This window comes from Centruroides vittatus, unplaced genomic scaffold (genome assembly GCF_030686945.1).
Source record: "Centruroides vittatus isolate TY-2023 unplaced genomic scaffold, ASM3068694v2 contig_350, whole genome shotgun sequence".
Classification (NCBI taxonomy): domain Eukaryota; kingdom Metazoa; phylum Arthropoda; class Arachnida; order Scorpiones; family Buthidae; genus Centruroides; species Centruroides vittatus.
In genome coordinates, this window is record NW_027122173.1 from 172,908 (window position 1) to 244,996 (window position 72,089).

Genomic DNA, 72,089 nt, shown 5'->3' on the forward strand with positions numbered 1-72,089 from the left:
TTTTCTAACTAGCACGATTTTAATGTATAAAAAAATTAATTAATACTCCAAAAATAATTAGTTGTACTTTATTAAAGTCCGAGTGCTGCCATCTCTTGACAATAACAAACTGCACTGATATTTAATTCTGTATAATTTGATAGTTCATATAAAATAAATTCAATAAAATGTTAATAAACAAATATTAAATAAATTCGAATACTTGTAAAAATATATTTTATTGAATTTCAATATAAATAATTTCTTTTATTCAAAAATAACATTTTATACGCGAATAAATTATATACACACAAATATACTACATAACTAGAAAATATATTTTCTTTCCCTTAAAAAATTAATAAAAACTAAAAATATTTTTCTTTTGCGTAAATTAACTTTTATTTTTTAATATGAATAGAGTTCAGTTGGGACTTTGTCATTGGATAACATTGAATAATTCATAAATTGCTGAAACATTTGTACTACTTTCATAGGAAATAACCTGTAAAAGGAAGGGGGAAAAAACACAATTACTTCTTTTATTTAATTCATTTATTTATTTTTAAGTGAAATAATTTGTACTGACCCAGAAATGCGAATGATGAATTCTATACGAGAAGGTATAAATATATTTCTTTTATTTCTTAATATAGCGTCGATCATTTTTGTTGCTGTATAATCTGGCTTTAATATTGGTAGAATGTGAGGAAATCTGAAAGAAAAAAATTAAATACAATTAAAATTTGTTTTTCCCCAATATAAAACCTAAACAAGACGATGATTTTTGATATTTAATGTCATTTAGTATTTGCACTAAAAAGTTTTATATTTGTTTTTATAGTAATAATTGAAGAAATAACTTCATTGTGTAAATTTATTTACTAGTGTCCATCAGTTGTCGAGCGGAAAAATCTACTGAACACTGGTTGTGAGTTTGCATCCGACCATGTGGAGTTTTCCGGGTTTTCTTCGAGTATCTACATCTAGCATCTAAATAGGGACCAATTTCCCCATAGAAAGTCCTTCTAAGAGGCATTCCTCTTGGCGGATCGTCCATGTGTTGTTATATCTCATCGAACCAAATTTGCTTATTATAAATTGAATGTGATAAAAAGTAAAAATAAATAATTATTAAAAGAATTGATGGAATAAGGCCACGCAACATATGGACGATCTGCCGAGGGGCGTATCTTCCGGAAAGACTTTCTATGAGAAAGTGGCCTTTATCTAAGTGTTAGATACGTGAAGAAAACCCGATGTCGGAAGCAAGACAGACTTAACGGTACGAAGCACTATAGTGCGGTGCCAGACACAGTACAAAAAAACCTTGCCTGCCAGATACAGAACACTAACGTGTTAATGACGATTTTACTCGTTATTAACATTTACAATGTTTTTTTATTATTATAAAACTCATCTCTATCCACAAAATTAAGCTTTTTGCCATTTTATAATACAGTAATACCCCGAACTTACGCGATAGGTGGGACCAAGCGATTACCGCGTAAGTGGGGGTATAATTTCGCATATAAATACATACAAATTATTTTTAATTTGGGCCGGAGACTGAAGAAAGCAATAATTTAGAAAAAAATGTTTAATAAAATCTTAAATAATACATATGTATAACAAATTATATTATTAAAATCGTAAACCGAAGTTATTTTGATGTAGAAGGCTTCATAAAATCTAACAAATTCGTCTGACGGCTCAAAAATTTTTTTTTCTCCCGCAAAATTTCCTCGTAGCATGCTAAGAATTTTTTTATTTCTCGTTTTGTAGAAGAAATGCGCTCTTCGTTAGAGTCTATATTTTATAAAATTTGTAACCACTTTTCAATTAAACTCAGGCCTTTTGTCAAGTTTACACAGCTTCTAGAATTTTTTCTTTACCTTTTATAATTGTTCTGACCGTCGATTCCGGTAGATCAAACTTCTTTGCCAATTCACAAATTTTCATTTTTATATCGAAGTCTTTAATAATGTTAACTTTACATTCCAAAGATAAAGTTTTTCTTTTCTTATTTGGTGCAGAAGAATCAGTTCTACTTCGTTTGGATGACATAGTAGTGTCTCTCAAGTCTCCGTAGATATAACAAACACAGAAATAAATAACACAAAATAAACTGTAGCTATGCGTCGATTCCGCGCGACATGTCCGAACATGTAAGCTGAACAATAGTGAGGGGGGAGTGAGTAATCAAGAGTTGCGTGGCGCTTAAATAAAAGATTTAAAAATCGCGTAACTCCGGGTTCGCGTAAGTCGGAGTAGCGTAAGTCGAGGTATTACTGCAATTAAAAATATAAAATGTTTTGTTTAGCGAAATATCGCAACGGATGGCGCCACCAAATATTGCCGGGAAAGTTGAGCAACTCGTTGCTGATTTTTTATGGAGAGATGCATTTCGGATTTTCCGCTTTTTCTTCCGTCTCCCTACTTTAAAGGATACATAATCATATTATCTTGTCACCAATTAAATTTACAATAAATAATGGTTACCTTTATTTGTGGTTTGGTTTTACCCGACAATCGTAACAAATTAAAAAATATTACACTATCAGGATAAAACAATGATTTATATCAGCATCTACCCTGTAAAAATTTATTACTAACAACTAACTAATAAAACTTTAACTGTTAATGTAAGTTACATTTATTTTCTGTACACACTTATTTATTTATTATTAAAATCGATTCAATATTATGTTTATCCATTGAATTTTTACGGTTACTTATCATTTTAGCAATACTTAAGAATCCTTTAAAAACAGAGACCGAAGAGGGACTAGACGATCCAAAATGTAGTGTATTTCATATAAATTTTTAAACATTTTAATAAATTAAAATTCGTTTCAACTTTAACATGGATTAATCGATGAACTCTTATAAACATGCAGTTTTTATCAGAATACAAATAGCTACTTAAAGTCAGCTTCCAACAAAGGAGATTACATACTGTAATTGGAAATTTGATTGGGATTGTAAAGTCCTGCGTTTGGAAATTTTAGACTTTTTTAAAGCGGATAATAAAAAATTCAATTAAAATTATATACTTTGGACTCTTAACACTACACTGCAATTGAGTTTCTAGCCTAATGGCAAGCTCATACATGTCGGACATCTGTAACCCAGACTTTATCGTCTTTAACGCCTCTTTCTCTGAGATACTTAGAAACAGATTTTGATAGATAATTTTTGAATGCTTCGCAATAATTGGAATTTTTCATTGATTTGATAGCCACTTCACTTATTTTCACTAAAATTCTTGGGAAAGTGAAACCTCCCGACTAATGGCACGGTACAAACTGTTTTCATCACCAATAATTCTCTCAATTTTGTTTTGGTTCAGGAATCCTTAAAATTTTGCATCTTGAACTCATCCACTTACTATTTGTTGGGATGAAATCTTCTTATGGTATTGAAGAGTGACTTATAGGAAGTATCGAAATACTGAGAAGAACCATCATAATATGCAAGTATATTGGAGTTTTGTGATGCTATGTGTAGGAATGATGTATTGTGATGGTTAGCTTTTAGCTCGTATAAGAGATGTTTCTCTATTTGTTCATGTAAAGTTTTAAGCTTGATCCGTTCGGAAAAACCTAAATGTTTCTTGAAAGAATAGATACTTTGTCGTAATGAAACATAGAAATAAAAATTCTACTGCCGTTCCTAAACTAATATCAGACATATGAAGAAAACTAACGGAAACTTGGTTTTAACTAACGGATTGACAATGAAAACTGCATCAATTGTACAGCACACGGTAGTTATTGTTAAAGTGAGAGTAGATAGAATCTGAACAGACCACAATCTTAATTGGTGATTACCTTAAAGACTGTCCATAAATGACGTCCACACTGGAAGGCAGGGAGGGGGTTATGACAAGTCCGACAAAGAGGAAGAGATGAATTGAATTCAATGTACAGTACGTCCGTTTTATTTCATTAACTTTTACACAATTTATACATTTTATTATGCATAAAGTGATAAAGATTCTGAGGGTGGTTGAGTTTTGATGGACATCTGAAGGATGGAGAGGGTTATGGAAACTTGGACAAACTGGGACAAGAGGGGAAAGGGGAGTAAAAATTCTAGAAAAATGTGGACGTAATTTACGGACAGCCCCTTGATGATAACATGGAGAAGAGAATTATGAATAAAAAGCAATAGTTACTTTACATGTCACCAGGTGGCGTTGGTATGATAAAACAAAGAAATTTAAGTTGAACAAACAAGCTTTGTTTTACAAAGCAAGATTCTCAATTTCTGAACAATTAGTATGAAAAATCTGCTGGAAATGTATCAATAATATAGCATGGTCCCACAGCTGCTTGAAGCATGTCTTCAGTGCAACATGTTACGGGCTGTCCATAAATTACGTCTGCATTTTTCTTAAAATTTTTACTCCCCTCCCTGTCTTGTTCCACTTTGTCCAAGTTTCCATAACCCCCTCCCCTCTTCGGACGTCCAACAAAACTCAATCCCCGTTAAAACCTTTATCACTTTATGAATACCATAAGTAGAAAGGAAACATTACAGAAATTTTGAAATAAATATAATGTATAAACTGTATAAAATTTAATGAAATAAACGGACGTCCACCAAAGCTCACCTCCTCCTTTTCCCTTGTCCCACTTGTTGTAACCCCCTCCCCCTTTCAGTGTGGACATCATTTATGGGCAGCCCCTAATGTTATCTTTGTCTGCAGTTCAGCAAATGATTGAACATTACCTTGGTAAACTCAGCTTTTCAACTAACCTCATAATTAGTTCTCTACTGGGACCTTGGTTGTTTTTTAACCATTTAAATTTTTCAGGAAATTCTTCTTATTCTGGCAAATCCCACAAATTCCTTAAAAATTTAGCTTTTCCTTATTTTGTGTTAAGTCAAGAAATTTTGCTAATAAAAGTAAAATTAACTCATAAATCGGCAGAACACATTTGTATTTATTAATTTTAATGCTTACTTATTATTTATTTAAGTTTTGTTTGTTATGGCATGTCACAGATTGTCAATAATCAATATAAATTTGTTGAAGGACACTGAAAATTCTTTATTTGTCAGAATCTGTAATATCTTGCATAACTGTGCTGATGCTGTCTTAATTTGTCACCATGCTCAGTAGCTTCAGTAACTACATTACACCAGTTTGTGCAAATTGTGCAAGTGTATATATATATATACACTTGAACAAATTGCACAAACTGTTATTGCACTTGCACTGTTATATATATATATATATATATAACAGCTCCATAAACCTGATTACTAATTAAAGCAAAAGGAACTGCCAAATTATCAGGCTATATAATAAGACTAATTAAATGATTAGATACAAATTATTGTTGTTGTAATCAGTTTTCAATGAAACTTCAAGCAATTTTTTACTTCTGAAAATTTCCATGCAATTCAAAGATAATTTGTTAGTACATATTTTACACAGCAATATGATTATTATTATTATTATTATTTTTTGCCTATTATGAAGATTGCAGAATATATTAAATTACTTAAGAAATGGAAAATTATATCACTCCTTTCTAGGATAATTTATTTTATAATGTATTCCAAATATAATTAATTATTTTCCAGGATCCTGAGACACAGTTCACTTTTTATTTGAAATACTGGGATAAACAAAAGACTGGGGAATGAGAAACCTACCCATAACCAAAAGTTATGTGGGTTTAGGCCAGGGAACATGGTGAATAAGCATTAGAAAATATCCTAGAAATTAACCTTGTCCTCTTCACCAATTTCTCCAAATGACATAACAACACTTCAGAAAAATCCATCAATCCAAGATTTTAGCATGATATTAAACATTACAAACTCTAACAGCTGATTGAAGAGACAACGTTTAGATGCTGACGACAATTTAGAGATCGTCTAGACCAGAAAAATTTCATTGCAGAGATGGCGTTTCTCGCTTGCCACAGTTTAGACAGCGACTATAAACAAGTTATTTGATCTACTTTCTAGACTTCCTCGATAGCAAGGCTGTGTTCAGTAACGCAGAATTCTTGCTAAGTATAGTTAAGCTGCAATGTTGAACTCGTTTCTAGTTACTGCTTAGCTCCTCCCACCACTAGAATTCTAGCTAGTTCAGTCAACTTCCTTTATCTGTGCTAACTTCTACTAGTGACATCATTGTTTTTGTCTCATTATACGATTTGCAAGATGGTTGCTCGTGTTGGACTAAACATATTTTATTATAACAATTACAATCCTATTCTCTCATTCAAATCATAAACTCATTCTAAAATGACTTTAAAATGTAAAATTATCATACGTCGGTATAACAGATTCCGAATACATTTTAACGGAAGACAATGGTCCATTTCGCTGATTACAATTAATAATTGCTTCATTAATTTTATCATGATCTGACGCAACTTTCATTTGAATAATTGTATTGGTTACTTCATATTGTGATTAAAAATTGAAAAGATTAATGCCAATGAAACTAATCAATTTAGGTTAGAAGATTTAATATATTTGAAAAAAGTTTTTTGTTTACCAGCAAATATTTTATAAATATATATATATAATGAAATGTCATCAGAATTAGCATTCTCCAAAATATGCAAAGTTGATGATGATGATAAACAACAATAACTATATACAGACACCATAACGAGACAGTCTTGGGCTCAGGCATTCTAATGAATGACCTTAGCCAGAATCACATTGATAAAACTATCAATACATCAAACTTCTGTCTGGCTCAGAGATGCCTTTTTTAGAGTTGTTTGTTTTGTTAGTTACAGCAACGCGACACAATGCAACCACTAGGCGATCTGCCTAGGGGTGATGCCTTCCAAGAGGTCTTTTAAGGGTAACTGGTCCCTATTTAGGCATTAAAAACATGGAGAAAACCTGGAAAAGCCCAGCTCCATGTGGCCAGCTCATCCTGGAAAGGTCAGAATTCACAACCAAACTACCAGTGTTCAGGGAATGGAACTGCTTGGCCACTGGTGGGCTGCCTTTTTAAAGAGCGAGATGGAAGAGTTCGTGATTTCTGTACAAGACCAGATCATAAATATAAAAAAACCACAGAAAGCACATTTTAAAAAGCACAATGGTGGTACTTGTAGAAAATATCACATCATATACAAAAGTATACAACATATCCTATCAATCTGCAAGCTTTCAGACATTAATGTATTTACATTACATAACCAAGTAGAAAATATAATGAAAAGCTTTCACACAAACACAAACTATTACACACACCCAGCCACCTTACTATAAATACACACTATGAACAGTTTTAGAAAACAGCATACACAAAATATACTATGATCAAGTCATAATGACAGACAAAACTCATTATAACAGACCAGAATTACAGTAATTGACAAATGAAACAAAACAAGCAATTATTTATTGTGACATTGTCACAATGCCAAGCTGCAATTTTTTATGATATTTTTAATTTATTTAATTTAAAATATGCACTCTCCACCACAAATTAGTACACTAGTGGCTTGCCCCTGTACATCATACTTTCCTTTAACAATAGAGTTGTGCTAGTCATCTATTAACTGCTTTCAGGAGAAAAGTTTTAAATTGAAATAACATAACTTCCAGTTTGCATCAGAAGTTTGTATATAGTTAATTGAGATATCCTGCCTCTAAGGTTTCCATATCTGGTCTCAGATTTTATCTACTAACTCCATTCTCAAGATTACGAAAAGACGAATGGATGGATGACAGTGGGAATTTATAAGTCTACAATTTTTTCAAATTGCATCCAATCACGTAGATCAGAATAGCTATTACACACATCAAAAATTCAGAAAACACTAAAACTCAACTGCAAAATAAAATGCCTGTGGAAAATGGATGACATACTTACCACCTCACATTAGCATAATACCATGTACTGTACATTACATAAAAGTCTAGAAACATTAGGCTTTAACAACAGTACATACATCATACTATGGAAAGTAGCTATACTAAACACATGCAACATAAGAAATTCTTAAACACAGAAATATACAAATAGCACTAAACAAAACATCAACTTTTTCTGGAGCCTTGATCTTAGTCCAGCATACCATTAGGCATCAGTATCAACTGAATTCATCAATAACATAATAATTATCATTAATACATCTTAGTTATTGGAACATTTAAAAATTGTATATGTCCTTTTAATATAAGGGTCAACAAAACTAAAATTTCTATTAATTGTAATCTTATATGCTTACCCTGCTTAATGTTATCAGTCGGTTATTAAGTTAATATACATAAATCCTAAAATAATTATATATATAGTAAAATCAATTTATTATAAACATTTGTTACCTTGTTAATGGCCGTTGACTTAACCCAGTATCCATTGCTAGTGGATAAACAGTACTAAGATGAATACAATGATCTTTCTTTAACAAGATTAATTCTTCTTCTAGAGAATTCATTAAACCACAAATACCAAATTTGGAAGCACTAATGTAAACAATAAAATTTTAGTTAGCATCTTTGAATTAGTATTAATTTATTTATTCTAGGTTGGAACAACTGCTCTAAATATATATATAATCATCTAGAGCAGTGGCACCAACCTAGAATATATTGTTTTTCAAACTTTCTACCAGTGATCAGTAAAAAATTTCTTTTTTACACACAATTCTTTAATCACCAAAATAAATAAATAATAATTCAACATACATAATAATAAGTATAAAGAATATTTATTTATTACAAGCACTGATATGTGTAAATATAATTCACACATATCAATGACTAAATTATTAATACTTGTTAAGCCACATTTACAAATTAAGCTCAAAATTAGCAATAAAAATATTTTGCTTATCCTAAAACGTCTATTTTTATTAAAATTTTAATATTATTTTATCAATCAGTTTCTTTGGATTATAATTTGTATGGACTATTAGAATATCTTCAACTGTTCAAAAATTTGTGTCAAAAATCCTCAACCAATAGTTGAGAAACACCAAGCTAGATAATTTTTTATATGTATTGACACACTAAATATATATGAAAAAATATATTTGTATAGAATGATTTATTTAAAATAATAATAATTAGAAACACAACTAACCATCCGTAAATCCATATATATGCATATGTGTATGGTATATACATACATCGAGTGATGTATCTATCCTTCAGAATGTTTTCTATAGGTTTTAGTGTTTATGACCTGATCTTGAATGGCAACCATAAACCCCTCTGTCTCTCCAAACAGGCAATCCTTAGGCAGCCAGTAGTTTGATGCAGTTTTGTTAACATAGTCCTGAGCTAGGTCATAGGCATGCCTGCCATAAAGTGCTTTTTGGGACCATGACTGCTTAATGATGTCTATGTTATTTATGTGCTGAGCTATGTCCAGTTGGTCAGAGTATAAGTTTAATGGTGTGTTGTTACTGTCTGCCAGAGTTCTAGCTTTATGTAATCTTTATGTTTCTTGTAGAAAAATTCCAGCAGTATCTATATTTGTTTGCAGTAGAGGTTAGTAATATTAATCAAGCCATAGCCACCTTCTTTACAAAGAAGAGTTAGTCTTTCTATGGATGATTTTGGGTAATAATGTTTATGCTTAGTAAGTGTTGTTCTTGTTTTCCTTTGGAGTTGCTAGAGTCTGTATGTGTCCAGTGTTTAACTCCAAAAGGATAAGTGAGTACAGGGAAAACATATATATTAATTGCTTTAATAGCATGTTTTGCATTTAGGTGTGTTCTTAATACTACATTTAATCAGTTCTGGTATTTGAGTGTTAATCTTTGTTTTATCTGTGCATATTCTGTAAGTTTGGCCTGCTGGAATCCTAAATATTTGTAAAACTCACCCTCTTCTATAGACTCAATAATATCTCTACTTCTGAGTACAAAGTCTCCTTTCTTCATAACTTCTTTTTTCAATGTGGACTTCTTGGCATTTGTCTAGACCAGCGTTTCTCTACCTGAGGGTTGTGGTGATATTAAAGGGGGGGGTCGCTAGACAATAATGAAATCATTTTATGAGAAAAAATGATTTATTATAAACTTATAAACATTTTACTTACAATAGGTACACATGTAAAGAAAAGAAATTAATGTAATGGTTGCATTTGTTTTTCATTTAAAATTTTCTCCATACGTGGATCAAATTACAAAGAGCACGTACACATCAAGTTGGAACTTGTAAATTGCTCATGTATGTACACATCATACATGCATGTTCATACCCATTGCTATAAACGCAGCATAAAAATAATAGGAATAGTTGTATTACATTTTTTATACTGTCGGTATTTTCTTAATGTATAAAATTAGTGCGATGTGATTATATAATATTTTAGAAAATTTACATTTATAATTAGTCAAAATTCAATTAGTAATAGTAAGGCTTACTGTTATTATTCCTTTGGGTGGGGGGTTGCAAAATATTAATTTTATTTATATTTACTACTTGGGAGTTGCAGAGCTAAGAAGGTTGAGAATCACTGATCTAGACCAAACTCCATTTATGCATCCATTTGAGTATGTGTGTGTAATTTGTAAGAAATGACGAAACTGTTCCTGAGTGAATAAGTAAAGTTTGATATCATCCATGTGCAATACATGAGGTGCAATAATGTGAACAATGTTGTTTTGTTGTGTCTGATGTAACCATATTGTGTTCTATTCAATGTCTTAGATAAAGGGTTAAGTCAAGGCAGAACCAAAGAGGACTCAAGGAATTTCCTTGAAAAATTCTTCACTTGATGTATGTTTGATTTATTTTTATCTGAGTGTTATGGAAGATGTAATGTTGTTTTCCAGTGAAGCATGGTAAAACAATGAAACTAATGAGTTGAGGATGTATTTTGTAGATACATAGTATGTGCAACAGCCAAATGTGTGAGACACTATGTGCTTTTTTGTAATTGATGTATCCAATGCTTATGTAATTGCCATAGATAGGAAAGAGTCAATGAGTAGTTTTTTGCAACCTTTCTAGTTTCTACAGCAGCCTTTTTGATGTTCTGTAAGAATGATGTGTTTGCCAATATGATTATATATTTTTTCACAATGCAAGAGGTAAGAATCTTGTAAAGTGTTGGAAGACAAATAATTGGTCTGTACTGTGCTGGGTCTTTGGTGTTGTTTTTGGGTTTCATGTAGTTGATGTTCTTCATAAGAAAATTTGCATGTCTTGTGGATTGTTGATGATATGCATTAAATGTTTAGTTAGTTCCTGGTACAGGGATGTGACTTTTCTATCAGAGACTGTAAATGTTATCTACACTGAGTGTTGTCCAGTTGTGTACTTTCCGAATTGTATAATGGATGTCTTGTGCATTTATTTCAACACAATGAATACTAGATGTGTTCTGCATCTCTTTGATCTCCTCTCTGATCCAGTTTGCATCAGTATTGTTCATGACAGCAATGCTCTTCTCGACCAATAATTTGTGAGTTTTTCTTCAGTTAGCATGCCATTGTGTTGGGAATCAGTAGTGGATTTGGTATTAATTTGTCTTTACAAGAGTTTTTCACTGTGAATACTTTAATTTTGTTGTTTCCATACAGAGCAAATTTTATATTGTTTGAGTCATTGTGTTTTAATTTTCTTCAAAATTTTTTAGTTATTTCATTAATTTAGGTGTTGTTTTGTTATTAGAATATTGTGTCAGCTTTCCTAGTTTCTGTCTAATATTATTTATTTGTGTTTTTATTCTATGCCAAGCAGGCTTCTGAAGGATTTTTGATTTGCATTTGCAGTTTTAGTCCATGTAGGTTACTACTGTGACTGCACCAGTATAGAGTAGTGTGTGGATTTCTGAGAGTGTAGAAATAGAAAGAATGCAAACTGGTAAAATGTAAGTGTTCACATAGTATAGAGTTTTCCATACTAGTTTAGAAGTAATGATTTTGGGAATGTGTTGTGTAGGATCAGTGTCTGTATATTTAGTGAGTGATTCCTGATAAGAAAAGAGAGAGTATGAATTAAACCTGAATCTATTTCTGGCAATATTGTTAGCATCAGTATTAATAGTGGTGGTAGGAACAGCATTGTCAGAGCATGCATCTTGATGATCCTATAGGATTATGTGATCATTGTTGATGTTGGGAGTACTTGTTTATTGATTTAATTATTCTGCAATTTGTTGTTTGTAGTATAAGGTTGTTATGTATAATTGTTCTTTTTTGATCAACAACCTTTCGTACAGTGACTGTGAGATGACCATATTGTTATGATATGATAGCAGTTACCTGTTTTGACTTTTGTAATGATTAATAAGTATGGGTGATAAACTTGTTCAGTTCTGATGTCCATTTCACTACTGGTATGGTTTACCTGCCTTAGTGGTCTGTAGTTGGATTGCCTTAGAAACATCAAGGTTAGGCTGGTTTTCCACTAGTGTGGGCATTGCAATAGCCATACTTTGAACAGTGCTGCCTTCATCACTGGTGGCCAAGGGAGACTGACATTTTTCGAATGCAAGCCTCTGACTAACTCACAGAAATGGACCTTGTTAACCTGGATGATGTAAGTAGTAGTCAAATGAGTAGCACTAATCACAAAATTCCCATAGGATAACATGTATGAGTAGCACTAATCACAAAAATTTTAAATCTCGTACGATAACATGTATGATTAGTGCTACTCATTTGACTACTACTGATGTACAGGGTGGGGCAGAAAGGATGGATGTTTTTGAAATGGCTACAACTCACCACCAGGTGGAGTGACAGATGTGTGGCAGGTAGCGTGAAAGTAGTGAGGTCTTAGCATTGTCTTTTCAGTTGAAGGCATGGAGCAATAGATGATAGAACACCATGTGTTTGTGTATGACTGAGGAAACAGTTGTACCCAAAGGGGATTGCTCAGTTGTACATATCTGATGGGAATACATTTCCGCATCCTTGCATACGATGGAAACGTATTCCCATCAGACGTGTGTGGTTTCAACAGGATGAGGCAACAGCCCATACAGCTAGAGCATCAATTGATGTTATTTGATTGTCGGTACGACAATATTCACACCAAAGACTGTATAAACGTTGCAAAAAGTTCACTGAGTTCAGCGTTATATCCACGTTTGCTTGTCGCAAGTACTTTTGACGAACCTTACTGTCGTCGTCTTCAGGCAAGTTCGTAAATTTGCCGAAAAACTTTAAAAAGAAACAAATTGATGCAGAATGGAATGCATAAAGCTTTACCAAAGCCGTTACGAACGTAAATTAAAAATTCAAAAAACATTAGAAAGCCGATCGAGCATCTAGCTCTACGACTAGCGAGGCAGTGCATGCGCAGACCTGCGCTTACGCTAATTGTATATTAGATAACGCTAAAGCGCGTTTAAACGCTTGAATAACGTGACCCAAATATTGGGCAGCTCAAGAGTGGGAGTGTTGCATGCTTCTAACGTGGTGGTAAGGAGGGATTCCCAGATGAAAACTGTTTTTCTATCATTGCAGCACTTGAGCATATGCGCTTGCGACCATAGCGGATTGAAACCCTGTTCGAGAGCCTTTTTTGCTAGCTCTGTGGTGTGCCTACCCCTCACCACATCGTCCTGCTGCTCGGCGAGGCGGCTGACAAGCATTCTGGTGGTGGCCCCGATATATCGTGTGCTTATTCCCGTTGCTAGATTTTCCAGTGGAACAGCATAGACCCCCGATTTCTCGAGCGTGGAGAGCTTGTCTCTGTCGTTACACAGAAGCTTGCGCAAGTTTGGAAGTGGAGCTAATGGCAGTACCAGGTTGCGCTTCCTAAATATTCTGCAGATACGTACAGAGAGGGGTCCGAGGTATGGCAACGATGCTTGCATCACCGAAACCTCCCTCTTGCTGCTTAGCGTGGTGCTAGGAAACAACGATTTCTTTACCCTACTGAGCACATGTGTAAATTTTGCACGCGAGAAGCCAGCCGTGCGTACTGCCAAACTGATGTTATCTAACTCGATGTTGGCCAGCTCCTGTGTAGAGGAAAGCAAAAATGCCCTTCTTATGAGGGAGGCAATGGCTGCGTTGACATATCGAGAAGGCTGAAAGGCCTCTGCTGGGATGATATACGGAGCTATGTTGGCCTTGTGGTGTACCGAAAACTGTAGGCCTTCCGGGGACTTACATATACGCAGGTCTAAGAACGTAATTGCATCGTCGTTCTCTTTCTCCCAGGTAAAATTAATAGAAGGGTATATGCTTGAGAGATGTTGCTTAAAGGTAAGAAAAGCCTCCTCTGTGTCATCCCACGCTACTAAGATATCGTCTACATAGCGTAGATACAAGCACGGGTAGCGGATAGCAAGTGGGGAATTGAACGTTCTACGCTCTATCTCTCTCATGACGAGTTCCGCTAAGATGGCAGATAAAGGGGAACCCATGGGCACCCCTTGCTTTTGTAAATAAATTCTCTGGTTGAAACGGAAGTAGTTATACTCAGTGACAAAAACGAGCGCATCTCGTAAGTCAAGTACCTGCTGGATGCTGAAGCCGTTTTTTAATAGGAGAGCGTTAGCCAGCATTATGGCCTCAAAGGTGGGTACAGAAGGGTATAAAGAAACTACATCTAACTTGTAGAAGGTGTAGGCGTCGTGTGGTAGAGCTCCGATGCTTGACACAATGGTGGACTTGGCGATGACAGAGGAGGGAGTGACGTGTGGGGAATCCGGAACTATGGCACGGAGAAATTTAGCGAGTGCTTTCTCTAAATAGTAGGTGGGATGAGACCGCTTATTTACTAGCGGGCGTAGCGGCCAATTTGCTTATACTGGCGCTTGCGTATCGCAGATGCGGGAGAAACGAGCTCCTGGAATGAATCGCGATTTCAGGAGGACCGATTGGAATTTGGAGTTGGGACTGGTCGCGATCGTCTAGGGAACGCGGCCCGCCTCCTCTAGCGCTCTTAAAGTTGCGAACGAGCGTAAATCTCGGTCGTAATTTACGCTTTTCCGTCGACGGGGATTCTCGGAACGGCGTCGCCGAGCGCGTCCTGCACGAAGACAGCGACGGTCAGGACGAGGTGCCGGCAAATCGAAGTCGGCTATGTGCGTCGTGGTTCTTATGCAAATCAGCACTATGCGACGGAAAGGAGCATGCGTGGGGGGACCCGTAGCAAGCGCAGCTCGCTACGGGTGTGGTGGGCGGGAAGTCCGGCCGCCGAGATGTTAGGACGTGTTTGAATCGGGCTCCTGGAACCGCCGGCGATTGCGGGCTTTCTGAGAGGTTTCGATGGTGTCTGATCGTCGGGTTACATTCGGCCGAGTGGGCCGTCGCCCTTCGCACTTTCCGGGGTCTCTTACGAACGCTCAATCATGCTTTTTTGGAGGATTTTCTCCTGGACGGCGGCCGGGGTCAACGACCTTGTCCTGCCTAGCCGTACTGATTGGAATACAGATGTGATTTTTTTAAAAACATTCGTCCTTTCTGCCCCATCCTGTACACGCCAGTAATACACTTGAATTGTGCTTAATCTGAGCATTAAGCAAAGACTCCTTAATTTCAGAATCCCACGGTTGTGTGACATAATAACTAAAGAATTACACAATCAAAATTCATGAAATTTTCAAAATAACTTATTTATATATATAAGATGACCAATTTCTACCAAAAACTATATTCAAGTGGTTAAATAAAATATTATAAAGTTCTTAGTTCTTGAACCAATGGTGTTTTTTTTCTACATATGCATGTTATTTAAGGTAAAAAGGCATGTGTAAATAGTTTCCAAAATTCTTATTAGTGAATTTCTTTTACAATGCTTTCAATTTCTATTGTTTTTTCTGAATTTATTTTTCTGGATTTTGATCTCAGTGTTTATTTATCTCCATACTCTATCAAGATTTCATATCAAGGAATCAACTTGATCTAAAGGTAAATTGTTTAATACTATTTAGTTTGTTTAATTATTCTATTTTTGCTTTGTTTTTTAAAAATAAAGATGCCTGAAATAAAAATAAAAAAATCTGCTAAGACAAGGTAGCAAGAATGTGAAACATTAACGATAAGAAGGAAGGCAAATTTATCTCCATCAGATATAGAAAAATTTAAAGATTTCATAAGATTATTTCCTATATTCAACCTGGTTACATCATAAAACAAATCATTCCTTGCACAAAGTAATAGATTGGTTGCAAACATTTCTGCAGAACATAATAGCATTTTTGCAAAAAAAGCATAAGATAAATAAACAAGCTCAAGGCTTGCAATCAGTATTATATCTATCTATTGCTTGTTGCATAATGCTGAGAAAAAAAATGTATGAGTTGCTGGCCTAGTAAACGGATCTCTTGGAACGTTTGTTGAACATTCTGTACAGAGAAGGAAAGAGACCAGCTTCATTACCACTGGAAATAAAATTCAATTAAGTATATGAGACCGACCATAAGAAATGAAACATTTCCTCTACTTCTTATGCAAGCAAAATGGAAGAATAACAATGTGGATTGAACAAGAAGACAATTTACAATCTCAATCACATACTCATTGACCATACACAAAGATCATGAACTAACATTGAAAAAAGCAGTAATCAACATAGGAGAAAAAGAAAATGTTGCTGGACTATCAAATTTGTATACTGTTTCTGATATGAAATTTCTTCATAATTACTGTTATGAAAATAAACAAAATATAAGAAATTTTCCAGAAAATTATCTGGATTCATGTCTGTTTCTCAAATGAAAATTAACCCAAAAAAATAATATTTTACTCATATAATAAATGAATCTAATGTGTGGATCCAATGCAAACATTAACCAATTACAAAAATACAATTTTCCCTTAAGTTCTTATTTATATAAATGATTTATGTATTAATTTTTATAATTTACATACTATTAACATTTTGCATAATATATTTAATTTTTATTCTTGTTTCCCTAATATAGATTAGGAAATTCTTAAAATACATATTTTAATTGGAATATTTTTCTTTATTTTTTTCCCTTTTTGATACTAAATTTTAAGAAATGAAAAGAAATTATGCATTGATCATTCATTTTTACTTTTAGTTTTCTTTCAGAAATTTTTTTATTACCTGTAGTCAGTCATATTGATGCATCCACGACATCCAGCAATGGAAGAGACTGCCACAATATGGCCATGTTCTAACTCTAACATTTGAGGAAGGAATTCTCTTACTGTCTATAAAACGTAATAGAATAATTTATCTCTTTAAATATAAAACAACATAATTCCTTATAATAATTCAAAATGCAGTTTAAATTTACTAATGCTGAAATTATGAAATAACTAGATTAGATACCCAGAAATGAGAGAGAAGGTTTACTTCCACTGTTCTCCTTATCTGTTGATTATTGAGACTAAGCAATGGATGTCCTTGTAATATACCGGCATTATTAATAAGTATAGTAACATCTCCAACTTCTCGTCTGACACGCTGAGCTAAAATTTTGACCTGTTTTTCATTTGTAACATCACATTGGTAGCTGAATGCTATTCCATTTTTCAATTTAATTTCTTTAGCAACTGCATTATTCCATTCCTATTAAAAAGCAAATAATCATATAATTAGTAGTTATTATTTATGAATAAAATCATGTTTTCAACTGCCTACCTCAACTGCAGTTTCAAATACAATGCAAGAGAAAAAATTTTATAATATTCCTAAATGATAAAAATGCCTTTATTTTAATGCAAATATTTTTATTATTTGCTATTTTATGATATTTCAGTTTTAACAATATCATAAAAATTACACAGACCATGCAGATGCAAATTATAATAGTAATAATTACAATTCAAATTGTTAAAGATTTATTTAAACTTTTAATAATAGCTTAATTTTTCCTTTTACTTCTGAATCATCATCATCATCATAACAATTACAAATCTACATATTTATAAATTTACTTATACAATTAAAATTAATTGAAAATAGTAATAATGAAAATAAAATGAATCTGTTACAGGAAAAAATTAAATTATACAAGGTGTGTCTGAAAAGTTCAGTGAATGGTCTCATAAAATAAAGGAAACAAGAGCTACAAACAAAATACTTTTACAGGCATTCAAAGTAATCGCCATTAGTGACAACACACATTTGACATCGGTTGTACAGCTGCTGGAAGCTGTGAGCAAATGCTTCTTTCAGATTCACACAAAGCACAGTTGTCACACGTTGTTGGATCTGCGCAATGTCAGAAAAGCATAGGCCTTTCAGACGGGGAACAAGAAGAAATCTGCAGGTGCCAGATCTGGAGAATATGGAGAGTGTTGAAGAACTGTCACCTGGCATGTAGCGAGGAAGTGCCATAATGTTCACATGTTGCTTCATTTCGCAGTGACACTCCTTCTCACATTGACTGCATTGCATTGTTTGCTGAGCGCACTTCTGATTAACTGTCGTGATTTCGACACTAGGGGCACTAGTTGGCAAGTCTCTCACTATGTCTGCGTGAGTGCAACATCCTAACCAGCATGGTTATTCAACTATGGGACCATTCACCGAACTTTTCAGATGCACCTTGTATATCAAATGCTTTTTTATAGCATCTTTTGCACTTTTCATCAAGATACAATACAAGCATACTCTTGGTTGTTTTATAATCCAATGATGAATGGAAAAAATGCTCAAAAGATTCTATAATATAAATGAATTTATTTGAATAATGAACTAACTCCATAACATACATAAATGAAACATTTTCTCTTTGCTTACAGGAGTCACTAATAGTTACTAATAGTCCTTTATAGCAAGGAAAGTTTAAGTGCTTTCAGGTGCTTAGCCCTTTATAACAAGAAAAGTTTTTTAGTGACTTTGTTCTTTACTATATCATAGTCATCTTTACTTATTCTTTACAAAGGACTATGTCACTGCTAATGCAATCATTTATAGCAAACAACAAGGAGAGTTAAATGATGAATCATTTTAGAATGAGAATAAACACAATTAGATCTGAATTTTGAAGAGGTATTTCACAGTAGAACATTCAAATTAGAATTTGGTTAATTTTTTGGATTCTGAAGATGGGCAGATAAAGTCCAAAAGGAAAGATTTTTCAATAACTTCTGTAAGCAGAATGGTACTAAATTTATTCATATATGCAAATCTTCTGATGTGTGATTCACGATTAAGATAATTTTAATTTGAATTTAAAATGATTCCAAAAACAAAACATGTTTTGTGAAAGATGTTTAATTTAATAATAATATTTTAAAAAATTAAAGTCTTATTAGTATTTACATTGAATTTTCCAAAACATTGTTAAAGTTTCGACTAATTACTGCATCTTTAACATTAGGATTTTAGAAGAACATTGTTTTCAAATCAGTTAATGGGTCATCCTCAGGTTTCGAAAGTCAAAATTGGCATTCTTCTAAAATCCCACTGTTAAAGGTACAGAAATTAGTCCAGTAAGTTATCATGAAGTACAAGTACAAGTATGCTATATCATCTTCATAATTAATATTTTCCTTATATTCATATTATCTACATTTTAATGATTATATCTTATATTAAATTTTCTTTACCAAGAACAACACATCTGGATTTTTATAACAGAATCTAGATATTAAACTATCATACACATATAACAATTCAAAACAAAACACTAAAAACTTTTGTGATGCTCACTTATTTATTTTAATAACTTGCAAGTAGGAACCAAGGATTATACATGGTATCCTTGGACTGGATTAATAGTTTTCAATTATTATTATTATTTTTTAAATTAGAAAACACTAAATAAAATATATTTATGTTGAACACGAGCTATTCTTTAAAATAGTTGTGATTTAACAGAAGAGCAAACATTACAATGAATTATAAGTTGTAATTTGAATATCCTGTCAGGTTAGAGTATAGATTAACAGACTTTCAGCCTTGTAATAAAGTAATTGAAAAATGACAACACTATTTTATAAGTACACTATAATATTACTATGCAGTATATGTATTTGGTTCATATGAAATAAGACAATATTTTATCCTACCTGGTTAATATCCCATAGGACAACGATCGCTCCCAACTTTGAAAACTGTAAGGCTAATTCTTTTCCCAAACCATGTGCCGATCCGGTAATCAAGACGATTTCATCATTTACCGATTTTCTCGCAGTGGGAACGACGAATCTTATTAAACCACGAATTGTAATTAAGAAGGATTTAAAAAGTAAGTCAATAACTTCGAATATTAAAGCGAATGCATCTCTCAGACCCATCTCAGATGCTCGATAGCCAACGTGTAACGCAAGTTGCCAAGTTTCAGGATGAACCTTTCGGAGTAATGACCTTCGAAGTTTATGACCTATATTTACTTCCTTGATTGTTATTTGTTTACAAAATGGATATACGAAATATAATATTTTAAATATGGTGTAACTTGAAGTTCGTTCGCGTAATTTCGATTGAGTTAATGATAATAAGTCGATAAGATTATAACGAAATATATTTGGAAAATTTCCAGCTTAAAAATATTAATTTATGCATCATTTTAAGATTAAAACATAACTAAATTCAGATCTAAATTTATGTTTAATATATAACTTCATGTAATACAATATGTTATGGACAAAGCGATGAATAATGACCAACAAAATCGGGCATTGTAATAAATTTCAATAATTTATCAAATTGACCGGTCATTATGAATACTGCTATCAACTAGTCTGGCAAAGTGATAAGTGTTCCCAACCGTTCGTAAATAAATGTTGCTATATTTTAAAATAAAAGTCTTTGATTTCGCCACAGATATTTTGAAAAGTCGCTACTTTGTCGCTACTCAATAAACAACAAATTTCCAAATCGCAGAAAGGCTTTATTACACATCTACTTGACTTAAATACCGGTTAACTTAATACAAATTTATTAGCTTTATTACAAAACAAATTTATTGATGCAATAGAAGAAAGGTTGTACACATAATAGTTGTGTTAAAAATCAATTAACAATAAATAATTGAATTGTTAACAACATGAACAATAATATAATTATAATACATATGTAGCAAAAATAGAAAAATGAAAAATAATAATAGGTTTTAAAACAAAATTCAATCGGTGTCGCTTTCGTTTTTTTTAAATGAATACTGTGCATAGTTTTGTTAATTTTTTAAAATGTTCTTGAGTAATTTCGTAATTAGTACAACACGAATTTTTATTATGTAACTCAATTTTAATTCTTAACGATGTCGAAGTTAAATTAATTCCATGACGATTTCTTTTTTTGGTTTTAATGTCAGTCAACGTTGAAAATACATGTTCAACATCAGCGTTTCTATGTGGAATAATTAAGGCACTTTGTGCCACATGTACAATGTTTAAAAACATTGTACATGTGCCACAAAGTGCCACGTACTCGTCGTTGAAATTTTTTATTTTTGCTATTCGGGTCCATAAATCACAAGTATTATCACAGCTTCATCAAATTTTAAACAAAGTTTAATTTTTTTGTATTCATTTTCAAGTGTGTCGACAATAATGTCAATTTTCATAATTTCAGCAATTAAATTACATATTTTATTAACATTAAAAATATTATTTTTATCAAAAACGGTTTGTAATTGGAAGTCTTCTAAACGCTTCACTCATTGCTTTCCGGTAAAACTTTAGGCATTTCAAAAAAAAAAAAATAATAATAATAATAATTCATTGTCAATATTACTTAAATCATTAATCAGTGCTCTTGTGGTTATCTCAACATTAATTTTTTCGATAGCAGCAGATTATGTGGATTATAAACATTAAAAGTTCCAATATTATAATCATAAGCCGATAATACTTTTAGTTTGATAAAATTAGAGGAAAATAATAATTTAATAAAACGAACACTTTCTATGTAAAGATAAGACATTAAAGACTTTTCGGATTGGAAGAAGGCATTAAACTCGTTGAATATAGGTAATATAAATTTAAAAAATAATAAATAAGCTTTAACATGTGGATTCTGCATTTGATTAAAAATAAACTGACATTGTTTGGTTTTTTCTTCAAATTCTGCGACTCGAAAAACTTCAAATAACACATCCCATTGATCTATTATTCGTAGTACACATAGCTGATATGTGTTCTTTTGAAACTTCATGGTCCGATAAAATAACTGTAATTAATCTCCAATTTTGCAAACCAGTTATTATTTTAGACTTTGATGTTAAAAAGAGTTTGCAAGGGTTGCAGTAAACACTTTTGCTTCTTTGAAAATAGCGAAACTCTCTTTTCCATAATTTTATTTCATTTCTTTCTGTAAAAATGATCATAAGAAAGTCCTTTGTAATACACTTCATCTCTGTCTTTATACACTGATTTGAAATTCTCTATATTCCTAATATTTTGGGACTAAAATTTTATTCGGAAGTTACCACGTTTCAATTTAGCAACTTAAAAAAAAATTCCCGGGCAGATTTATTTTTGTTACAAAATGTTACCTTTACAGATTTCTAGCTCTGCACACTGTAGAAAATCTAGAAATACAGTTTTGTATATCGTAATAATATTAGTCGTCGCTACAGAGCGCTATAAAGTAGAGAAAAATCTGTAAATTTAAATTTCTCAAAAAATAAGTAAAAAAATTTTAAAAGTCGCTACTTTTGGCTGATTTGTCTGCGACTTTTAGAAGAATGTAGCGACTACGTCGCTACGGTTGGAACACTGAGTGATAATAGCGAGGTTGAGGCCGAAGTTTTAAACGCGAAAACGTGTACGTCGGATGTTCAGCGCTGCTTTTCTGTAAGCCTAGAAGTTTTACAATGGCCTTTGGAATGTCGAACATGATTCCACTGACTTTCCAAATTGTCAAACTTCTAGGCTTACAGAAAAGCAGCGCTGAACGTCCGACGTACACGTTTTCGCGTTTAAAACTTCGGCCTCAACCTCGCTAATAATACGTTGAGGAGTGATCATCCGATGTACGCTAGCCAATCAGAAAGTATATTAATAAAAATAAACATTTTTTATTTAAAAAACAATGGAGTCAGATAATCAGTCTTTACTTATTTGTACTATTTGGTGAATGATGTGTTTATCACTGATGGCTAACTTCTATCACATGATGTTCGTGAGAAACTACTGAGGAGGCCGATAGAGGCGAAATGCATTTAGGGTTGAGTATGATGTAAAATAAAATGTTTTTTTCTCTCAAAGTTAACCTGTTTTGTTTTTACCTTTTTTAACCCCAGCTCTTATTCCGTTTTAAGTAAATGGATTAGTCTTGGAATTTTTTAGCCCCCATAAGTCAGAAAGGATTGGAGAATTATTTTTCCGTGTACTGGTTAATAGTACAAATAAGTAAAAAAAATCAGAATTTACATCTTGTTGCGCATGCGTGTTGCATCTAGTACAGTACCTAATTTTAAATTTATGTGACCAGTAGTTAATCTTTCTTCTTTGAGAAAAGTAATGATCATTAAGTGATATGAATAATTGCTTCAACAACCGATTAAATGAGTTAATAGCAGAAAAAGGTGAGAACAATCAAATTTTTACAAAATCAGCGTATTTGTCAATGATACAAAAAGTGAGAGTCAAAAATGAAAGTTACTTCTAAGTCACCGCAAGAATATCAGTTAGTAGTACTTTGAAATAATTCACAAAAAATAAATATTTCTAAATGAAATAAAGTGGAGTTTTTTTAAAATCAAATTTAAAATTCGGTACTAAACACGATAAGCACACGCAACTGAGTGCCGATTGGCTAGGTATGTCCGATGATCACTCCTCAACTTATTATTATCACTTTGCCCGACTAGGTGATAGCAATATTCATAATGACCGGTCAATTTGATAAATTAATCAATATTTATCAGACTGCGCGCCCTTTTTGGTCATTATTCATAATGCCCAATTAACCTTGTCCATAACATATATGCTTTCCACCTCAAATTAGTAGTGGCTTGCCCCTGTACACCATACTTTTCCTTTAACAACAGAGTCGTGCCAGTCATCTATCTAATACGTTTTAGAAGAAAATATTCGAATCGAAATAACATGACTTCCCGTTTGCATCGGAAATTTCTATATAATTAATCGGGGTCTCCTGCCTCCTAAATTTATAGCAAAAGATGCCAATGAATTGCGAGGGCTCCTCAAAAATGGCCCTTGCTTAACGGCTCCACTTTACCAAGGAGTTTGGGAAATGCTGCCTTAATTAACTTAGCGAAATTTTGTTTGACGGGATAAGGAAACGCAATACATGGGCGAGGGAGATCTCCCAAGGGGGTGCCTCCCAGGAAGACTTTCTATGAGAAACAGGTCCCTATTTAGGTGCTAGACGTGAAAAAACCCAGTAAACTCCGCACGGCCAGCTCGTTGATCGGGCACAAACCCTGACCAACTTACTACGGTTTAGTGAATTTACCCACTTGCGACTGTCGAGCAACTTCCTGGTGTACTTATAGCGTGCGCAATTAATTTGTCTAGAAGTACCGACTTAAATGTAGATAAAACAGATCGCTGTCTAAAGTTATGTGCCTAGGAGAAATATTTATAGTACTTAAACTTTTCACATTTTAGCTTAACATTTTCACTACTCTAGATACAGAACGGTAACTGAATCTGTATTCAATTAATCTTAATGAGTCGAATTTAATTTAATTAGTTTATTTTTACAGATTTATTTCTTCTTAGAACTATATAACAATGGACAACAAATTTTAACTTTTATAATTTTTCTTGATCTTTTGTACTGTACATAATTTCGTTTTCTCTGTTATTTCTCATGATTAAACTAAAAACAAAATATTTCTATCACATCAAAGCCAACTTGTTTATTATTAATTCCATTGTATTCTAATAATATTTTTTTTAAAAGATATAAAATTAATAATACACATTTGTAACTTTTAAATCTGAATAGTGGTTTAACTTGCCAAATGCCAATATTGGCAAGTTAATTGTAATCTACAGATTATTGCATGTGTTATTTGAATTCTACATTAAACAACAAAGATATATTTGATTTTTATGACAGTTTTAAGCTCTTGTAAGTTGAAAATAAGCAGCTATATCGTAAATGATTAGCCTACATCGTATTGAACCTTCAGTCTAATAAAATTTTTACCCTTTCTTCCACTCAATCTTTACTGGTTTAATTGTAACAAAAAAATAATTGTTTACTGCTTTGTGGTGTTATAATTTCTAGATAACTGCTGGGCTATATCCTGTGTATACGTGTCACTAAACTCATTTATTTTACAATACATTTTTATATATTGCAGGACAATTAATTTTAATATCAATTGTCCTGAAATACAGCGTATTTTGAACGCTAAATCCGACAAAAATTCGCTTCCGAGTTCGAATTGCGTGCGCAGTGAAAAATGCGCTCAAGCTCAAAGTGTAAACGCAAACTGTCATCTTTCGCTCTGGTTTTTCTGCTTTATTTTTATGTGTTCGGTTATATACGAGTATATAGGCTATGTAGTGTGTTAATTGTCGAGTTTTAACAATTTCTTCCCGCAATTTTTCTGCATCAACAGCTTTGGATGCCCCTAACGTTTTGTATCTTTTAGTTCAAAATTTCCCGAATGGAACTTTTAACCACACTTGACATGGAAGTTCGGGAGAATTTTCCCCATACACATTAAAAAAAGTTTCTTAATGTTCGGCGTTATATCCTTTACGAAATTTATAAAGCATAATATGTCTGATATGCTTTTTATCTGCAGATATTTGAATTTATTCAAACAAAATATGAAGTAAAAAGTTTAAAATAAGCTTCTGAACAAAGAATACAATCTTACGTTAGCAATGTGTTAAATTTCGCAACTGTTATAATTAAATCAAACATCTATGTTAAGTAACGACAGCTGTTAAAAATACGCAAAGCCTTTCTGTTCAACTTAATTAATTAACCATGGCATCCGAGAAGTGTGTGGAATCAACGAAGCCTAAGAATTAGATTGGAATATCGATGATTCAGATGAAAAAGGAACTTATCACGAATCATGCATAAATCTCACGGATCTGGCGGCCATATTTAAAATGCTAAAGTCGACGGTGTGTGACCGGTAAATGCCATTATATAGCATTTACATATTTTATTTATAGCGTTCGTGTATATTTATTATATACACGAACGCTATTGTAGCTTCAGTTTATTATATAGCATTTACATATTTTATTAATAGCGTTCGTGTTTTAATTTATTATTAGGGCATATTGCTATATAATTGTTGCATAAAATAGCCTGATTAAGGCTGTCCCTTGGTTTAGTATTAATACATCGGGCTTTGAGATGTTATATATTTATAAAACATCTTTTTGGTATTAATTTTAGTAAATATATCCAGTTTTTGGAGTTTTTTCATCTTTTTGATACCACCAGAAACATTGGTGGACTGGTTTGGAGATTGTTGCCCAAAGTGACCCAGGTCAGAAGGTAAGCAAGGATAAAATCACATTTATGTCAATGCAACCAGAATACACAAGTTTGAATTGTTGGTCATTGGTAAAGCTAAAAATCCTAGAGCTTTAAAAAAGTTTTTTTTGCTTGTATGCACAAAAAATCAGTCAAAAAGTTGAGTCACTATGGAAGATTTTTGTGAGATGTTCTATGAAGAGTTCGTTCCAGGTGTAGAAAGTTTATGAAAATTAATAAATTATCTGAAAAGACTTTCTTGGTGTTGGATAATACTCCTGGCCATCTAAACGGAGTTTATCTCAAATCTAGCGATGGTATGGTTCAAGCAATGTTTTTGCCACTCAACTGCACATCATTATTTCAACCAATAATCAAAATGTCATACAAATGGTAAAAAGTTGTTACAAAAAGAAACTTCTATTGGACATAATCACCAAAGTTGGAGACATTAGGCTAGGTCTTAATGAATTAAATTTGAAAAATGCAGTTTTCTCTGATTCTTTGAACTCTATTCTTTCCAGTGTGATCAGGTTTTCATGGAAGAAAATGGCCAAACATAGATGTGTTAACATAACATGCTGATGATGTGTTAACATAACATGCTGTCTATTCATTATTGATTTGCTGGAATATTAAGACACAACCACCTCAAAAAAGCAAACAAGAAATGAGAGACTGGTTGACAAGGCACACTGAGAGTAACTAATTTATGACAGATAATGAAATATGTGAAGATGTGATGATGGAAGATCATTCAGCTATATGTGAAACTGATACACCAAGTTCTATAATCATTAAACCAGATGTTGCCTTAGAAAGCTTTAATAATTGTGAAATCTGAAAAGGAGCAAATAGAATTCCTGCTGAAGAAGCCATGCTTTTGCAAAGATTATGAGAAAGTATTTAAGGCTAGGATAGTTGCAAAGAGAGAAACAAATATTGAAAACTGTTTTTCTAAGCAACTTTTTTGATACAAAATACATAATAGCATATAAAAGTACATTTTAGTTAACCTTAGAATACTGTATGTAGTTTTCTGTAATTAATTTCTGCATATTAAAAGATTTAATAATACAGGTTATGACAACTTGCATGTAATACATGCATGTTTTATTTACCTACTCTACTCCCTAAATTCCAGTAATCTTGCAATAGCTGGTTTTTACTAGTGCCAGATTAGCAAGATTCTATTGTACTTAGTTTTCCATATATATTTATGAATATGTAATTCACATTTTGTAGTTTTAGTCTACTTCAAAATCACTTTGCTCTTAAATTATTAAAAATTGAATTTATACTTTATATTGGAACTGTTAATTTACTTTTCTTGAATAAATTTTTTAAGTTTAGAAGTAATGGAATAGATGAAAATACATTCATTTTTATTTTTACTTTAATCATAAATTCAAGACCTAAACAACATTTTTCTAAAATGAAATTTTCAAAATAAGAAATTATTATTTAAAGAATATTTGCTTAAGAAGCTATAAATAATCTATTTATTATTGTTTTAGATATTTTTATTTTCAAACACAATTATTTATTTAAAAAATACAATTTAATAATTGAAAACATTTTACACTTATTATTAACAAAATATATTATTCTGTTTAAAAATATAAATTTTTTCAGAATGGTATTATATTCTATTATATTTTTCAAATTACAATTACATATATAAAATTAATATTTTGAAGTAATATTATTAGACATTGCTACACCATTTTTCAAGAACTGTTTTATGTCATCGTCATTGTATCCGATTTTGGTCAATATGTCGATAGTGTGCTCACCATATAATGGCTCTTTTTTAGCTACAATGCCAGGTGTCCTGGACAAAATGGGAGCGGGCTGAGGAAAATAATTCTGCCCATCTAAACTCATGAAAGATTTACGTGCATCATTATGAACATGAAAAGGGGCTTCTTTCATTGAAAGAACTGGAGTTACACAAGCATCTTTATAATCAAATATCTTACACCATTCTTCTTGTGTTTTTGATTCAAATATTTCTGTAAACTTCTTTTGACTTTTTTCCCAGCTGCCAAATTGAGGATAATCACATTCTGATAGATTCAAACCTGTAAAAGGAAATCAAAGACATAAAATAATTTTGCTGTTGAACTTTAAATTTAGACAAAGTGAATTAAAACAAAAGTTTAGTTTAAATTTCAAGAATATACTCAATAAATACACAGGCTAAACCTGCACACAGACTGTAAATATCCAAAATATACACATCAAAACAAGTAAGGAAGACTACACTACCTAAATACAAGCAAGCATTACCAAAACACATTCAACCAGAATCAACGCTCAGACATGCATATATTAGTGTATTCTAATACAATTACTGTAGTTATAGTACATACCACAGCTGTTTGAGAATGTAGTTTAAACTACAATCACAAACAGGCACAGTCAAAACAAATACAAGCATGGCAAAGAAGACTAGAAACACAAATACATAACATTAGAAAGGCAAGTTGATACAATACACTAAAAACAACATAACACTAAACTTAATGAAAGAGATTATTTTCTTAAACACACAGCACAAACAACACAATGTGCCTGTACAGGAATACATTGACATACTCAAACAAACTAGCAGCCAAGTCACAAAGACTGAAATGGTACTGTACAAAGCCCAAATGCTACAAAAACAATGAACCACTTTTCAACAGACAACTATATCAAGCCCACCACATAATCACAGATCAATGGCACAACAATAGAAAAACAACTCAGACTATTTGTCTGCTCTTTGATCCAATCCACATATAGTACAAAGAATAGAGTTGGAAGAAATCAGGTGCAGACAATATTCACAATCTTTAGTAAGAAAAGTTTACATCTCTGCAACAGGAACTAGCCAAACATTTCACTCAAACAATCAATAATCCATAAGACATGCTAAAATTTCTTACATAGGGCATCATATACATAAAACAAAAAAACATCATCAAAGACCATACACAATATAGACCAATCACATGCCTCCTACACTCTACAAAATATTCATTTTATGCATCAGTCATAATAGTATGGAATATTATTAGAATAAACTGCATGCAAAATACACAAATTATATATATTTTAAACCTGTCACTTCTTGTATATTATTGGTTTAAAGCAAATAAATCTGGTATAAAAATAATAATTACATGAATACATTGACACTGAACAAATCACACAGGTTTGAGTCATTAGTTTCATGTGACAATAAAATATGATTTTTCCCTTTCATAATGTTACTAAATATTTTAAGACTATGGTTTTTAAGTTTATACTTATTTGGTGACTGGCTTTAGTTTTTGTATACAGGTAAATGTAAAAGTAATTTCAGTTTTTAAAAAAATGGATATTAGTAGCAGGGAGTGCAATTGTTCCCTTGTAATCCCTGGTTACTACTGTACCATCACATAGAGCAACACAGAATAACAAAAAGGCTGTCACAGAAGCCAAATGGGATGCAAAGAACAATTATTCATAGATTTAGTCATTCTTCAACAAGTACACAAACAACACAGAAATTTAAACATAACATACATGGATTATAGGAAAGCATTTGACAGCATCGTACATTCATGGTTATCACATACATTACATCCATACAAAATAAATCCAACATTATATTTTTTAGAAAACATCATGCAATACTAGTAAACAACACTACACATAAATATAAACAACTTTACTAAACCTGATACATTGCAATAACACCATCAACTGCCATAAATCATCAGGCTATAATTTGGCAATAATAATAATAAATTACAAATAAATTTGGCCCTAGAGGAAGGTGTTAGGTGCCGATGATTTATGGCAGTTGATGGTGTGTTACAACATAACACCTCAGACTTCACGGCACATACATCAAAACAAACCAAATACACATAAGGCAAGGCATTTTCCAAGGAGATTCATTAAGACCACTTTACAATGTAATATGGTTGCTGTCTATTGGTTCTTATATATGCCATTTACAGTTATGTTATGTAAAAAATCCCTCTTTTTGCGGTATCTAGATAATGTGCTCTACTTATATTATTGTTTTTTCCATATGAATGCTTATGAGAAGAGAACAACAAAAAAAAATAAATAAAAAAAAACACACACATTCTCCTCTCTTTTCCATTCTCTGAAGCATGAACTGGCCTTAAATGTCCCGAAAACATTTAAGGCCAGTTCATGCTTCAGAGAATGGAAAAGAGAGGAGAATGTGTGTGTTTTTTTTTTATTTATTTTTTTTTGTTGTTCTCTTCTCATAAGCATTCATATGGAAAAAACAATAATATAAGTAGAGCACATTATCTAGATACCGCAAAAAGAGGGATTTTTTACATTTCTAAACATTTCTAAACTTTCTAAATTTTTGCTTCCTAAATATTCTAATTTATTTCTGAAACTTTTTCTCCTAATATTAATAATTTCTTTAAAAATTATTTTATTAAAATAATTTTTAAATTTAAACAGAATTTTGATAATTGTATTGTTTATACATTAATAAGATCTGTAAAGAAATTATACATAAACTTGAAATTTGTGTATAACTTCATACAATGTTTATTAATTGTTAAATTGGTATCAATAAACTCATTATAATAAATAATTACTCAAATACATCATATTCATAAATAAAAATATTCAAATTTCTGAGTGATGAATTAATATAATTGCAAGTTATGCTATCTGGACCTCCAGTCCGATCTCCTCTTCCAGCGTATATAAGCTAACGATAGCTTATATATGCTGGAAAAGGAGATCGGACTGGAGGTCCAGCTAGCGTAATATAATTGCAACCAAACCTGTTGTAAAATATAGTGTGTATTACAAATAATTGAATGCACTTAATAAGCAATATGCAAATTAAAATGCACATCATTTACCCTCTTTCACATAATAATTGTATCATTATGACTTAAATTTTTACAAAATGCCACAAGGAAAAAATTGAGCAAAAACGAAGTGAGAAAAATCTTTTTTTATCATAGGCAAGGAAAATCTTATAGATTTCAACACTTCTGAAAAGAGCTATTGGAGCAATTCAAAATGCTATTACAAAAGGTGATCAATATGAGATAAATAAATAATCTAGTCAGAAACAAGCTTTAAGTGAGAAAAAGAAAAGAAGAGTTTTCCATCTTGCCACCTCACAAGGAATGTCTACACATGCCATTACTGCTAGTTTGTCATCAAAAATGTCTCATTCAACATTAGCTAAATGTTTTCAAAAATAATGATAATGTTGCCTGTGTTAAACTCAAGACAAAACCTAAGCTTACAAATGACCTCAAACAAAACAGATTAGAATGAGCAAAATCAGGAATGAGTTGGGAAAATGCAGTGTTTCCAGATAAAAAAAAAGTTTAATCTGGGTGGACTAGATGGTAATAGGTATTATTGGCATGAGAAAGCAACCAAAGGGATATTTTAGCAGACAGATGGGAGGTGGTGGAATCATGGTTTGGTCAGCATTTGCTTTTAATGGCAAAGCAGATATTATCATAATTGATGATATTTTGATATTTTTCTGAAGTCATTCTATGTTATTTGAACAACTTATTCCATTTGGACCACTAATTCAAGAAATGTGTTGTTATTTCATCAAGACAATGTTTCCTGACATGTATTTAAATCTACCAAAAACTGGTTTAAAGAACTAAAAATAGATGTAATGAACTGACCATCACATAGCCCAGACTTAAATTCCATGGAAAATGTGTGGGCAATGCTCTCTTGAATGGTTTATGCTAATGACAAACAATACACAACCACTGATGAACTGACATTTGCTGGGATAAAATAAACTTATGCAAACTGAACACTTAGCAGAATCAATGCCCAACAGGAATTACAAGCTAATTTAAAGCAAAGGAAATTATATTAATTATTAAACCTTTATGTAAAAGGATAAATTTACTATTGTATGTATAATTATTTTACAGCAGATTCAGTTGCAATTTTACATTAAATCATCACTCAGAAATTTGAATATTTTTATTTATAAATATGATGTATTTGTGAATAATTATTTTATAATAATGAGCTTAATAATTTTTAAATTGGTATAAATAAACATTGTGTGAAATTATACATGAATTTCAAGTGTATGTATAATTTCCTTACAGACCTTAAATTTAAAATAAATAAAATTAAAAATCATTTTAAGTTAAAATGTTGATTCATCATTAGTAACAATTTTTCTGTGATTGTAATCATTTAATATTAAAAATATCAGATTTGGCAATTAAGTTCTAAGACACCAGTTCATTGGAAACATTAAATAATATATGATTTATGCTACATAATGCAAATTTCACCACATGGCAATATTTTTTCACTCTAGCAAAATAGACAACTGACAGTAAATGATACAAATAAATAACGACTAACCCGTTACAAAGCTATACATCCACAAGAGCCGAATTATCGGGCTAGAGTTGGCTATAATAAATAAATAATTAATAAGACAATTTGGCACTAGAGCTTGGCGTTAGGCGCCATCTCTTACTAAACTTAATAATTATAATTAAATTAAATAAATAATTTTAATAATTTGGAACTGGAGGAAAAGAAATCGGCCCGAAGCGGGACTCGAACCCGCAACTTCTGCTATCCGTGCAGACACGTTACCAGTTACGCTACCCGGACCTGGTAACGAGGAGGCGATCGGACTGAAGGTCCGGGTAGCGTAACTGGTAACGTGTCTGCACGGATAGCAGAAGTTGCGGGTTCGAGTCCCGCTTCGGGCCAATTTCTTTTCCTCCAGTTCCAAATTATTAAAATTATTTATTTAATTTAATTATAATTATTAAGTTTAGTAAGAGATGGCGCCTAACGCCAAGTTCTAGTGCCAAATTGTCTTATTAATTATTTATTTATTATAGCCAACTCTAGCCTGATAATTCGGCTCTTGTGGATGTATAGCTTTGTAACGGATTAGTCGTTATTTATTTATATTTATACACCTTGCCGGGGTTGCGATGGCCGATTGAGTGCCTTGGGAGGATGTGGGCACTTGATGTGTCCCCAGCCGGCATTGTAATGACCGTCGATGGTCGTCGTGTTAGCTTATATATACTGGAGGAGGCGATCGGACTGAAGGTCCGGGTAGCGTAACTGGTAACGTGTCTGCACGGATAGCAGAAGTTGCGGGTTCGAGTCCCGCTTCGGGCCGATTTCTTTTCCTCCAGTTCCAAATTATTAAAATTATTTATTTAATTTAATTATAATTATTAAGTTTAGTAAGAGATGGCGCCTAATGCCAAGCTCTAGTGCCAAATTGTCTTATTAATTATTTATTTATTATAGCCAACTCTAGCCCGATAATTCGGCTCTTGTGGATGTATAGTAAATGATACACTTGTGAACTAACACTTACACTGAATGTAATGCCATTTGGCAATGAGCATTCAAAATGGCAAATATCACTGTGCATTATTTTCTGTAACAACATTTAGTGATCCAATTTGTGCTACCAGAATGGTTCAGATCCAGGGGTCTGGTAAATACAGTTGTCCTTGACAGACCATGAAAATGTATTTTGTAACTTACTGTAATACAAAAGTGATGATTCTATTTCCTAAGCCAACACTTCAAATAGTTAATATTGTATATAATTATTAGTGGATACCATTGGCAGCAAAATGTAAATAAAACATAGTGGTTTCAGAAATTTTTTTTCAAAACATATATTTACCTCAGAATTATTCAAAAACTTTTTTACTTTGTAGAAACATTTTTAATATTTTTCTCAGTATATTATCTATATATATAAAAACGAATGTGTGTGTTTGTCCTTCATGCATTACCACACCATTTATCCGATTGCCATGAAACTTTGGGAAGTTGTTTAATACATTCCCACGAAGGTTTGTGGCATATGTGAAGATCACCATTTCCCCCCTTTCAAAAATATATTTATATATGGATTAAGGCTTTCATGTCCAACAGATGGCGCTAACTTCTGACGACTTAAGTTTGCTTTTCTGTGAGGCATTATGCTTTTCTGTGAGAATGGACTAAAGAAGATCATTTTCTATCTATCTATATAAATAAAATATAATGTTTGTTTGTTCCTACCGATTCCTTTGAAATTTTGACACAACGTTGCATTCAAATATGCACGTGTTTTTATATAATATACATGTCGAAATTCTCCCTACGGGGGGGAAGGGACAGGATTAAGGCTTACTGTGAAGAACTCGGCTTCTATTTATACTATTTTACATGCGGTTTTTTGCGTTTTTAATTGCGTTTTAATAGGTGACGTCAACAGAATATACACTAAAAAGGGATTTTTTGAAATTCCCCAGCGGGGAAAGGGACAGGATTAAGGCTTACTGTGAAGAACTCGGCTTCTATTTATACTATTTTACATGCGGTTTTTTGCGTTTTTAATTGCGTTTTAATAGGTGACGTCAACAGAATATACACTAAAAAGGGATTTTTTGAAATTCCCCCCACAGGGGAAGTGTTACACATTTATAATAGATACATTTTGAGCCACAACAACGCGTGGCCGGGTCAGCTAGTTAATCATAAAAATTTTTGATAAAATTATTAATTACAAAAATTACTTTTTTATACACAAATAATTTTCATCAATTTTTCAATTTTTTGTTTGAAATCAAGTTAAAAATAAATTTGCATATTTATTCAATGACATTAATTTTTTTCATAGTATATGAGGGATTCAGTGGAAAAGTGACACAAGTAACAAAAAGTGTAACTTAAATATATTATTGATATAATTTTTTAACTAATGTTTAAATTTTATTTTATTAAATTAAATACATAAATAGAATATATTTACTTGCATATTATTGACATTTATTATCCTTTTAGTTTGAATTAATACTGTTTTGTATTTTTAATAAAGAAAATTTTTTTTGAAATTTATGCCACTTTTCCTCTCACTCTTATCTTTCATATATACAAAATTGTAATATCAAATGAACATCCAGATTACTTTATTGGGCTATTAAGATGAAATAATTACTAAGTAATTTGACAGGAAGTAGGCAGTTTGGCTGCCACCTCTTGTTAAATTTAATAATCATAAATAAATAAATTTAATTTTAGAATATTCTGAAAGAAAAGATGGACCCAGAGCAGACTCGGATACACAACTCCTGTTTACTGGGCAGAAACATTGCAGATGAAGATTCAGGTAGCGTAACTGGCAATACAGAAAGCAGGAGTTGTGGATCTGAGCCCTACCCCAGGCTGACCTTTCCTTCCAAAATATTCTAAAATTAAATTTTATTTATTTATTTATAATCATTAAATTTAATAAGAGACAACAGCCTAACTGTCTACTTCCTGCCAAATTACTTAGTAATTATTTAATTTTAACAGCACAATAAAGTAATCTGGCTGTTCATTTGATATTTGAAGTAATTCTGGGATTGGTTGTATTTATTATACAAAATTTCAAAATAAAAAAATTACAGATTTTTTTAGATATTTTTACTAAATTATATACAACATTTTGTTTTTTACTACCTAGTAATGAAAATTTAATAATTCTAAAAATTATGTAGTTGTTATGATGGTGCCATAATTTAACTCCTAAGAAACTGAGCAATTGTAAAAAATTGGGAAAAGACTGCTGAAAATTTACTGCAAAATCTGTCATGAAGTCTAAATTTCTATTTAGACTTCATGGTCTGGTAAATACAGTTGTCATGAAGTCTAAATAGAAATTTAGACTTCATGACAGATTTTGGGTGTGACGTGTAAAGAGAACGATCGAAACAGGTTGAGACGAAGTGTAAGTCAAGGAGAACAATCAGAGATGTAAGTTTTGGAATAGAGTTTAAATATACAAAATGTGGTAAAGTTAATGTTTAACCTAATAATTTATGTTTTAATATAGGGATTTGTTTAAAAAGATTCTGTTAATGGTGTTTAAATTTAATTGCTTGATGGAAAGAATTAGCCCTGAAATTGTAAGAATTTTATATTATTATTGTCGGTAAATTTAAATTTTGTACAAAAAATTTTATTATTTTTAATTTTTAATGTAGAATGTGTCACCTGCTGATGAAAGATGAACAAGTCCGAAACACAATATTAACATGTATGTGTCCAGGTAAATTAAATAAAACAACAATTTTCTAATCTGTGAAACTGAGTTGCTGTATCCTTAAAGCCAGTTTAATAAGTCCTGTTAATAGATATGTACTAGTGGATAAAATAAGATTATAACATTTATTTGTAATTTTATACATTTTATAAGGATAGTTTCTGTTGTAGTACAGCAAAACCTGTGTAAACCTGACTTGCATGGTACTGAATATTTTTTCCAATTTGGCAGATTCTGTTTTGAACAGGTATTTTTTTTAACACAGAAAACTGCTCTGTTCTGAAGAATTCTTTCCTCTTAGGCAGGTTTCCATTTTATTAAGGTTCCATTTTAAACAGATTTTACTGTATATATTAGAATGATATCAGTATACTTTTTATAATTTCATAAAAATTTTTTGCATTTATACAAATATTTAAAAAAAATGGAATCATACTGATTTTGCATAATGTCAAAACTAAAAATTAACCAGTTTCCAAAATAACCATATTGGATGAAATGTCCAATATAAAATAAAAGCATCTAATGTAAGTAGTAGTGGTTTGGGTGGTACTAATCACAAAATTCTCATAGGATAACATGTATGGGCAGCACTAATCACAAAAATTTCCATAAGATAACATGTATGAGTAGCACTAATCACAAAATTGTCAAATAAAGTAAGTTACATCACGAAGTGAGTGTGATTTGAAATAATATAACACTGAAATTATTTTGAAAGATTTTTTATTTTTACTTCGTATTACAGAAATATAATAAAACATCGAAATTGTTAGTATAGTTTACAATTTTTCCTTCAGTTTTTCTAAACAAAGACACATTTCTGACATTAAGTACAGGAATAAATTTTCGCGATTGCTAACAATGTATTCCTTGCTTAAATTTTGATATTTAATAAGATGACACCAAGAAAGTTTAGTTTGGAATTTGTCAATAAATTCTTGGTCAAGGGTTTGATAACGAGAAACAAAAATCCAATTTAGATGGTCTTGTATTTGGCGTAAAGTTGATGTACTTAATTTTTGGTGTTTTAAAATTTTTTTAATATCAAATTTACGTATGAAGAGAATAATAAATTCTTTTGAAAGAGATTGGAATTTGGCGACTTTATTCCAATCAAGATGATTTGAAAAATTTGCTAGGAAACGGTCATCTAATTGTTGATATTCGCAAATTAAATCCCATTTTACATAATCAAGATGTGATATAATAAATGTGGTAGGAAATTTGTAATTTTTCCATATGTGTTCCCAATTTAATTTATTTGCGTAATCCGAAATAAACTTTTCAGATAGATCGCGTCGCTTGCTGATTGTTTCCCAGTGTACGAAATTTTGAAATTGGCTTATTGTTTTCTCATCGATAGGCAAAGATGAGAAAGTTTCCCAGTCAATGGGAGGTGGTTCATTAACTACAAAGAAATAAATAAACATTTTTTTATTTGATTACATTATTTGAATACAGTTTTTAAATTGAGAGTACATTAATATAGAGTACATTAATTGAGACTACATTAATATAGATCTAAACAGAGTACATATATTTGGTACATGATTTAAGCCGACTACAAAACTTATTTTTCAGGGAAAAAAAAACAATATCGCTACAATCTTTGAGAAAAAACAATATCGCTACAATCTTCAAAACTTTTTTGAGAAAAAAGAATATTGGTGCATTCTCCAAAGCCTTTTTCATCTCTGCCAGTGCTGTTCAATGAATTTGTTTCTAAAAACGTGGGATGCAAGATCCTTTCGAAAATTAATTGTGCAATGGCTGTTCCGGGTTCAAACACAATAATTTCTGGTCCGAAATTATATAATAGAACTCCACTATTTCCCCGATAGTCGGAATCGATAACTCCAGCGTTTACTATAATTTTCTTCAAAGACACAGAAGATTTTGGAGAAATGCGGCCATAACAGTTTTGCGGCATTTCAATAGCCAGATCGACAAAAACTAAGTTTTGTTCATTCGGATTTATTTCAAACCCGTTAACACAGAAAATATCATATCCTGCCGCTCCAGTAGACATCTTTTTCGGAAGTTTTACATTTTTGCTTAGTTTTTTAAAATATATAATTTCTAGAAAAATAAAATATTTATTTATTATTACATTTCATACATTCACATTTTATAAAATATTAGTCAAAAACCGGTAATGTTATTTTATCGTTTATTACGAAAAATTTACATTTATATGTTTTATTATTCGGCATTTTCAACGATGCTGCTTTAATACATGTCTGCTTTAAACATGGGTAGGTTTTACTACATATACTGTGTATTACATAAGTATATTTTCTTTTATATACTATTAAAAAGCCATATTGTGATGATGATGATGATAGATCTACAAATTAAAAGTAGAAACTATAGTGACCAAACGATAGTACGTCTATTCCATTATCTAAAATGAATTTTTTATCGTAAAATGGGGACAGTGATATTTTATTTTGTAGATATGTTGTTACTACATGATTTTTGCTTTTAATTCCATATTGTTGGTGTCTTAATAGTTCTGTATTAAATAACACTTCTTTATATTTATCATGATTAAATGTTTTTATAACAGATTTTTTAATACCTTTAGCAGTTTTTTTATTTTGTTTATCGAAAATATAAGAATACATTTTTGGTTTTAGGGAGCAAAATTCAATTATTGGTTTTGATTGAGTTTCATCTTTAAAATAACCCAGTTTGTTTTTGTTTGTTTCGTTATATAATTTGTGAGTTTTAGGATAATTACTAAAGTCAAAAATATCAGGAAATGATTTAAAATCTTCGTATACGTCGTTTGTATATATTTGAAGTGTCAGAGAATCGGTGTCGGTGTATAATAATCGTACGTTTTCACCATATCTATTTTTAAATATTTTATAAAATGTTTGGTAAATATGCAATTTACTTAATTCTAATACACAAAAACCTATATAAATTGGTTTATCTAAAATTAAATTAGGTTTTTTCATTTTAAAAATTGTGAGATTGTCATTTATAATTTGAAACTTTTCTACAGACGGTTTAGACAGATATCTACGATATTGATTTAATGTTGTAGCTGCTTTTAAATTAATACGCTTTCTTACATTTTCAGCAGGTTTTTCCAAAAAAACTATTATTCATTAATTTAAAAAATGATTTGTCAAAATCATTAGTTGATTCTTGTCTTTTTTTATTATTAAAATGAATATATTTTCTAAGCCATGGACTTTGACAAAATGCCAATACTCTATGAATTTTAGTTATTATCAGACCCTCTTCTAGATAAAATTTTAAATTTCTATAATGAACTACATAGTTTGTTTTATCGAAAAGAGTGGGAGTTAATTTTTTATTAGTATTGGCATATTTTAAATTTAATTTATTTAATACTGTTTTTTGATAATTAGATAATAAATCGTACGGGATGGTAATGTGCTCGGCAGCAAGCGGTAAATCGTTATGTCTATCATGAAGAGTTTCGGGATATTTTAAATCAACTTCTAAGATATATCCTATGCTATTTTTATCAGATATATTAGGTATGTCTAAAGCGTCTATTTCGTCTTTGTGTAGCCATCTAAAATTATTTACAGGTAAGTATGCGCTCATTACAAACCCGTAAAGATTATTTGCATCTATCGACAGAATATAATTATGGGGTTGATTTTTATCATATGTTTGTGGTATTAATGGATTATTAGCTCGCGCAAATCTTTTCCCTGCTAAACTAATTCCTCCCTTCATGGCCTGTTCAATGATATAAGTACTTTATCCACATCGCTGAATAATTCTAATTGGATTTTTGTCATTTTTAAACCGCAATTCCATGTTAAATCAGGTGCAGTTATAAAATATACAGGATCTAAATTATAATACATTAAACTTAATTTTCTGAAATTCTGGAATATATCTGCCAATAATATAGTATCAACATATTGGTATAATTTTAAATAGTCTTTAAAAGTTTTACATTTAAATTTTTCCCAAACTAATTGGGCATGATCGTAATCTTCGTCAGTAATATTTTCTTGCAATAACTCGTTATAAAAACATTCTTTAGGAGGCAATTGTTTTTCGTCTAATATTTGCTTATTTTTAAAATAGGAATATGGAAAAATTCCTTTCCTTTTTAATAATTCTCTATAATTCCTCTCCTCAAATTATTGCATATTTCGCACAAAACTTTAACTTGATCGAGAGTAGCCTCTTTCAATATCGCTCTTCGTTGAGAGGGAGTAGTTTTGGCTAAAAGTGCCAACATATGATAATTTTTCTTTATATTCTTCATTTTATCGGTAAATATATCCAATAAATACCTTGTTCATCTGGAAAACACGAATCCCGCACCGAAAGTTTCTTGTCTGTTTTAAGATGAAAATCCAGTAACAAATAACCAAAATCCTTTTCTGTCGCTTTTTTATACGCATCCATAAAAAAATTACATTTTCCTGCAAAGGCCTGCCGTCCTAAACAGCTTACTTGACTTTCATCACAATTATTTTTAAACAAAATCAAATAATGTGTATTTAAAGTAATATCTCTCATAATTCGATTTTTTGGAAACAGATTTTGCATTATCAGGATCACGCTTACATTATAATGGTGAGACTCCGTCGTGAACAGAAATGCAGTTTTTGAACTGAGTTCGTGCATCAAATCATCAATTATTACTAAATCCCATCCTTGCACAGATTCAGGTAAGCCATACATAAATGTAATACCTTTTTCATCTCGAAAAAATGGCAAATATACAGAATAACACCATAAAACTTTCTTTAATGGCTTATCATAAATTTTACAACGAATAATTTTTCTTACTAACGTAGTCTTTCCACATTGCGATGGTCTGGCGATTATACAGTTACTCGGATGCTTAAAATACATATCAATTGATTTTACGAACTTTAGCAAATTTATAATGTCTCAATCCGCAATTTATCTCTCTAAATATTAATATATTCTTTTTATTCTTTTCAACGTAAACTTCTCTCATAACATCCGAACAATCTTCAAACGAATAATATAATTTATTACCAACTTTGTTAATTCTTCCATCTTCATCAACAATTATAAAACCAAACTTTCCATCTCCTTTCCATATATCTCCGTTAACTTTAAAATAACGCAAAACAACAGGAAAATTATCAGGAATATCGAGTGAAAAATTATTTACCGCAGCTATACAGCTTTCCAGAGACTTGTACAAACGAGGAGAAACAAAATAATTTCTGTTGCTGTCGTAGGTAAAAATAAAACCGTATGCTTCCATGTTCGATCCTGACATTAAAATAAATTCTAACGTATGTTAAAATTTTATATATATATCAACAATCAGCCAATCACATTTTTTAATTCAAGTATGACAAAAGGTATTAATAAATTAGTTGTAATACTTTATAAAATTTGACAATTTTGTGATTAGTGCTGCCCATACATGTTATCCTATGAGAATTTTGTGATTAGTGCCACCCAAACCACTACTACTAATGTATATCAAAAAGTTAATTACAATTTGTTATCAGGACATTGTTATTCAAACAACCATTTCCAATCAGAAGCATGAGTTATCTGCCTCAAAAACCTGCTATGAGGTCATGCAATCAAGCTACAAAGCTTCCTAAAAAATAAAATCAAAGTATCTTATAAAAGAAATAAAGCAAAAAATGAAACACAAGTTTCAGTTTTGTTTTTGATAGTCATAAAACTGCAAGTACACTTTCTGGAACATATGTGAAAAATGTAAGGAAACTACTTCTGGCTTAATATACTGCTGGGCAGCATTCTACTTGGCATATAGGACATTGTCTCAATTTTGCTCTAAAACTTTTATTAATTTCAATTTTATTGATATTGACAGAAGTTGCACCTCTTATAAAAATCTAAGTAATTATCATACCTTTCAAAAATTCTTTATAAAACTGTTCTTCCACTGCTCCAACAGCCATAAATTTTCCATCTTTTGTTCTGTATGTTTGATAAAAAGGAGCACCTCCATCCAACAAATTTTCCCCTGGTGGATTTCCCCAAATTGGAAGATTAGATGAAGGATCTTGAGTCTTCCATATCCAGCTACTTAGATATGAAGAACCTTCTACCTTAATTTTAAAAAAAATTATTTAACATATAAAATTAAATATAGAATTTACAACAGATCATTTTATGATTTATTGTAATTTTGTTAACAAATAAAAATTTCATTAACCATGTTTGCATCAATCACTTGTCCCTTGCCTGAAGAATTTCTTTCTATTATTGCTAAACATATTCCAAGAGCACATAACATTCCACCTCCAGCAAAATCAGCCAGTAAATTAATAGGAGGATATGGTTTTTCATTTTTTCTGCCAATCATATAAAGAACACCTAAATATGAAATTATTATAAACAAAAAATATAATAAAAAGTTTCATTTTAAATTTTGCATTCATTTTTATTATTATAATTAATAATAAAAATAAATGCAAGCCTATAATTAGAGAGCTGAGTCCACTTAACAGAGCATCGGATTTAATAAGATAGCACTCTTCCTTGTTCCCAATATTCTCCCCTATGTTTCACATGTATTAGGACTTCTGTTAACAGAGCACGGAAAAGTAGAGCAGTTAATAATAAAAGGTTCTATTATTTTTATAGTATTTTTGTATTTATAATTATTATATGTATTTGCATTTTTAATAAAAATGAAACTAAATCAAAAACATTACTGTGATTTTTAATAATATTTGGTACTTTTCTGTTGTATTGAAATATAATATGCATTAGATTAATTAATAAGAAGTGTTTTATGATTTTTACATTTGTGACAGTCTTATGAAAAACTTTTATTCAAAAGACGCCATATTTAAGTTTGCTCCTGGTGCCAAATGCTCTAGCCATTGCCCTGAATTATTGTAATAAAATTTGATAGAAAATAACTTTATTCTTGCAGCACTATACTTATTTATTTTTTTACTGTATGTCCCATTAGACCCAGTGCAAACTATGAGATATTTCAGTAAACCGGTTGGAGGCAGTGTCAAATGAAACTTATTCAATCATTGTAAGGTCAGCCATCAATTGCCCAATTATTGACTCAACACCACTCTGTCATACTCTTCCCTGACTCTCAGACCGAAGTTTGAATTTTTGGGTAACAATCAGAGATACTGAAACACATTTGAAAGTTTGTGAGAAAGGAACATGTGCTGTGGGCCACAAAAGTCTTGCACATCTTTGTACTGTAATCTTTGTCACATTTCAGCCATGTCCTTGCTATGCTGGGATTACAGAACAGAAAACTGATTATATTTTTACATCTATGAAAATCTAATAATTCATTGATTTTATTGAAATTATAAGTTATGTATACATCATGGTGGCAAATACATTCTCTGTAAGGCCCCTTTGATTTCATTTTAATTTACTTATTAAATTTCTGCCAAATAGGCAACAAATGGAAGCAGCTGAAGCTAACATCACCAAATTGTTTTCGCTGATCGTTGCCATTTTACAAACTACCGAGCAATAGTTTGTAGAGGGATAGATGAAATGTTCATTCTTCTTTAGGCTATGTCATGAGTGATATTACAAGAAGCAACATCACCAGATCATTGAAGGGAAATAGTCACATGACCATTGACCAAAAAATCACCTCTGATATCATGTCAAAAACAATGGCATCAACTAGTTTATATCAGGATTTAGAGAGCATTCAGAAACTTTGGAGTAAGAGTGTTCACATCTTTTCAGCCAGGACTACTACAATATTTCTGAGAAGTGAAAATAATCTTATGGTTATTTATGTGTGTATTTATTTATTGGTTATTTGATAAGTACAGTAAAATTGTGATGGATTTCAATACTTCTGAGCATGTTGTAAGTTATATAGAGCTAAGATGGAGAGATTCAAATATGTTAAACAATGCCCTGGATGTTGTATAAAGGAGAAGTCCAGATAACAGAGCATGATGCAGCAATCCTGAGGGCACTCTCTCAAGTGGGCTCAACTGTAATAGATATTTAAATCTGATTTATAAAAACTTAATATTCCAATTCATATTAAAATATACACCACTTTATGGAATTAAACTGAACAAAACTAAAACTGAACTAAAAAACATTTCAAAGCACAATTGAAATTTTATTTAATACTTTACTTAATTACAATTCAAATAATAATTATCAGTGACAGTTTTATCTACTACAATGCACTAGAAATAAATAATACTCTTGTTGTCTATGACTTCCTTGTTGTGAACTGAAATTAAATGTCTGAACTTTCAAGGATTTCCAAGTAGTCATATTCTTGTGATATGCATGTTTCAAAGATGAATGTATGTGATACCACACTTGATGTATAAATTTTACTCTCTCAATTACTTTTTTATTAATCAAATTCTGCTTGAAAGTAGAATTGTTTTCTCCATAGCAATTTCATGACATCATTAACACAGTTTATAATCCCATTTAAATAAATTATATTTAAAATATATTTTAAATCACCAATATCAGAATGTAGCTATCACAAATCACATCACAATCAAAAATTTACAGCTTAACTCATCATGAGTTTGTAATTAATAAGATTTTAAAAATTTATATTAATTAATAAAATCAAATTTTCATTTGAAAGAATAAAACTTATTCATTATAAAGTTAATGTGGACTATGTAAACATACCTGAAAGTGCAAGGTAATTAATATCATGACCAGCCATCTTAGAAAAAGGTCCATTTTGACCAAATCCAGTTAATCTTGCATAAATCAATTTTTCATTCAAAGAGAGTAATCTGTTTGGTCCTAAGTCTAATTTTTCCATAACACCTATTTCAAAATAGTAATATATCATTTCAGAAATCTTTAAATAATCTTCAGAAATAATAAAGAGTTATTTTAAAGTATACTGTATCTCAAGTTTCAAGAATCTCAAGTTTATATTGATTTTGGATCAAACAACTTTTTATTCTTAACATTTTAAAATATATTGAAACTGTCATGAGGTCTGGCTGGAGGCAACTTGCTGTGATTGGAAGCTCATATATCACTTTGTGTGCAAATAAGTTTTTTTATTTCACAAAATTTCCTAAGAATGATATAAGGATTGTAAGACATGTGCCAGTAATTGTCCTAAGATATTTTCTTGGAACAGTTCTGTAAGCTGATATTTATGATGTTTTCTTTTCTTTGTATTATTTTATTTATTAGAAGTGTATTGATGATACTTTTTTTTAGTTATATTTTTCATTCTACACAACCCTTGGGTACTCACATATTAATAAATTTTTCATAAAAATATTTTATTTGAATCATATCATATCAATATATCAATATAAAGTAAATACTATATGTTTTAAATTGACAAAACAGATTTTCAATTTAGCCAATGAACATTATTTGTAATCAAAGACTCTAATACACTTTTCATCTAATAGTAAGATTTCATTTAAATTTTTTGATTAATAACAGTGTTTTAATTAGAAATAATTACAAGAAATATCCAAAAATGAATGATAACAGTTCAATCCCAAAATGCCCCTACCAAAGAAATCAAAAACTAGGAAATGATTGTGTTGTCTACTTGGTGTGTGTTTACCTGCAATAGGTATTTGATTAGGCAATTATAATAATCTTAGAATCTGCTAAAGTTGACAGAGCAACACAGAGCAAAACACATAAAATTTCATTGTTCCTGTTACTTAAATATTCCTACTGCAGAGGAATATTTAAGTAACAGGAACAATGAAATTTTATAAAAATCCAGGTAGTGCATGATTAGTGTATGGCAAGGATTTATACCAGAGTAAAGGAAGCTTGCAAGAATAAAGTCTTGACCTACAGAACTGTAGTCAAGTGAGCAAAAGCATTTTGCAACAGCCAGAGAGAAACTCATCACTTAATAGGAACTGGTCATTCCCACAGTGCTATCAAAAAATAGCCACAGGCAGTCAAGGCCTTACTAGATGTTGACCAAAGATAGATACATGAGAAACTGTCTGCAAAGATAGGTGTCTATGGAAGCAGGTGTGCATTATACTAAGGGATATTCTTTGAATATGGAAAGTTGTATTGAAATGGGTTCCACACTTTATCAAATACATGTCAGTGGCAATGCTATATGACTATAACAGTACATATCAATGAGAAAGAGGAGCTTCTCTAAGACACATCCTAATCATAGCAGTAATATATGCACAAGCTTATCAAACCAAACTGAAGCAACAACCATCATGTGGCATGTATGATCCTCAGAGACCAAGAAAATTTAAACAAGAGCCTGAAGATGCTAAAGTCCTGAATATTGTAATGACAATGAAGATGTAATCTTGTCCACACTGTACCAGAGAAACAACTGTAAGTGTATAGAATTAGATTCCATGGGTAATCATTTTTACTCTGTAATCCACCAAAAGTGATCAAAGTTGCTTTGCAGAAAATCATCACCTTGCAGGACAATGTCATCTGTGACTTATTTCTAGTCAAAAAATGTATGAAAGGAAGGTGTTTTTCCAGCAACGACGAGCATCTAGCAGTGTGGGATCAAGAGTGTGCTGATCTTCCATAAGAAAAATGGAAATGGTTTGATGATACTTTCAGCAAGATGTATTGAGTGTGGTGAAGAGTATTTTGAAAGACTATTAAAAGTAAGCCTAGAAGACAAAACTTTCCAAGTGACCCATGTAAAGGTCTGTAACAGGAATAACATAATAAAACAATTTACATGTAATAATGTGTTACTGTTGTCATTAATTTTTGAATTCTCTTCATATGCAATATTCTGTTTATGTCTTACACACTCTTATTTCTGAAAATGAGTTTTTCCCACTCAACCACTTGACATCATATTTTTGTTCCTTGCTGGGATAATGTAAATACCAATTCACCATTTGAAATGTAGAGGATGTTTGTCATTTCTGAGTAATAGTTTAACATTAAACAAATTAATAAAATTACACAGGAATTAATAATATAGAATTAATATACAATATATTATATACAGTATATTTTTATGTAATTAGTAAGTGTATTGGTTATTTAATATGAAGTTATGATGGTATAATTTCCTTGAACTAATCAACTATTTTGCTTTTTGGGTTTTACATTGTTTAATTAATATCATATTGAATAGAATAAATACTGAATTAGACTTAAGATTTAGCACTGATTTGATGTTTTTTTAGAATTAAACATTGATTTTACGTTAGTTATGATGTAGATGCTACATTAAATTCTACATTAAGGCTTTAGCATACATAATTAAAAAAAGTAAGTAATTACTGGTACAGCAAATATTTCAAAATCAGAAAATTCAAATACAAATCAAAATAAAAAGATAAAAAACCAACATATTAAAATTACTCTAGCAAGTATTTTTAATGAACAAAAGCATTTTGAATTGAACATAAAAAATTTAAATCAGATTCTATTTAATTAAAATTTTGTGTTTGATTACTATTAAATATTTTACAACTGATGATAATCAATCTACTGGGTCAAAAACATTTTTGTTCATTAAAAATACTTGCTAGAGTAATTTTAAGATGTTGATATTTTTATCTTTCAGTTCTTTCTCCAGTTCCTCAGTGATTTCTTTACAAATCAAAATAGAGTCAAACAGAATACTTAGATTCAAATACAGTGTAACTTAACAAAATAAAATAATTTCTAAACAAAATTTTTGTTAAGTTATATTTTATCTGAATCATTTTAACTCATTTAATGGTTTAGAGTTGTATTTGATCTCAACTATTTTAGATTTGTAAAGTACCATTTGAATTTCAAATGTTTTTACCTGAAGATGACAGATATGAAAGCTGTCAAAAGTTCTTGCATAATTTTGTAAATTTTTTCAGTATAAGTTACAGTTATTCTGTTAGTTATATCTTGTTTGATACGGCATGCTGTTGGTGTTAACTTTACATTAAACTATTAATAATCTTGGATTATTGGATATATAATTTACATTTTTAATAGAAACTTTATTTATACATATTAATTTAAAAATTCTCATTCTAATCTATTTTGAATGTTTATGATTTTTATTCCAAAAGGGTAGTTCAACTTCTATCTGGAATTGCAGTAATGACAATGGAACTGTGTGTGTTACATAGTCCAAATCTGTTTTAAATTGAATTGAAAAACAAATTTTTTTTTTTTTTAATATATTCTTCCTTGTTCTATCTGTGGAAGGGCTTTTTTTACCTGAGAAAGGCTCCTCAATGCTGCTGAAAATGTTTAAATGCTATCTGCTGGAGTAAGTACATACAATATTTGTGTCAGTGTCAATTAGAAGTATGATGTTTTGACTGGTGTTGTAGTCACTACATGATGAACTCTCTAACTTCAGAGAGTTCATCATGCAGTGGCTCTTGTCTCCTAAGGCTTCCTTTATGGGCCAAACAGGTGATAATCAAATGATGACAGATCTAAATTGCAGGCAAGGTGATCCAGAATTTCCTAACCAAGTCTATTGATTTCATCAGACACAGAGTCATGCTTTGAAACTAGTCAAAATACTTTTATTTATTTATTTATTTATTTATATTTAAAGATAAGAAGGGCTGTCTGTGTAAGCAACAGACTTTGCCCTGTGTGATAAGGAAGGAAGAAGTAATAGAAAGTAGAATTAGAGGAAGAGGAAATAAAGGAGGAAAGGAAAGTGTGAAATAAGCAACCTTAAGCCCAAGGGACGCCATGGGCGTCTGCCTCGCTTTTATTAAAAGAAAACAATTAAAGTATATTGGAGTCAATTACAAATAGAAATTACATAAATAACATAGTTAATTGACTATATTAGTGGCTGGTTTGCCAACAATCACTTTTATTCTTAGGTTTGCCATCATTGTCAAAACAATGGGAAAAGCATCAGTGTGTGGAAGGGAAGTACCTAGGGAAAAAAAACAATTGGAGCTATGTAACACATACAGTTCCTTCACAATTACTGAAGTTCTGGATAGAAGTTCAGTTGTCCTTGTATTTACAATTATTTTGATTTAAGATGAAAATATATAAATGTTAAGTAATTTGGACTAAAGGCAGATGATTGAATTACTATCTTGTATTAAATTTAATCCTTAGAATTAAATAATTAATCTAAAATATTCCAAAAGGAGAGATCTATTTTTAATGGGACATGAACCCACAACCTCTGCTTACCATACAGGTGTGTTATCAATTATGCTACCTAGATCTATGTTCAATCTTCACTTCCAGACAAATTAATGCATTTATACAGAAAGCAGAAGTTACTGGCTCATTCCCACTCCAAATCAATCTTTTCTTCCAGAATAACCTGTAAATGTTCATTTAAGCAACTTTTGCTGGACTAGAAAGTTATATATGAGGCATATACGAGGGTAATCCCAAAAGTAAGGTCTCCTATTTTTTTAGAAATACAAAGAAATGTTTATTTGCAATAATTCTTACATCATTTTAAAGCTTGAACATTTATCTATTTTTCTACATAATCACCATTTCAGTCGATGCATTTTTGTAGGTGCTGTGGCAGTTTTTCTTTGCCCATGTCATACCAGCTCACTACCATGTCACAGGACCCATCTTGCACACATCTTCCAATATTGCAACTTTTCTGTTAAAATCCTATGAATGGTGCTTTGGGAAACCGCAGGAACCAAAATGCAGAGATAATCCAGAGTGATCTGCTGATTATCACGCATGGTTTGCTCAACCTTTGCGACTGTCTTGTCAGAAATTGATGGTCTCCCACATCTTTCTTTGTCGTGAATTTCAGTACGACCAACTGCAATCTTCCTACACCACTTGCGGATGTTTTTGACATCCATGCACGACTCGCCATACACTTCCATCAATTGACAACAAATTTCAATCAATTTAACATGACATGGCGGTGAATTGGTATGACATTGGCATACAACAACTGCCACAGCACCTACAAAAATGCATGAACCGAAAAGGCAGTAATGTAGAAAAATAGATAAATGTTCAAGTTTTAGAATTATGTAAAAATTATTGAAAATAAACATTTCTTTGTATTTCTAAAAAATAGGAGACCTTACTTTTGGGATTACCCTCGTAGTTTCAAAAAACAGCCAACTCCATTTTTTCTGTGTCTGGAACATAAGGGTTGTGAATGTGACTGATTTGGAAACTAACTTCCAATCTTCATCTTCCTTTTTATCCATTCTTTCTGTTTTTTACTAGTTAAGAAATAACAATTGTCACCGAAGTGAGCAAAAGATACATAAGATCAAATGCTTAGCTAACGTTTTTAAAAGATGGACTTAGCTGTTTTTGAAACTATATGCCTCATATTTTTATTAAATTAAAGTCACTTACTGTTTTAGAATTCAATTAATAAAAAGAAAATTTATTAATTACTAAATAACAATACAAAAATATTTTTGTATGTTCTTAAATCAATATCAAGATATTTAAAAAAAATAAACTTTTAATTTTTATACCTTTAATTAATAATAGTTCATAATACATAGTGTAGAGAATAAAATATACATATCAGGAAATACTTAGAATCTATATTCTTACATACAATGACCTTTTTCTATGTATATTACAACCTACCTTTACGAAATGGCTCTAACAAGACATCTGCAGTTTTGCATAACCGTTCTAATATTTTAACTCCATCTTTTTGTCGAAGATCCAATACAATAGACTGTTTCCCTCTAGACAATTTATCGCTAACAACTGGAGAATTTGGCTATTAAAATATCAACAAATAAGTAAATACAACACACACATTTATGGATGCACATATAGTTTATACAGTAAAACCTGTAAAAACCAGAACTTCATAGCATGCTATAAACATTCAGCTTAATCAGGTTTTCTGATTAGGCTAAAAGTTTATAGCATGCTTTCCATTGGCCTGTTTGAAGGTTCCACTTCAAACAGGCTATTTTGTAGAAAAAATTTCACTGTGATGCTAACTAAAATTTTCTGGCTTTCATGTTTCCATCTTATAAATTAGAGAAGTTCCATTCCTCACAAGTTTTACTGTATAAATAATTTGAAAATGATGCTAATTTAACTAATTTAATAAACCAAACTAAATTGAAAGATACAATATTTAAAAATTTTATATAAACTCAGTATAAAGAATTTAAAAATAAGAACTTATTGTCATTATATTTGTTACTTCTATTCAAATTCAAATGAAAGAAATAGTTCTTCAATAATTATTCTTTTGGCTAAATTTTTCTAAAAAAACAATGCAACATGATCATCTTCAAATTTATTTACTTAATTAATAAAGAACTTTTCAAAAATTTTTCTATAAATGGATCTTATAACAGCAAGTGTCCAGATAATTTTTTTTTTTTTTTTACTCTTTCTGCCCTATGGGCACTAAGAGGGCCTCTTTTTGCAAGCTCATTATGGGTTTGGCCAGGCCCACAATTTGGCAGCAGGATGGTGAGGGACGGAGCCTCGACATATCCAGATGGATCACCCCCCAAAAAATTCCTGGGGATTTTCTGACCCGTTCAGATTCAATCACAGAGCAGTAGGCTGCCACCTTGACCTCTTGGCCATCTGGCAGTCTGTCCAGATATTAATTAAATGATTTATTGTCTCCAATATAAAAAAATATTTCAAAAATAACCGGTCATATAGCTCAGATCTCTAGGAATAAAATCCTATTATTAACTAGAAAAGTTATAAAATTTACTTTATCAACTCTAATAACGGAGGCCCCAAAATCGCTGAGGATCATTCCACAGAAGGGAGCGGGTGCTAATCCTGCTAATTCGATGACTTTGATACCTCGTAGAGCCATTGCTGTACTTTGCAGTTATTTCCTTTGTTCAATAACTAATTACGGATAACTTGTTCTAGATTTTTAACGTTATATTTCCTCCTTTATTCGATATATATTTTCTCGTCTCGACCACTAGAATTTAACATCGCCCTTATCTTTCAATCATGTATTCTTTTTTATCGTTTATTGGCACGATTTAATCTTTCGATAACAAATTTAAGTATATTTATCTACAGTTATGAAGTTTTAAAAATATTCATGCCACCTTGCTTAATTTTCACAATATATATAATAATATGATCTAAATTTTGACTTGCACACGTTGTAGATGGTCCATTTCGTCCGATGAGACATTTTAGTGGTGCCCTCTAAGCACACATTTAAATCTTTTCCTATAAGCGAATAAAAATATAATTCTCTTTCGTAACTTTTTTATATTTTACTTGTAAAATAAAATATACTATATTTGCTTGATTATTATCTATAATGTCAGTTTTTTTTAAGAATGAACGATAATTTCTTGAGCTGCAACTTGTGAATCCAGCGGCTGACTGCCGGATGGCCGAGAGCTTAAGGTGGCAGCCTAGCGGCCGGATGGCCGAGCGGTCAAGGTTAGCAGCCTGCGCCCTGGGGGACCCGGGATCGAATCCGGACGGGTCGAGAAATCCCCAGGAATTTTTCGGGGGGTGGTCCGTCCGGATATGTCGGTCCCCGTCCCTCACCACCCGGCCGCCTCATTGTGGGCCTGGCCGAACCCATAATGGGCTTGCTATAAGAGGCCCTCTTAGTGCCCACTGGGCGGAAAGAGTTACAAAAAAAAAAAAAAAAAAAAAAAAAAAAAGGTGGCAGCCTACGCTCTGGAGAACCCGGGATCGAATCCAAACGGGTCGAAATATCCCTAGGAATTTTTCGAGAGTGATCCGATTGGATATTTCGCCCCCTCGTTTCTCACCACCCGGCCGCCCCATTGTGGGCTTGCTAAAACAGAGGCCCTCTTAGTGTCCACAGGGCGAAAAGAGCAAAAAAAAAAAAAAAACACTCTGACTGACGGCCTAATGGCCAGGCTGTTCGGGTAGCAGCCTACCGCTTTGGAAGACAAACGGTTAGAGTCTAGACCCAATGACCATATACTAAAAGGATAGCCAGATCCCTATTCTACAATGTTAGCCAAATGCGAAGTTAGTGACGTCGGCACGAGACCTAACTGCTTTGCTTAAGTATATCAGCTTGTGCATGTGTTTAGTTTTCACTTTTATATTCATCCAATTTTGTAATTAACAAAGTAATTTATTTTAATATTTCTTCAATTATTTATTTGTCTAATTTGTTTATAGCCTAATTTGTGTTATATAAGATGATTTAAATACAAATCATTAAATATTTAAAGCTATATTTTTATGTTAGGTTAAGGATAAAATGCCGGGTACAAGAATATGCGGCTCAACAGTGACCAAGTGGTTCCGTTCCCTGAACACTGGAAGTTCGATCGGGGGTTTGCACCTCACCAGGACGCAGTGGCGTAGCGTAGTGGGGGCGGCAGGGGCAGCCCGCCCCGGGCGGCACTTTAAGGGAGTGGCAAAATTTCACAATAAATAATAATAATACCTAAATAAGGGGGCGGCGAAATTTTCCTCCGTCCCAGGCGGCTGACACCCACGCTACGCCACTGCCAGGACATGAAGTTTTCCGGGTTTTCTCCACGTCTGTAACGCCAGTTACCCTTAAAAAAGACCTCCCGGAAGGCATCCCCCTAGGCAGATCGCCCAAGTGTTGCGTTAACAAAGCGTTGCGTAACTTAACAAAACATACAAACATTTAAAAAAGAGTAAAAAGAAATATTGTATTTTTCATAAATTATTTATTGACACAAAATAATTTCTATTAAATAGATAATAATTAAAAATCTTATTTATTTTTCGGTTTATTATAATTGAACACTTAATGAGATATCTAATCTAAGAAAAGCAATTAACGTTAAGTATTAATTTTCATTTAAAAATGGCATGATAATTAATTGTGTTTAGAAGTCTGCCAAATGTCCCGCTATTTCCAGGTTTTTTTAAACTCTTTCCGCCCTGTGGGCACGAAGAAGGCCTCTTTTAGTAGGCCCATTATGGGGTTCGGCCCACAATGGGATGACCGGGTTGTGAGGGACGGGGCCTGACATATCCGAACGGACATGTCGGGCCCCGAAAAATTCTTGGAGATTATACGACCCGTTCGGATTCGGTCCCAGGTCTCCCAGAGCGGAAGGCTCTGGTGGACCTTGACCGCTCGGCCATCCGACCGTCCCACTATTTCCAGATTAAAATAATTTGAAATAAATATGGGCAATTATAGGTACATTTTTGATTTAAAGAAAATTTTGTTTTAAATGAAATAACCCAGTGTTATGCACATATCATTTTGCTTATGAATATATATTTTAACTACATTATGTATACATTTATTTATACGAGTTTTTCATTGTTATAATAATAAATTTACAGATGTTTTAATTTCGACATGCACACTTATTATTATTTGGATTTCTTTCGAAAATAATTTATTTAATAACCTTCAAAAATTTCCGCGGCACACCGATTGAAAATCGCTGGTCTAGATCTTGAGCCAAAACGTGTATACATGCTTTGCCTTGAGCTAGTATTAGTTGTAAATTATGCCGCTGCGGCAAACAGCGCCAACAGCCGGAAGCTCGATTTCTGGTATTTTCGGATCATAATTGCAAATTACGAATGTTCATTCGTAATTACTATTAGTTAAAACTGAAAATAAGTTAAATTTTTTGATAGACACCTTACTTATAAATGAATGATTTTTCCATAAAAAAATTAATACAGTAATGTTTAGAACGGAATGCTGTAACTCGTATGCCCCATCAACGGATTGGCCACGTGGAGTTTTCTGGATTTTCTTGATGTGCGATGTATCTAACACATAACCCAGGGACCAGTTTTCCATAGTCCTCCTTGGAGGCACCCCTCTTAGCATATCGTTCAAGTGTTGCGTTATTCTTTCATCCAAAATCTTGTTTCAAGGTGCCTAGTATCGAGTTATGTGAGTAACAACATAAACGTGTTGAGAGTATCAAGTGATAGAAAGTCGTAGAGTAAGACCATTCACTGAAGGCCATTTATATTATGACGTTAAAATTTCTTTTGGAACTCATAATTATCAAAATGTTAAATTACCGATGGCAAGATAACAATAGATTAGTTTAAAATGGCGGCATACTGTAGGTGTGTTTTGCGACTGTAGAGCATCTTTACGGTTGAAGGGAGAAGTACTGTATACATAATGCCAACCATCAGCGTTTTGTATGCTCCGTCAGTAGATAGGCCGCTTTTCCCTTTTTTTTCCAGCATTTTTAAAGAATTTGATATTATCACACAAACACTCATTTAACGAGTCTAATACCAATATATATGACAAAGATATTGTATGTATTTTATTACAAAGGACTAAAGCGAACCAGAACGACGTTTTCAGATTCGTTCAATTGGGAAAGAACCAAGATTGACATTTTTATATATGTATCTTGGTATGCGTATGAAAATGTTAGCTCAAATATGATAATTTTAAATGGTAGATATGATAAATTGCATCTTCAAATCTGGCAATGTTAGTGTCATCGCGTTGGCAGTTAAATCAATCATGGTCGACTAATCAGCGGAAGGAAACGAGCTACTTTTACAGTTAGACCAAATTATTGAGCAGCGCTACAGTTTCTCCGCCCAAAATGAAGAAACACCTGATTCCTCACTTAAGAATATACAGGACATACGATATGAACTTTCTCAGAACACAGAAACCAGACGGTTCTTTGAGATTTGTGGGATTTCACAAAGATTTGTAAAATAGTAAGGCTGATGATGATTTTGCCACATAGCATTGCAAGGCCTCCCTGTATTGCTGTGTAGTAAAAGGAAAAGATATTCAATATGGTAAGAAAAAGTAAGAAGAGTAAATTACAACCATAAAAATCAATGTCTTTAATAATTGCAGTGAAAGGTAATAAACTGACTGATAGTAACTATCACTTTAACAAAAATTATTAACAAAGCAAAACATCGCATAAAGGCGTAACGGGAGGCACCCATCGTGCAATATCAAGACTCATGACACGTCAAGATAGAACACATGATAAATCTGAATATGGACTTACGAACTATCCCGTAAAGTACTTGACCTTTTATAAATTGTGATGTTAAAGATAATTGTAAAGCTAATGTAAAGCTATTGCCATACTCTTTACAGTGTATGGCAATAGCTTTACATGATATCATATGCAGAGATTAAATTAAATTTTGTTTATTAAAAGTATTTAATATAAGCATTGTGCAATATCAATGTTAGTAAAAAATTTTCTAGCATTTTATGCTGTCAGCGTTTTTATTCAAAAAGCAGCGTTTTTCTAGCAACGTCCCATCTATTCCCCATTCTAGAGGTTGGCAGGTATGAGTATATGAAACTCTGGAGCCCCAGCTATGCTGTATGGCTCCAGAGTGCTGGGCAGTAAAGAAATCAGAACAGAAATTACATACTACTGAGATGAGGATGTTACGATGGATGTGTGGTATCTCTAGGAATGACAAAATTAGGAATGAATTAATCCGTGGAGCATAAAATTAATATCAATAAAGGAAAATTTGCAGGAGAGCGGCTGGAGTGGTTTGAACATATTTAGAGGAGACCAACTCTTGCACACCAAGTGGAAAGACTAGAAATTGATGGTAGAAGAGCACATAGACGACCAAGAAAGAAGTGGAAAGACTGCATTAAAGATGATGTGGAACAGTGCAAGGTAGCTGAAGATTTGACTTTGTATAGACAATTTTGGAGAAAAGCAATCATAAAAGCTGACTGCAGTTAACTGGGAAAAGGAGAGGGAGAAGAAGGATATTTAATCTATACAAATAAAATAATTAGCAGTATTTCTGTAATGAATTTATTTTTATAAAAAATTATTTAAATATTTTAAGGTTCTAAATTATTAGTTTGTTACTTAAATAAAGCGAGAGGGAAGGGCAGAGAGAGAAAGAAAACAGTTTTATTTTTAAAAATCGTATTTATGCTTAAAATGAGTTATGATTTATATTACATGTTGCAATCTCTGCTGAATATTTTCCTTATTTGAAATTTTAACTTCAAGGAAATTGTATTAACTTTAAAGAAATAAAATATTAAATAAATTTGTAAATGAAACATTAAGGAAATTACTATTGCTATTAAAGATATTCATAAATCATTAAAAGAATAATTTTTTCGGTCAATAATGATGTAAAAAATGTTTATTGTTACTTTATTTCCAATAGTTTACCAAGTAAACAAATGTATTTGTAGTTTAGTGACATTTGCGACGGCGAAAAATAAAATGAAAGATAATGGAATATTGAGTAATAAAGAAAGTTGCTGAAAGATATAAAATTTTCAAAAGACGAAAAGAAATTTTGGATAAAGTTACAAGATAAATATAACAATTTTAGTTGTCAGCATCAAATGCATCACTCAATAAAAAGTATAAAGAGTAAATTTGAGGTATTTGTACAAAGAATATTTATGTAATGAAAATACACTTTTATGAGCAAATGACGGTTACTAAATATTTTCTTTAACAGCATTAATAAAGTATTATTTCGAACAATTGTTTACTTTGTTCTCCAAAGTAAACAACTGTTCGAAATAATACTTTATTAAGTCAACTGAGGTGATAGTAAATTACAAACATGTTTATCATTTTACTGTTTCTTTTTTTCAAATAATTTATTATATAGGTTTATTTATTTATTTACTTTATATTCTAATTGAGTTTACTGTGTGTAATTAATTTGATGAAGTTACGTATTAGATTCATTTTAATCTGAATTATCAACTGTATCAAATATTATTACATCCAATCTTTCAATTCGTATTGAAGGATTGGATTGGATTGGATTGATGGACTAAACAACGCAGCACTTGAGACACCGGCTAAGGGAGGATGTCTTCCGAGAGGACCCTATTTCAGTGTTAGACATATGAAAAAAACCCGGAAAACTCCACATGACCAGCCTATTGGAGAGGCGCGAACCCGTGACCAACTACTAATGCTCAGTGGTTTTATCCACTCCATCACTGGTGGGCACTATGTATTAAGGAAAAAAAACTTTATTTGTTTAGCTGTTTTAAATTAAATGTTATTACTTAACATTTTAACGCTGTGGTATGTTTTTAATATATCAAAGGCCCCGAAAAGATAGGTAACCCGTGCCTTGTTTGACTTTTAACAGACCTTAAATTTATTTTTTACATTTCCATTATTCCAAGGTATTAGCAGAAACAGTTTGCTTTTCATAAATCAATTTATAATTTTTAAATTGGAATTTCTTTGTTTTTCATTTGTGAATTAAAAACAATTATTATTATGTCTTAATATTATATTTTTATGTTTTACCTAAACATTTCACTCACACCTCAAATCATAATATAAATAATATCATTTATATTAAAGAAATTATGAGGATCGACTGTATAAATTATTTCCGGTATTATTTTAATATGAATCCTTTATTGAAATAATTTTCCATTTTTTTCAATAATAAATATAATTAATAAATTATTTGTTGGTAATTAACAAGATAATAGTTAATCGGGAAAAATTCGGCGAAATTTTTCTCAGATTAATTTATAATTATTAATTAATTAAAATTAAAAACAAACAAATTTTGGTACCGGGAAAAAATTGTATTTACCCACATTAATTTTAAATGTTAAAAAATTGTATGTGAAGTCATTTATCAATTAAATTAATACTCTGCAGGTAAAATAGGAGAGATCATCAATAATTAAAAATTGTTCTCTTTAATTACTTAGTTATGAAAATTTTTTAAAAAAAATAAAATTTTAAATTGGAGATGTGAAACAGCTTAAGTAATTTTTCTTAATAAGAAGAATAAAGATGCGATAGATTTTAATTAAAGTCCAATTAGAAAAGAACACAATTTCATCTACTGTTTTATATTATAATTTAGTGTAAAAATAATTTAAGAAATAAGCTTTAGTGGAATAAAATTTTATCCGAAAATTCTTATTTTTTAAATAATTAATTTATGATTTTTCGATGTTTCAGTAATGCGCTATGATTGTTTTAATAGGATTATGGCGAGATAATTGATAAAAAGCACGAGTTAAACAAGACATTTGACATAAATTTTCAAAAAAAGAAAAAATTGCTTAAATGTTTGCATAACTTACTGTCATTTTGTTATTAGGCCTATTAATAAAAATAATTTGACATGAGAAGTTCTGCTTAGAATAGAGCTCAGTTAAGTTATTGCAAACACCAGTTAGAGCCGTATTACATTAACGGTCGTATTCACAACCAAGAATCAGAAATTTGATGGAATAAGACCTAGCGATCTGCCAAGTGGGGACTTTCTATGAGAAATTATTTATACTCAGGTGTTAGACACGTGAAGAAAACCCGGAAAACTACGTGGTTAGCCTGTTGGAGAGATGCGAACCCACGATTAACCACCACTGTTCAGTGGTTTATTCCACTCGGCCACTGGTGAACAGAATCAGGACTTAGAAGTTAACAGTTACTATTCACTTTATTTTCAGTCATAAACGCTTATTGATTAACATTCTAACTCTTGATCGTTGATTGTGAATACGGGTTTAATTGATGGCCAGGTGCGGAGACGGTTAAGGCGTTAGCCTACAGCTCAATCTGGACGAGAAATCCCAGGAATTTTTCGGGTTGTGGTCTGTTCCGGATATGTCAGGCTCCGTCACCCAACCATTGTGGGCCTGGCCGAATCTACGATAGCGCTGAAAAAGGTGCTCATCGTGTCTATAGGAAGGAAAGAGTGAAAATAAGAGAAAATAGCTTTTAAATCATTATAATTTATCAAACACGGAAAAGTTATCAACATTTTTATTGAGGAAATAGATTGATTTAAAATTTTCCTTATAATTTTCTTAAAATAAATAAATATATTATTTAAATCTGTATCAAAGATCTCTTATTCATCAGCAAGCAAACAATTTTAAAACTAAATTATAATTAACGTTACTATATATATTATATATGTGTAATAACGTGTATATATATATATATTTAACAATTACGCTACTTAATTCGTACTAAAATGGAGAGCAATATTTTTGTCTTTATAAATAAGTGTTTCTGTTAAAAATATACGATTGCATTGAAAAATTTAATTTTTTATTAAATAAAACATAGAATGCTTAAAAAAGTGTTAATGTTAACTGGTTAACCCTGACCAACGAGCTGGCCACGTGGAGTTTTCTAGGTTTACTTGATGTGTCTAACACATAAATTAGGGCCAATTTCCCATAGAAGTCCTTCCGGGATATATGATACGTTGCTTTCTTTATTCCATCAATCAATCCAGAGCTGAAACTTGTTGTAGTCCTAATCTATTACATATAACAGGCCGTTATTCTACATCAAACAATGATACATGAAAAATATGAGGCCGTGTAGACTTAAAGACTCAACGAGAGGCTTTAAGCTACAACTTATTCAGCTTATTCGCAAATCTGGCTCTCTACTCTGCGTAGTTCTCTGGCATGTAATTGCACAAGTAGTCACCATTTAATTGTGAAGTTCTCAAAGAAATTACGGTCCTGCATTCATTGTCGCAATGGCTGCGTACCGCCATATAAGTGTTATTTCTTTGAAGCAACGTATATATCTGTTAGATTATTTTTCGATCTTCTAGGAATTTGTAGGAAAAAAATGATCTTAAGAAGATTAAAACTGAATTTTAGAGCTGTACTTGCTAGAATTAATTTAATTCTACCTCAAAATGCAGATTCCTACAGTTTACTTGCGTGTTTATTGTTTTATGATACAATAATTGGTTTTATACTATATTATTTTGAAAAAATACGTAGAAAATAGACTAAAATGCCTTGATTTTCACCATATCGAATCACCAGAAACAAGTCTTCCATTGCAGAGACGACCTTTTATAAGAGGCTACACCACTGCAAAAATATGCAAAACAGTTTAAAAAGTTCAAGGGCGACAAGCCAATAATTAAAAAATACACAATTTCTTTTAATTTATTTTAATTTAAAAAATTAAAATAATATATATGCATATAATAATAATAATTATTATTATTATTTATACGATTTTAATTATTTTCAAGATTTCAAATAAACAATAATGATTAAATTTTTAACTAAATAAACAATAGTTATGTAATATAATTTGTATTATTAATTCTGGCAGTTTTCAGCAGATGGCAGCTCCTGTCAGAAACATTACAGTGACCTTCTATAAGTATTTTATAATTTAAACTTTATGGTGTTTTAATATTAATGGTTAATTATTTAACAGTATAACTGGAAGAGATTTTATCTAAATTTATCGTCCGAAATGAGTCTTGTGATTATTTGAACTTTGAAATTTGATAACATCGGCAAACAATAATATAAATTATAATGGAATGAAACAACTAATTTATTATAAGTAATCGTATGGCAACTTCATACAAATCTGAATAAGATCGTTAAATATCATTAATGATCTGGCTTCTATGCATTGCAATCAAATTAAAAGGTGTTTAGGATATCGAAAATGGAAACATTTCACCTAACACTGTCTAATTTATATTTAAAAACACGTTTACAATAATTTTTACGTTAATTCTAGACCCACTAGTGTTGATAATAACACCAAATAGGTCGTGAGCTCCCGCCTCATCAACATACTGGCCGCTTGTAGTTTACCGGGTTTTTTTCACATGTCTCGTTCCTATTTCCTGCAGAAAGTCTCTTTGACAGATCTTTCCGAATGTTGTGTTGCCTTCTTACATCACTCCAATCCATTAATTCTAATGTTTAAATTTATGTAAAGAGCAGAAATTGCATTTGCATAAATTTCAACAAGTTTGTTTTTTTATGTTTTACTTTTTTTTGGTCCAATTAAGGGGTTAGAGTGCACCAATAACTGATGCAGAATAATCAACAATCAATTTTTGTTTGCAAGTAACAAAGCAAGGAGAAAAAATGTCATGTAGATGATCAATTTTCACGGAAGGGCGATTTTTATTTCAACCGCCCATTAGTTATCGTGTTGATTCTTTAGGGTTAATTCATCTGTGAAAACGTAGAAACTTTTTAAATAACCTTAATGTTGTTAAAGATATTTCGATTTTTTGTTTTTAATTTTATGGAAAAAAAGAACCTTTTCAGCATTTTAGTGTTAAGTAAAATTTTTACTTTCGAATATAATTTATACACACTGCTGTATTTATTATTTATTTATTTTATATTTAATAACTAAGTTTAAAGTATATTATATATATATACCTATATACAAACAACAATTTAAACAATAAAAATTCTCCATGAAATGCTTTATACGAAAGGTATAAACAGAGATATAACAAAAATAAATATTTTAGCTACCGCATTAAATAAAGCATTTCTTGATACAATCGAATTTAACCTGTCTTACCTAATATACTATAAATTCCGATAAGAAAATAAATTCTTTATACCAAGAAAAACTCTTTTTTTTCTAAGAAAGTGAAGTCATTATTCTATAAACTTACATCCTGCACACGTAAAAAAGCCCATTTCTTTCTATTCTTTTTTATATAAAAACTATTTTTTTTTTTGGTGGATTATTTTTAAGAATATTTTATATTTTATAAACCATAATCTAAGGTTAATTTAAGAACATTTTAAAGGACATTGCAGTGCTTAATATTATTTATTTAAAAATAGATTTTAAATTCAATTATTTTTGTGTCCTTTGTGAGTAATTACATTTTAAAATGGTATAGAAATTTAATTATAATGAACAAAAGGTTTTACTTATCAAAGTTTTCAGAAATGTAAATAATTTAAGCTTTTTATTTACATTTCTTTTTTCATATAGTGCTGCAAGTATTGCGTTTTACAGATACAAGCGGATGATTTCAGTCTATACCCTTTCAAAAAATAGAAAGTAAAAAAAGATAGTAAAATATGTTTACAGTATATTTTAGAATAGAATATTTTATAAAATATTCATATAAAAATGTACAGATATTCAAAATATTTATAAATATTTTAACATATTGTCGATTCATAATTAATTTCGCTTACAAAAAAATTTATGTGTCTATGTCAATGTTATAAAATTTAAATTATCTCCATTGACTTTTTATATATAATACAGTTCAAAATATCTAAAATTTTTAAGTCATGCATTAAATATTTGAAATAATTCTAGAAATATAGAATAAAATCGGGGGAAATCCTAAAATTTATCTCTTATACGTCACAATTCTTTATAACTGACATAAATACCGAATGCACCTTAAATTTTTTTTTTTTTTTGTGTTTGAACACAATAAAGTTTATTGTACGCTATCTTTTTGCCGCACAACGTTTTCCTGAAAAACTAAGTTAAGAAAAACAAACCATAAAATCTCTTATAATTTAAAAAAATATATATATAGTACGTTCTCGCTAATTCGGCCTCTCAGTTATCCAACATACCTCCCATTATAATACTGTATATTTCTGTTTTATTCGTGTTTTTTAAATACATATAGCAAACTTTTAAAATTAAATTTAATACAGTTTAATTCTTTATCACTTGACTGAACGTAATGTTACAATGAAAAAGCGCAGTACCATTACAGTAGGTCATACCATTCGTTGTCTGTAGACGGGTTTAGGTCTACAAACTTTCAGTAATCCGGCCATCTCTTGTACAGAGAGGGCGCCAGATTAGCGAAAGTCTGTTGTATATATTTTAAACAGAGAAATTTATTATTAACGATAAGCGCTTCTTTTCAGAAACAAACATAAAATCGATTTATTTCCTTTTATATCAGAAAATTTAATTATTTTCCATTTTAGCTAAATTAATTTTATATATACACATATTTTTTTTTCTTAACAACTAAAATTCAAGTTTTATAAACATTAACATTTGCTTAATAAGAAGGAATAGCGATAAAACTCAATTGAAACATATAAATAAATAATTAAAATCTCCCAGACATAGAATAAAAAACAATAAAAATCCGCTCATGATTTATTCCATTTAGCTTAAAGTAAGTAATTAATGGAGTATTTGATTTAAGTTATCTCTTGATAATACAAATGTTAATTAGGTACTGTTTGGTTTGTTTACTAAATTGCTTCGGTTCCTGTAAATCCGCTTTTCTGGTCAAACTTTGGTGTTTGTATTATAAACCGCATACAAAAGAAAATTGCATTTATTATTAAGAAATTAAAATTTTAATTAAATACATCTAAGCATTTTCAAGGAAAAGATCAGCTCTGCAGCATTTATATATACCAAAAGACTGAAAATTAAAAATACTATAATACACTGGATAAGATGCCAAACTAGATAAATGGCTTAAGACGGTTATAAACATTTATATTGTATATTATACAAAGTAATCCGATATTTAAGTAGCTTATCTTATTACAGTTGCGTGTATTGCGTAAACAACATTATTTGTATGTGACACATTCAAACAGGTGATGTGTTGTGCACCACCCTTTAACAGAATGGATGGAGCCGCATCGAAGTGACTGAACTGTTCAGACGTCGTCTTATAAGCGAGCTGTTCGGGTGCTGCAAATAGTCCTGTTTCTTTTATAATGTACGACTGTTGTGTGTATTGAAATGAACACTTCTGTGCTTATTGATACTAGCCTCTTGTATACGACCATGTGCACATTTCTTACTAATTCAGGTAATTTCTTCTCCTCTTCGTTTCTTTAATTACTTTATAACAGCATCTGTAATCAATTCAGTTTTTAATTATTTAAATGATTAAATTAAAATTTTAATAGAATATATTTAAAATTACAATTTAATTGTGAAAGCGAATTTTTAGATATTCATTATTTAATTATCATTTGTATGAACACGAAAATATTTCTGATTTTGAAATTTGTAATTTAAATTGTAGATTTACTTTTAAATGAAAATAATTATATTCGGGCTGTTTATACATTTAAATTGTAAATATACCTCGAAATCAAGGATTTTATTCGAGTATAACTATTACTATTGATGCATTGAACTCGGCTGAAACGACTTAACATCGTTTTCTTTATATTTATAATATAAAAATATTTATGTATTTTTTAAAGTTAATATCTATAAACTGAAAGAAGGTATTTTATTTTTAAAATTGTAAGACAACTTCCTTAAATTACACGTAAAAATTTCACACCAACACAATTCTGGTAATTCTTTATTCTTTTATTACTTTCGCCAAACTTCAGCTTTCAATTTAAACCCGTGCATAACTTCCATTTGCATATAAAGATCGTAGAATCTTTTTCTTTCGAAAGGCGAAGAGAATACTGATTGGTAATTTACAGAAAAACGATCTGAAAACATACAGTACAGTCAGATTTTACAGCTTTAAAAAATAAAAGAATGCCGTACGAGAGCAGATGCAAACGTCAACTTAACGCATGATAATATTGCATATAACACTATTTTTTACGCGCAAGGCTTTCACGCGTAAAACACGTGTGGTATGCATCGTTGTATGCGGGGGTAGAGCGGCCCCCAGGGAAAAATCTCCCGCTCCCCCCTCTCTACGGCCCCGCTTACGCGTGTTAATTTTATTTAAATATTTCGAATTCTTTCCAACAAAATTATATTTAAGTGTATTTATTTTAAAGCCGGAGACGATATATTTTTCAGTTTTGCGTATTAATACGTTCAGACACAATAGAGTAACACGCAAACGAATGTTAATGAATCTTTTCTGATTCTATGCAAATGTACAGTAATAAGATTTTACGATCAATTAAAATTTTAGTCCGTTTATTAACAAACCAGACCTATAAAGATACGAAAATAGATAAGAGAAAATTACACACACAGATGCATATGTATAAATATATGTATGTAGCCGTATACATGATATGTAAACATTACGGATAATTATCTCTTATTTATTTATATTATCGCTGAATTTTATTCTAAAATACAATTTTGATAAGAGTTACAGAAAATAATAAAAGTTAAATGAGTGATTATATCAGCAGCATTCCTGTTTTTTGAGATAATAGTAAATTTTTCATGTGTTTTGTCCAATTTGAAGATTTTCTAAGAGAAACGAAGCGCAGTATAAATAGAATTTCTAGAAAAATAAGAAAGAAAAAAAAAGAAATGCTTGTATATAAAACTATTACAACAAACAAGCTTTTCTATTCTTTTTCTTTATTTTATTATTACTTGCTCAGAATTATTAGACTAACGTAAAAGATAACAAAGTAAAAGAGAAGCATTTTACTCGGAATAAAATTGAAAATAAAACTGAAAACAAAGCGAAGTTTAAATGTATTTACTTAACTTATAAACATTAGCCTTTGCATTAGGCAGCCGGGTGGACGAGACATTTATGACGTCATCCTACTCCTCTCTTGGGTAGCGGGATAGAAATTTGGATGATGAAAAACCCGAAGAATTTTTAGAGGGATATGTCGAATCCTGTCCTTCACCACCCAGCCGCCCCCATCATGAGCCTAGTTCAATGGCGGATCTACTATGAAGCTTAAGATTCAGGCCTCCTAATGCCGGAAGGACCCCGAAGCAACTTCTTTTGAATGTTGACTTAATGCTATTGGTTGCGAAGGAGACCTCATAACGGTTCAAGCTTCATGGTATCTCCACTGGTCTAGCCAAATCCACGATGGACTTGAAAAAGGTCCTCTTAGTTCCCCACCGGGAGAAAAGAGCCGAAAATGAATAAAAACCTCTTTATTTCTTATTTTACTTATATAATGTTCTTGAGTAATATTGGAATTTAATTTTTAAAACTTGCCATCGAAAATTCATATTTTTTTTACCATCGTCACCTTTTTTTTTTTTTTTTTTTTATTTTAGTTGTAACAAATGCTATCGAAATTGTCTGCTAAAACTTCCGAAATTTCCCTAGACTTCGGTTGCTCAATCAGTCACGTGAACCGTAGGGAATAGCGTGGTTATATCCAAGGTTCACACGATCAAAAAGAACAAGTAAAGTTGCTAGGTCGAATGGCGTGGAAAAAAAAAAAAAAAAAGATATTTTCTCCCGTATCTTATTATTATTCCATTTAAAGCTTCTAGTATTTTTTCATCGATAGTCTCCTTCCTTTTTATAGTTTATATATATTTTTAAGGATATTTCCTAAGGGAGAAAAATGCAATCAGACTTTTAATGCAACGAAAGTTTATAAACAAAATATAAAAAAATTTACACGATTAAATTTTATAATGTTTTTAAAACTTATGTTCTGTCTATCATATTTAATGTAAAATTTAAATAATTCGTTACGGTTTTAAGCTCCATTATTTTTTTAAATTTATTTTTATTTACTTATAAGCGAATGTAAAAAAATAAATAAATTTTATTTAATTGAGATTAAAAGTTTGTTTCTTAGATAAGCCATCATCTAGCTTTATTTATTTTCTCTTATATCCGTAACATATGGAAAAGAATATTAGCAGTTTTTAACATTAAATACCGTAAAACCTGTCAAAAACGGAACTTGAATAAAACGGAAACATGCCTAAACGGAAAAAATTCTTCGGAACGGAGCGATTTTCTATGTTAAAAAAAAACCTGTTCAAAACGGAAACTTGCCAAGCCAATATTCGATACCGTGCAATTCCGGTTTACACAGGTTTCACTTTACTAAATATTGGAATTTATAAAATGTTTTAATATTTTATATTATCGTGTCTGACGCGTTTGAATTTTTTACACGGAAAAATTTAAATAATAAAAAGGTTGAAATATCAGAAAAATCCGGTCAGAATATTCTAGTTTAGATGTTTCTAGTTTCAGAATATTCTAGTTTAGTTCAAAACATCATGTTGTTTTTTCGTTTTTCCTGAGTGTGTGGATCACATACATAAAGGCAGAGCAGTATCGAACCGAATAGTTTTCTGTATTCTCCTTCGATTGTAATTCAACCCATTGTATGTCTCCAGTGCTTAATAACTTAAAAAGAAAATCCTTCGAGTTTCTAAACGCAAAAAAAAAGTTTGATGATTTAACGGTTAAACGAGAGGATAATTATCCAGAATTTTGATACTAATTATCCTTTTTCTTTTTTCGGTAGATGGACGTAATGGATCGCCATCAGTGCTTTCGTGGCTCCGTCCGACGGAACTGTGAAAATGGACGAAGTTAATTGCAAGTTAGTGTTGGTGGGAGATAGCCAATGCGGTAAAACAGCTCTCATTCAACGCTTCATTACTGATAACTTCACCGAGGTTAGTGTTGCCTTTTACCGTTAGCTACAAATTATCCAATTAATTAATTAACGTGTTCGATCGGAAAAGTTATTTGCTTTACCATTCTGAATATTTATCAGCCTATTGACTTTCATTGGAAGGAAATCAATGGGAAGTTTTGTCACCCGTATGTAGTCATGGAAACCGGACTAGCACCAATCACGTGATTGTCGTCCCCGTACCAATAAACCCCCCTCGTGTGACCGCATCAGGCAAATGTGATTGCTGGATACTCTCGATGGATCAATAGGAGCAGCAGGTTGGAGCGAGTGGCCGATCTTCTTTCTTTTTTCTTTTTTTTTATCCAAGGAGACTGGATTTAGGCAAACACTTTTTCTTTTTTTTTACTTCTTTTTAAGTCAAAAGGATGACGAACCTAATCCCCAGTCTAACGTTTGTTATTGCGATTTTCGTGAGTTTCGCAGTGCCTGCTTAACTTAATAGGAAAAATTTTTTAAAAAAACCCAAGTAAACTTTCGCAGTAACCTTAGATTTCATTAAAATTGACTTATTTTCTTGTTACGAGTAATTTTGTTAATTACTTTTTTCTCGGCCACTCGGAGGAATTTAATCACATTCGTGCCTAGCAGCATATTTGTTCTCCGTAATACAACAGAAAAGAAGTTTAGTTTGAAGATTGAAGTTATTCGTAAACAATGAATCGGTCAACATCCGCCATAATGCGGTTTTTGCATACCCGTAACCAATCGATTCCTCAAACAAACGATCTCTAATTACTCGCATACGAAGAAGATTCCGGTTAATTTTTCGCATTTGTTTGATCAGATCAATAATCTCTCCACCCATCGATCGATAAACGATCGGAATTACTATCGAAGTTCATCCAAGACAAGCCAAAAAAGATTTTGCTGGTGCGGAAATGGAAAGACATCAACCATCCTTCCGTATCTGGAATCATTATGAACATATATCCATCGGTAATATCGCGATAGATTTTGGAGAATGCTCTTAGCTAGATCAGAACCCACACGCAAATTCCTACTTAAACCACTTTGTGTCAATCTAATTGTTGCAGCAATCTCGTTTCCTAAATAATCAGCGTTATTTGTTGTCTTCTTTTCGTCAAACCCATTTACTAAAACATTATTATCTTTTCTTTTTCTTTTTTATAAGAAAATTGAACTGCATAAAACCTAACGAAGAAATCTTCCTCTTCTCAGGTGTATTCGCCAACTGGTTTCGAACGTTACACGGCTTCCTATGAAGTGAGTGACTACAGAATTAACTTTACTCTTTGGGATACCTCAGGTAAGAAAATCAAAAAAATCGTATAAATGGATTTTTTTAATAAGTGAAAAGCCGATAAAATAAAAAAACGCATTAAGTTTCCGAGCACGTATTTGCTTTACGATCCGGATACAGCATTTGTCATTTTTATATCTTAATATTTATTTTCGATTTAGATTGATTTGCCGCTATAAAAAGTGATTATAAATTTTATGAGCGGGTAATCTGTTCGTTTCGAATTTTTATTTTATTTTACTTTTTAGAGGTTAATCTCGTTTCCGGAATATCGCGAGGCCTTCTATTCCCATGGAAACATAATGGAATATCATTATTTCTATCCGTAATCTCTAGGATGAAAGCGTAGATGCGAAAACTGTTTAACTGCTCCCCAGACCGGTCTATTCTCATATTCTGAGATCTCACCAGCTCTAGTTGACACGTTGAGCATTCCTATCTAACAACTCCCTCCAGTGTCACCATACAATTCTACATAGGAGGCCATAAATTACATCCGACTCCTCGTAAGGTTATATTCTTCTAAGCCCCGAGACATAAATTATCGAAGCTTATGACTTGATAAAAAATCCCCTCTAAATTCGAATAATAATAATTTTTATGGGTATATCCATTATATGAATTTTATTGTCTGTAATATGATAATATACGTATTAAAATTCTTTCCCCTTTAATGTGTATTTTATAACTCTTAAATAGCGATATAAACAATTTTTGGAAGGTTTTAAACGATGGCCCCGTTCCAATAATCGCGTTAATATAGTTCTAGGGGATATAAAAGCCCGGTTTATGGTACGATAAGTTATGTATGAAGACCGTCCTTATCTGAAAGAGGGGGTGATTATCGAAACTCGAATTGAATATGGCGTCATGCTCCTAATATTCTTCACGTTTATGATATTTCGAAAAGGAGATATATGCGCATATTCAATACCCCTTTTTTTCGATATCCAGAAACTGGTCATTTTTCCTATTCGGTGTATTGGGAACGTTCGTCGATGTCGTGACAAACATTCTATTCATCCAGCTCAACTTTGACGTCACAATGACAGATAGTCTTAACTTCCGGACATGGAAAGATGACAGATGGTGGCTTGTCTATCTGACCATTTCCAAAGAATTTGTCGTCAGTCCAAATGGAAGAGTTTTTTGTTGAAATGCTTTTTCTCTTCCCCCCGCTTCTATTCTTCGAGTTTATAAAAAATATTCCACTTTTTAAGATCAGATTTCAATTAAGTCTGGATAATTGGAACAATGAAAGCCCATTTCTATCTACTTAAAACAATGTTTTTGTAACGAGTAAGATAATAACGGCAAACAATAACATAGTCGTCTATCATAACAATTAATCAAAGAGGGGATTTCATATTTCAATATTTAATAATCTTCCGACCAGCTTGTTGTTGAAGGTTATTAAATCCTTTCTTTAATGACGACATTAATTCCACTTCGGCGAGTCGACCAATACATTATCTGCTTATAAAACGTGATAAACATAAAATGCTCCAGTATAAATTGCTATTATTTTTACTTTTAAATCTTAAATGTTCAAAATAAGAGCATAGGAACCATTCAAGTATTACGTCAGCAGTTTATGGGAGCCTTTGATGACGTCAAATTGTAACCGTCGTTTATTTTTCTACCCGATCATATTAAAATAATTCCTGTGCATTTACGAATGATTTAAACTTCTGGTCTGATGACATAATTTGGGGAGGGGAGTAGCTTGATTTCTAATGAGTGGTGATAATGGGAAGGGGGATCAAAAAAGAGCAAATTTTTGCTGATGTAATACTTGAAAATTCCTTCAATCCTTTAATGCTATCGACTGAATAATTAAGTAGATTGGTGACGTATATTAATAAGGATATTCTCCCTCTTAATCCATCAAATCGGGCTAAAAGCATACTTTTTGTTGCCTAACTTTCCGGATTTTAACCAATCAATAAATGTCATCCAACTTGTCAAACTTTTCCGCCCGATATCCCTGATCTGTCTGACGATGTTAAAACACCGAAAATACTTTACAAAATGGATAAAAAATAGGAAAAAAAAACTGTAGAAAAATTCTTTTTTGCGCCTTGCTCGATGCGAGAATAAAATAAATAAAAATTTGGAATAGTCGAGGAAATTTTTTTCTTCCAAAAAGTTTGAATTTGATAGAATTCCACTCCGACTTCGATTCTAGTCAAAGTATTTCTTACGACTTTCATGACTAAAATAATGATTTAGGGGATAAAAAATATAAAAGAGAAGTAAAATTTTGGTGTTTTTTAATAGAAAGTTTTGACATTGAAACCGAACACTGGAGATTAAATAAATGCTTTTTTACCATAATTTATAATTTATGCAGAAGATTTTTCACTGACGTCCAAGAAATCCATTAGGAAAATCATATATTTTAGTATTTTTCTGCCACTTATTAAGAAATTCTTATTTGCTGAAGCTTTAGACAAATATTTGACGAACGATAAAACAGGAGAATTTGTAAA

At 31.4% G+C, this 72,089-nt stretch overlaps 3 protein-coding genes across 3 annotated transcripts in view; 1 reads left to right on the forward strand and 2 right to left on the reverse strand.

The window, feature by feature from the left end:
- Positions 1–295: 295 nt before the first annotated feature.
- On the reverse strand, positions 296–20,319 carry LOC136974525 (17-beta-hydroxysteroid dehydrogenase 13-like). Its single transcript, XM_067269428.1, has 6 exons — positions 19,887–20,319; positions 17,197–17,436; positions 16,969–17,075; positions 8,302–8,442; positions 569–694; positions 296–484 (listed from the first exon to the last, which is right to left on the reverse strand). The coding sequence occupies exons 1-6, from the start codon at positions 20,112–20,114 to the stop codon at positions 388–390; spliced, it is 939 nt and encodes a 312-aa protein (XP_067125529.1). The 5' UTR covers positions 20,115–20,319; the 3' UTR covers positions 296–387.
- Positions 20,320–27,890: 7,571 nt separating this feature from the next.
- Positions 27,891–52,309, reverse strand: Amacr (Alpha-methylacyl-CoA racemase). Its single transcript, XM_067269439.1, has 6 exons — positions 51,969–52,309; positions 50,861–50,999; positions 44,984–45,127; positions 42,528–42,688; positions 42,222–42,420; positions 27,891–28,328 (listed from the first exon to the last, which is right to left on the reverse strand). The coding sequence occupies exons 1-6, from the start codon at positions 52,074–52,076 to the stop codon at positions 27,931–27,933; spliced, it is 1,149 nt and encodes a 382-aa protein (XP_067125540.1). The 5' UTR covers positions 52,077–52,309; the 3' UTR covers positions 27,891–27,930.
- A 12,294-nt stretch (positions 52,310–64,603) lies between these two features.
- The window catches only part of LOC136974541 (rho-related GTP-binding protein RhoE-like), a 20,615-nt gene continuing 13,129 nt past the window's right edge, over positions 64,604–72,089 (forward strand). The window contains exons 1-3 of the mRNA XM_067269446.1: positions 64,604–64,783; positions 68,160–68,313; positions 69,516–69,603. Of these exons, the coding sequence (XP_067125547.1) occupies positions 68,218–68,313; positions 69,516–69,603 (184 nt within the window). The 5' untranslated portion in view covers positions 64,604–64,783; positions 68,160–68,217. The remainder of the gene's footprint in view (positions 64,784–68,159; positions 68,314–69,515; positions 69,604–72,089) is intronic.

Excerpts from the sequence above, each read along its gene's own strand:
- LOC136974525 (XM_067269428.1), bottom strand. The coding sequence starts at position 20,114 with ATGGGTCTGAGAGATGCATTCGCTTTAATATTCGAAGTTATTGACTTA. Across the intron at positions 8,443-16,968 it reads ATCAATATGACTGACTACAG|TGCTTCCAAATTTGGTATTT; the intron begins GTAATAAAAAAA and ends TGTTTACATTAG. Across the intron at positions 695-8,301 it reads AGTCAACGGCCATTAACAAG|ATTTCCTCACATTCTACCAA; the intron begins GTAACAAATGTT and ends TTTTTCTTTCAG.
- Amacr (XM_067269439.1), bottom strand. The coding sequence starts at position 52,076 with ATGGCTCTACGAGGTATCAAAGTCATCGAATTAGCAGGATTAGCACCC. Across the intron at positions 51,000-51,968 it reads CCGTTATTAGAGTTGATAAA|CCAAATTCTCCAGTTGTTAG; the intron begins GTAAATTTTATA and ends ATATTTTAATAG. Across the intron at positions 45,128-50,860 it reads GTTAGAGCCATTTCGTAAAG|GTGTTATGGAAAAATTAGAC; the intron begins GTAGGTTGTAAT and ends ATTTTGAAATAG.